General features: G+C 37.9%; 1 protein-coding gene across 1 annotated transcript; it reads left to right on the top strand.

Moving 5' to 3' along the window:
• The first annotated feature begins 43,183 nt into the window (after window positions 1–43,183).
• LOC100435564 (paraspeckle component 1-like) lies at window positions 43,184–71,057 on the top strand. The gene is made up of 4 exons (XM_054528765.2): window positions 43,184–43,292; window positions 64,020–64,077; window positions 67,743–67,912; window positions 70,561–71,057. The coding sequence occupies exons 1-4, from the start codon at window positions 43,221–43,223 to the stop codon at window positions 70,744–70,746; spliced, it is 486 nt and encodes a 161-aa protein (XP_054384740.2). The 5' UTR covers window positions 43,184–43,220; the 3' UTR covers window positions 70,747–71,057.
• The last annotated feature ends 1,032 nt before the right edge of the window (window positions 71,058–72,089 follow it).

The raw sequence follows: 72,089 nt of genomic DNA, 5'->3' as shown, positions 1-72,089 counted from the left end.
GACACTATAAAAGATTATGTTTTTAAGTTAAAAGTTTTGTCATTTTCTTACATAACAGTACATCGTTAATTGCTATTGTACTTACAACATTTTCATCTCGATTTTTGTAAAAGATGTCTATTGCTGGGCGATTGTACAACAACTTTTAAGTAGTTAAATCAAGCAAATATTTGAATTTTTAAAATAAAGTTCACAGATGTCTCTCTATCTTGTCATCACTTGAATGATTGGCTACTAATATGGTAGTAATATAAAGTCATTAAATCGCCAATACACCAAACAGAATTAATTATATTCTTCCTTCCCAGAATTCCATGAAAAGCCATGCATGGTTGCCGTCTGTCCTGCAGATGTGACAGGAACCTTCCAGTTCAACCACGTGATTTCACTCATAGTAAGAGTCCATTTCCGGGTAATCTAAAAATAAATCCAACAATGACAAGCTATAGCAATTGTAGAGATTGTAAGGGAAAGGATAGTTCAATCATGCTTGACCCAGTTTAAGACACTTGTATAACGTTTGACCATTTTTCAAGTGGGGGAAAATTACAAAAGCCAGTCACAGTGGCACATGCTTAAAAGTCCTCACTATTCCAGAAACTGAGGCAAGAAGATCACTTGAGCCCAAGAGTTCAAGGTTGTTGCATACCGTGATTCTGTGTTTATAGCCACTGTACTCCAGCCTGGATCATGTAGTGAGACCCTGTCTCTTAAAAAAATTACAGAAACCATAAAACTTTTTTTTAAGACAGGGTCTTACTCTGTCACCCAGGCTGGCTTATAGTGGCACAATCATGGCTCACTGTTGATTCAGCCTCCTGGACTCAAGCAATTCTCCCATCTCAACCTCCTGAGTAGCTGGGACTACAGGCATGTGCCACCATGCGTGACCCCTTTTTTTTTTTTTTTTTGTAGAGATGGAGTCTCACTATGTTGCCCATGCTGGTCTCAAACTCCTGGCCTCATGCAATTCTCTCTCCTCAGCCTCCAAAAGTGCCAGAATTACTGGTGTGAACCACCATGCCTGGCCCCTTAAATCACTGGTTGAACAAAAATGAATAAACAGCAACTAGTTTTCTTTATGTATCATTGTTACTAAAATAATTATTTCAATCAATGAACATTGGCTTATAATTTTGGTGGGGTTTTTATGACCTCCTTAATGCAGAGAAAAGTAGCATAGGCCCATGTTAAATGAAGACTCGACCTTGTTTCTTTTCTTGGCTTTATATCCTAACAGATCATAGAAGAGCAAACTGAGGGTTTCTTGGACAGCATTGCAGCCAAAGAGCTTAAAAGGTAACAAAGAAAATGATTGGTTTTGTACATATATAGGAGATTCTAGCTAGCTGATTTTATTTTCATCATTTTGCTAGCTTATTTTGTTTTTCTGAAAATATGAGATGATTGAAGTCTAAGTGCTTCAGAGTCATGAAATTTTACTACTGGGCATGAAAAGATGAATGTTATATACCTCTGTAAATTGTTAAGGATGAGGCAAATATAAAATGTTCTCATTAGTTCTTACCAGAAAAATCAGGTCATATATCTGTGATTTTACCAGACAATGATGTGTGTAAATGCAGATGTGATTCAAGTGATGATTTTTATTAACTTTAGATTCTGGGATAAATGTGCAGAGCGTGCAGGTTTGTTACATAGGGATAATTGTGCCATGGTGGTTTGCTGCACCTATTAGCCCGTCATCTAAGTTTTAAGCCCCGCTTGGATTAGGTATTTGTCCTAATGCTCTCCCTCCCCTTGCCCCCGACCCCCGGCAGGCCCCGGTGTGTGTGGTGTTCCCCTCCCTGTGTCCATGTGTTCTCATTGTTTAACTCCCACTGATGAGTGAGAACATGTGGTGGTTGGTTTTCTGTTCCTGTGTTAGTTTGCTGAGAATTATTGTTTCCAGCTTCCTTCATGTCCCTGCAAAGGACATGAACTCATTCTTTTTTATGGCTGCATAATATTTCATGGTGTATATATGCCACATTTTCTTTATCCAGTCTATCATTGATGGGCATTTGGGTTGGTTCAAAGTCTTTGCTATTGTGAATAGCACTGCAATAAACATACATGTGTGTGTGTCTTTGTAGTAGAATGATTTATAATCCTTTGGGTATATGCCCAGTAATGGGATTACTGGATCAAATGATATTTCTGGTTCTAGAGGCTTGAGGAATTGCCACACTGTCTTCCAGAATAGTTTAACTAATTTACACTCCCACCAACAGTGTAAAAGCATTCCTATTTCTCCACATCCTCTCCAGCATCTGTTGCTTCCTGACTTTTTAATGACTGCCATTCTAACTGGAGTGAGATGGTATCTCATTGTAGTTTTGATTTGCATTTCTCTAATGACCAGTGATGATGAGCTTTTTTTATATGTTTGTCAGCCACATAAATATCTTCTTTTGAGAGTTATCTGTTCATATCCTTCACCCCCTTTTTGATTGGGTTATTTTTTCTTGTAAATTTGTTTAAATTCCTTGCAGATTCTGGATATTAGACCTTTGTCAGATAGATAGATTGCAGAAATTTTCTCCCATTCTGTAGGTTGTTTGGTCACTCTGATGATAGTTTCTTTTTCTGTGCAGAAGCTCTTTAGTTTAATTAGATCCCATTTGTCAATTTTGGCTTCAGTCGCAATTGCTTTTGGTGTTTTAGTTATGAAGTCTTTGCCCATGCCTCTGCCCTGAATAGTATTGCCTAGGTTTTCTTCTAGGGTTTTTATGGTTTTAGGTTTTATGTTTAAGTCTGTAATCCATCTTGAGTTAATTTTTGTATAAAGTGTAAGGAAGGAGTCCAGTTTCTGTTTTCTGCATATAGTTACCCAGTTTTCCCAGCATTATTTATTAAATAGGGAATCCTTTCCCCATTGCTTGTTTTTGTCAGGTTTGTTGAAGATCAGATGGTTGTAGATGTGTGGTGTTGTTTCTGAGGCTTCTGTTCTGTTCCGTTGTTCTATATATCTGTTTTTGTACCAGTACCATGCTGTTTTGGTTACTGAAGCCTTGTAGTATAGTTTGAAGTCAGGTAGCATGATGTCTCCAGCTTTGTTCTTTTTGCTTGGGATTGTCTTGGCTATAAAAGCTCTTTTTTGGTTCCATATGAAATTTAAAGTAGTTTATTATAATTCTGTCAAGAAAGTCAATAGTAGCTTGATGGGAATAGCATTGAATCTATTAATTACCTTGGGCAGTATGGCCATTTTTACGATATTGATTCTTCCTACCCATGAGCATGGAATGTTCTTCCGTTTGTTTGTATCCTCTTTTATTTCATTGAGCAGTGGTTTATAGTTCTCCTTGAAGAGGTCCTTCACATCCCTTGTAAGTTGGATTCCTAGGTATTTTTTTCTCTTTGAAGCAATTGTGAATGGGAGTTCACTCATGATTTGGCTCTCTGCTTGTCTATTTGTGTATAAGAATGATTGTGATTTTTGCACGTTGATTTTATATGCTGAGACTTTGCTGAAGTTGCTTATCAGCTTAAGGTGTTTTTGGACTGAGATGATGGGGTTTTCTAAATATTCAATCATGTCATCTGCAAATAGGGACAATTTGACTTTCTCTTCCTCTACTTGAATACCCTTTATTTCTTTATCTTGCCTGATTGCCCTGGATGTAACTTCCAATACTATGTTGAATAGGAGTGGTGAGAGAGAGCATCTTTGTCTTGTGCTGGTTTTCAGTGGGAATGCTTCCAGCTTTTGCCCATTCAGTATGATATTGGTATGTGTTTGTCATAAATACCTTTTATTCTTTTGAGGTATTTTGCATCACCACCTAGTTTATTGAGAGTTTTTAGCATGAAAGGTGTTGAATTTTATTGAAGGCCTTTTCTGCATCTATTAAGATAATCATGTGGTTTTTGTCATTGGTTCTGTTTATGTGATGGATTACATTTATTGATTTGTGTATGTTGAACCAGCCTTGCATCCCAGGGATGAAACTGACTTGATTGTGGTGGATAAGCTTTTTGATTTGCTGCTGGTTTCGATTTGCCAGTATTTTATTGAGGATTTTCGCATCAATGTTCATCAGGGATATTGGCCTGAAACTTTCTTTTTTTGTTGTGTCTCTGCCAGGTTTTGGTATCGGTATGATGGTGGCCTCATAAAATGAGTTAAGGAGGAGTCCATTTTCTGTTGTTTGGAATAGTTTCAGAAGGGATGGTACCAACTCCTCTTTGTAACCCTGGTGGAATTACACTGTGAATCTGTCTGGTCCTGGGCTTTTTTTGGTTGGTAGGCTATTAATTACTGCCTCAATTTCAGAACTTGTTATTGGTCTATTCGGGCATTCAACTTCTTCCTGGTTTAGTCTTAGGAGCGTGTATGTGTCCAGGAATTTATCCATTTCTTCTAGATTTTCTAGTTTGTTTGTGTAGAGGTGTTTATAGTATTCTCTGATGGTAATTTGTATTTCTGTGGGATCAGTGGTGATATCCCCTTTGTCATTTTCATCATGTCTATTTGATTCTTCTCTCTTTTCTTCTTTATTAATTTAGCTAGTGGTCCTTCTATTTTGTTGATCTTTTCAAAAAACCAGCTCCTGGATTCATTGATGTTTTAAAGGGTTTTTCATGTCTCTGTCTCCTTCAGTTCCACTCTGATCTTAGTTATTTCTTGTCTTCTGCTAGCTTTTGAATTTATTTGCTCTTGCTTCTCTAGTTCTTTTAATTGTGATGTTAGGGAGCTGATTTTAGATCTTTCCTGCCTTCTTTTGTGGGCATTTAGTGCTATAAATTTCCCTCTAAACACTCCTTTAAATGTGTCCCAGAGATTCTGATCATTGTGTCTTTGTTCTTGTTGGTTTCAAATAACTTATTTATTTCTGCCTTAATTTCGTTATTTACCCACTAGTCATTCAGATTCAGGAGCAGGTTGTTCAATTTCCATGTAGTTCTGTGGTTTTGAGTGAGTTTCTTAATCCTGAGTTCTAATTTGATTGCACTGTGGTCTGAGAGACCCTGTTTGTTATGATTTCAGTTCTTTTGCATTTGCTGAGGAATGTTCTACTTCCAATTATGTGCTGAGGAATGTTCTATTTCCAATTATGTGGTCGATTTTAGAATATGTGCTATGTGGTGCTGAGAAGAATGTATATTCTGTTGATTTGGGGTGGAGAGTTCTGTAGATGTGTATTAGGTCTGCTTGGTCCAGAGCTGAGTTCAAGTCCTGAATATCCTTGTTGATTTGCTGTCTCATTGATTTGTCTAATATTGACAGTGGGGTGTTAAAGTCTGCCACTATTATTGTGTGGGAGTCTAGGTCTCTTTGTAGGTCTCTAAGAACTTGCTTTATGAATCTTGGTGCCTCTGTATTGGGTGCATATATATTTAGAATAGTTAGCTCTTCTTGTTGCGTTGATCCCTTTACCATTATTTAATGCCTTTCTTTGTCCTTTTTGATCTTTGTAGGTTTAAAGTCTGTTTTATCAGAGACTAGAATTGCAAACCCGGCTTTTTTTGCTTTCCATTTGCTTGGTATATATTCCCCTATCCATTTATTTTGAGCCTATGTGTGTCTTTGCATGAGATGGGTCTCCTGAATACAGCACACCTATGGGTCTTGACTTTATCCAATTTGCCAATCTGTATCTTTTAATTGTGGCATTTAGCCCATTTACATTTAAGGTTAATATTGTTATGTGTGAATCTGATCCTGTCATCATGAAGCTTGTTGGTTATTTTGCCCGCTAGTTGATGCAGTTTCTTCATAGTGTCAATGGCCTTTACAATTTGGTATGTTTTTGCAGTGGCTGGTACCAGTTGTTCCTTTCCATATTGAGTACTTCCTTCAGGAGCTCTTGTAAGGCAGGCCTAGTGGTGACAAAATCTCTCAGCATTTCCTTGTCTGTAAAGGATTTTATTTCTCCCTCACTTATGAAGCTTAGTTTGGCTGGATATGAAATTCTGCGTTGACATCATTCTTAGCAAACTATCACAAAGGCAGAAAACCAAACACCACATGTTCTCTCTCATAGGTGGGAATTGAACAATGAGAATACTTGGGCACAGGATGGGGAACATCACATACCAGGGTCTGTTGGGGAGTGGGAGGCTGGGGGAGGGATAGCATTAGGAGAAATACCTAATGTAAATGATGAGTTGATGGGTGCAGCAAACCAACATGGCACATGTATACCTATGTAACAAACCTGCACATTGTGCACACATACCCTAGAACTTAAAGTATAATTTAAAAAAAAGAAATTCTGGGTTGAAAATTCTTTTCTTTAAGAATGCTGAATATTGGCCTCCATTCTTTTCTGGCTTGTAGGGTTTCTGCAGTGAGATCTGTTGTGAGTCTGATGGGCTTCTCTTTGTAGGTAACCTGACCTTTCTCTCTGGCTGCCCTTAACATTTTTTCCTTTGTTTCAATCTTGGAGAATCTTATGATTATGTGTCTTGTGGTTGCTCTTCTTGAGGAGTATCTTAGTGGTGTTGTCTGTATTTCCTGAATTTGAATGTTGGCCTGTCTTGCTAGGTTGGGGATGTTCTCCTGGATTATCAGGGGAACCAGCCCCCAATATTTCAAAGTAGGTTCTTTTATATTTTCCCTAAGTGTCAGCCAGTCTGAGAAATAAAGAGAAAGAGTACAAAAGAAAGAAATTTTACAGCTGGGTCTCTTGGGGTGACGTCACAGGTCGGCAGGTTCCATGATGTCCCCCTGAGCCGCAAAACCAGCAAGTTTTTATTAGTGATTTTCAAAGGGGAGGGAGTGCACGAATAGGATGTGGGTCACAGAGATCACGTGCTTCAAAGGCAGTAAAATATCACAAGGCAAATGGGGGCAGAGCAAGATCACAAGGCCAGGGTGAAATTAGAATTACTAATGAGGTTCCATGTCCCACTGTGCACGCATTGTCATTGATAAACATCTTAACAGGAAACAGGGTTCAAGAGCAGAGAACCGCTCTGACTAGAATTTGCCAGGCTGGAATTTCCTAATCCTAGCAAGCCTGGGGCTGCTGCAGGAGACCAGGGCGTATTTCATCCCTTATCTACAACTGCATAAGACAGACACTCCCAGAGCAGCCATTTTAGAGGCTGCCCCCTGGGAATGCATTCTTTTCCCAGGGCTGTTCCTTGCTGAAGAAAAGAATTCAGTGATATTTCTCCTATTCACTTTTGCAAGAAGAGAAATACAACTCTGTCCTGCCCAGCCCCGCAGTCAGTCAGGCTTTATGGTTATCTCCCTTGTTCCCTGAAAATCGCTGTTATCCTGTTCTTTTAGGATGCCCAGATTTCGTATTGTTCAAACACACATGTTTTACAAACAATTTGTACAGATAACGCAATCATCATGGGGTCCTGAGGTGACATACGTCCTCAGCTTACGAAGATGACGGGATTAAGAGATTAAAGTAAAGACAGGCATAGGAAATTATAAGAGTATTGATTGGGGAAGTGATAAATGTCCATGAAATCTTCACAATTTATGTTCAGAGATTGCAGTAAAGACAGGCATAAGAAATTGTAAAAGTATTAATTTGGGGAACTAACAAATGTCCATGAAATCTTCACAATTTATGTTCTTCTGCCATGGCTTCAGCCGGTCCCTCCATTCAGGTTCCCTGACTTCCCACAATACTGGATGATATCCTGAAGAGTGTTTTCCAACTTGGTTCCATTCTCCCCATCACTTTCAGGTACACCAATCTATCGTAGGTTTGGTCTTTTCACAGAGTCCCATATTTCTTGGAGGTTTGTTTATTCCTTTTCATTCTTTTTTCTCTAAGCTTGTCTTCATGCCTTATTTCAGTAAGTTGATCTTTGATCTCTGATATCCTTTCTTCCACTTGATTGATTCAGCTATTGATACTTCTGTATGCTTCACGAAGTTCTCATGCTGTGTTTTTCAGCTCCATAAGGTCATTTATGCTCTTCTCAAAACTAGTTATACTAGCTAGCAATTCCTGTAACCTTTTATCAAGGTTCTTGGTTAGCTTCCTTGCACTGGGTTAGAGCATGCTGCTTTAGCTCAGAGGAGTTTGTTATTACCCACCTTCTGAAGCCTGCTACTGTCAATTTGTCAATCTCATTCTCCATCCAGTTTTGTGCCCTTGCTGGAGAGGAGTTGTGAATATTTGGACGAGAAGAGGCATTCCGGTTTTGAGAATTTTCAGCATTTTTATGCTGTTTTTTCCTCATCTTTGTGGATTTATCTACCATTGATCTTTGAGGCTGATGACCTTTGTGTGGGGTTTCTGTGTGTGGGGGGGTCCTTTTTTTTGATGTTGATGTTGTTACTTTCTGTTTGTTAGTTTTCCTTCTAACAGTCAGGCCCCTCTTCTGCAGGTCTGCTGCAGTTTGCTGGAGGTCCACTCCAGACCTGTTTGCCTGAGTATCACCAGTGGAGGCTGCAGAACAGCAAAGATTGCTGCCTGTTTCTTCCTCTGGAAGCTTCATCCCAGAGGGTCACTGGCCTGATGCCAGCCAGATCTCTACTATATGAGGTGTCTGTCGACCTCTGCTGGGAGGTCTCTCCCAGTCAAGAGGCATGGGGGTCAGGGACCCGCTTGTGGAGGCAGTCTGCCCCTTAGCGGAACTTGAGCTCTGTGCTGGGGGAATCTTCCTTGTCAGGATCCGCTGCTCTCTTCAGAGCCAGCAGGCAGAAACATTTAAGTCTGCTGAAGCTGTGCCCATAGCTGCCCCTTCCCCCAGGTGCTCTGTCCCAGGGAGATGGGCGTTTTATCTGTAAGCCCCTCACTGGGGCTGCTGCCTTTCTTTCAGAGGTGCCCTGCCCCGGGAGGAGGAATCTAGAGAAGCAGTCTGGCCACAGCCACTTTGCTGTGCTGTGGTGAGGTCCCCCTAGTCTAAACTTCCCAGCTTCCTTAGCAATGTCACGGGAAAGCTGCCTACTCAAGCCTCAGTAATGGCAGACGCCCCTCCTCTCACCAAGTTCGATCATCCCAGGTTGACTTCAGACTGCTGTGCTGGCAACGAGAATTTCAAGCCAGTGGTTCAAAGCTTGCTGGACTCCATGGGAGTAGGACCTGCTGAGTGGGACCACTTGGCTCCCTGGCTTCAGCCCCCTTTCCATGGGAGTGAACGGTTCTGTCTCTCTGGGGTTCTGGGTGCCAATGGGGTATGAAAAAAAAAACTCCTGTAGCTAGCTCAGTGTCTGCCCAAACTGCTGCCCAGTTTTGGGCCTGAAACCCAGGGCCCTGGTGGTGTAGGCACATGAGGGAATCTCCTGGTCTGTGGATTGCAAAAACTATGGGAAAAGCATAGTATCTGGGCTGGATAGTACAGTCTGTCATGGCTTCCCTTGGCTGGGGAGGGATGTCCCAGCTCCTTGCACTTTCCTGGTGAGGTGACACCTCACACTGCTTCTGCTTGCCCTCCATGGTCTGCACCCACTGCCTAACCAGTCCCAATGAGATGAACTGGGTACCTCAGTTGGAAATGCAGAAATCACCCACCTTCTGCGTTGGTCTCACTGGGAGCTGCAGACTGGAAATGTTCCTATTCAGCCATCTTGCCAGATCTGCCAAGGGAAGATTTTTATATTGGAGGGGGGATGAAATGGGTGTTTATTTTTAGGATTTCTCAGTAAGTTGAACGACAGTTTATTGTACACTTAATGTAGCAGTTTCAAGGTGTAATGGTGTCCTTAAGAGGCATTGGTTTGCCAAATCGTATTAGACAATAAAAAAGATTAAAAAGTACTTTCTATCAAGATACAAAGAGACATGTCTCCACAATTACTGCAGAATGCCTTGAAAGATTTCTTACAGTTTACAAAATGCTTAGAGTTACAGAAAGAAGGTGACTCCTAGAGTTGCTGGGAATGTAAGTATCTCCACTAGGGAAACATCAAATAACACTACGAGAGGTGGTAACATGCTAACTAAAATGATAGAAAAGGGTGGGTTTCTGGATGGAGCATGAAAAAACAAGGTGTTTAGAGATTTTTAGCTCTGATGCTAGAAAGTAAAATGTTAACACTACATTAATACTTATTAGCCATTGTTTTTATTTGCAAGCTTTTAACATTTTGAACTATTCCTACTATGAAGTTTTACCTTACTGAGCATTTCCATAACTTTAAGGAAAATTACTATAATGACTTATTTCTCTAGTATATGATTTCAGTTGTACTGGTGGCTGAAGCAGTTTTTTTCTATGTTCATAATGTTTAGCCTTAAAGGCATCTCTCAGTATTCCGTGAAGTCTAGCTTTGCCACTAATCAATTAGCGATGGAGTGATTAGAGATTCCTGCACAAATACTTTGCTAATTTTTACTTTCCGCTTGTACATTCTACTTTATTACTGGTATGCTTTGTTTTATATATCAGAAGTAATTTTAAAATTTGATTGGTTCCTCTTTTAAGTGTATATTGTTGTAAAAGGAAACTTAAAATTAGCCTGAACAGCTACTTCACTGTGGGACTTTTTTGAACATTCAATAATTTTCTGATCACTGGAATCTTAAAAAATGATTCCAATTTTATAAAAGGTAAAACTTACCTGGTTTAAAAATTACGTATGTTCAAGCGTTATTCTTCTAAATGCAGTTATACAGGTACATTCAAGCTAAAACAACATTTCTAAATCTTTGATTTGTTTTCATGGTGGAGCATTGTGTCTCAACAGAGTGAGCTGCTTTTCTTCCTAACTAAAAAGAGGGTTGTTTGCATCATGAAGGCAGTGACTGTCTATTCCAAATTTTAACTCCAATGAAACTATCATAATAGTTATGCTGTTTATTCAGGATACAAAGACAGTGTTTGATAAACCTTTTGTTACATCAGTTATATATGTCCTATGTAATCCCTTCTGTCTGCACTTTATTGTACTTTCTTACCAAATGTCCAGTACTCATTTTATCCTTTGAAAGTTTCAGGCAATCTCTCACCTTCTTCCCATTCTTTCCCTTCACTTTTTTCACAAGGTCTTTAAATATATGTGTGGCTCTGTGCTGAATCCTTTAGCTCCTCAATCACCAGACTGTTCCCCACTCATTTTCTCTGTGACAACATATGTGTATTTCATAATTACAGACTGACAAGTATCATTTCCTCCATTCATTAGCCTATTTAAATTTATATTGAATTGCAGTGGTTTAAATAGGCAAACATATTTGATTCTATGACACTTGAGTGCATATTTACTTTTACAACACTTGAATGGTCAAATAACACTTGAGATTACTGGCTGGAAAATACTGCTGCATTTTTCAAGAATGATTTAATAAAAACATGCATACCGCACACACACACACACACACACACACACACATTTTTATAGCTACTATATTTTCAGTTTGAAAACATCAAAAGTTACTGAAAATATAGTAGCTATAAAAATGTGTGTGTGTGTGTGTGTGTGTGTGTGTGTGTGTGTGTGTGGTATGCATGTATTTATTAAATCATTCTTGAAAAATGCAGCAGTATTTTCCAGCCAGTAATCTCAAGTGTTATTTGACAGTAGCCTGTACTAGACACTATTGTTGAATGAATGAACTATATATTTGTATTTACTGGGCTTTCCCTTTGTTATTGATTTCACTATATTTCTTTTTCTAAAATTTTCCTTTTGACTCTTCTCCTCTTAAAGTATGGGATGTGTTGGAGAATGTACAGTAAGAGCATGTAACTGAGGAAGAAGGAAACATTGGTATACATGCTGTAAGGTCAGCTTTCTTGCTGAGGCTGTGGGGAGGTAGGCAGCAAATCCCCTTTGAAGTTGAGAACATAGGAGTCAGACAGATGAGCAGCAGCATACTAGCTTTTATTACTGACTCAGAATAACTAATGGGGGATGTGGCTCAGATGTGCAGGCACAGCAACACTTCATCCCAGATTAGGCACTCACCCACACAGTTATAAGTGGAGAAAGCTTGATACCCATCCCCAAAGCAGGCTGCCTGCTGCAGAGATGACAGCTGACTTGAATTCATGTCACTGTGGGCAGACACATCATTTCACAGGACAGACATAGAACCAAGCGAGCACAAATTCACCCTTTTGGTAAATCTTTCCAAGAGGAAGGTAGAGAGAGTATAAGTCCTCATGTGGAAATGTGAGGCCAGGGAAACCAAGGTTCTCCTATCATTTCTGCCTGGATTTAAATTGTAATTGAAATTAAATCCATGTCTTTGTAATGATGAGGCAGTGGACAGAAGTGTGCTAGATGAAAAAGAGAAATCTGTTTTGTGTCTTCAATTTTGCTATAAAAAACCCACAACATGGATAATTGACTTATTGACTGATTGTGGTAAACCATGTTTTATTTGGAGAAAATTAATAGTCCTTCTGAGGAAGAATTTTTCTCAACTTCAGCTTGCTTAGTTCAACTAAAGGCTCTTTATTTTATGTTCCCTGTCCTGTGACTTAAAAAAAAATGTTCTTTATACATTAGGTATATTTACTGCTCCTAACAAAAGTTTTGACGTTAATTGCTGTTTCTAATTTTTTTCATAATTTTTGAGCTTACAATTTAGAGAAGTACTCTTTTCTGTCTCATGCCTAAACATTATTGAGCTATGTGACAGTTTTACATATGCATTTCCTCTGAGTTATATTTTTAAATCTATGTCTGTTTTCTAAATAAGAAGGAAGCAGCTGGCATAGAACTCCAGGCTCAGTAAGGAGACCTGAAGCCCATTCCTGGCCTGTATGTAGCTAATTCACTACGTGACCTCAGGCAAGCTACAATCTCTCTGAGCCTGTGTTGCCTTCTATGAAAAGTTAGGGACTTTAACTACATTGGTGGCATACTTTAAAAAATTGAAGAATAGCACTTTCCTTTTTAATAAAATGTCTATGAAACTGTATTCTGTAAGACAGAAGTCCAGCTGTCTGGCTAAGGGAGGGATGGGAGCTCTAAACTGTGACTTCCTTATCTTTTAATCCTGCAGTGTCCTGTGTGGAACCTTAGATTTCTTTGGGACATAGTTTGAAAACTACCAGTTATGAGGGAATTTTTCTCATTAGCTAAAATTTGCTGGTGCATTGTTCTCCTGTGTATAATTTTGTCACCTACTGATTTTTTAAATGAAAAAGTACAAATGAAGTTTCAAATGTGCTCCCCTTATTAATGTTGGACTTGAAGCCACCTCCACCATCTGAAACATAATCTCCACCTGGAAATAAACAGAAAGACCACAGAGAAAGGAAGAATGTGTTTAATGAAAAGTTTATGTATTTTAATTCATTAGGAGCTAATGTAGCTTTTGATTTGGTTGGTATGTTGCATAAAATGAAGAAGAGCAGTTTACTAAGCTTTTTTATTTCCTCTGACAACGTTCAGTTTCTCCTAAGCTGTTGCTCTACACACTTCCAAAGCCATTGATGCCACCTTTGTCTCTAACTGAATAGGACAGTGATTAATGTCACCAAGATGCTTTGCTCTCCATTTTCCTTCTATAACCTGTACCAGGCACTGTATTAAGTCATTCAATGGGTGACAACAGTTCTGAATTTCTATTAAGGGAATTATTAGGAAAATATATTATTTAATGGAAAAGCAAGAATAAAATGAAAGGGATTTTGAAAAGTCATTTCATATTTGCCAGTTTTCACTGCTGAGTACGGGCAGAACTGCCCCAGCCTGCCAGGACAAAACTGGGGCCATCAACCCTTCTGACAGCTCTTGGAAGCCCCTTTCAGAACAGCTCCCTCCTTGTGTTATGGTCTGTCCCTTTTCCCTCTGACCCTGCAAATCTGCCCTGGTATCTCTTCCCAAAGGCAGTTGCCCTCAGCAGTCATTTGTGTGGTAAAATATTCAAAAGTCGGCAAAAGGCTGGAAGAGGATTTATGTAGGGAGAGGCAGCTCCAAGATTGGACTAGAGGCAACTACTTCTACCCTGTACTCTTTCAGAGTTAGGAGGGAAAAGAATGACCTTTACTTACATCTATTATACGAAAAGTTTCCTCTATCTAGAGAGTTAAAACTTCTTAGGATAAAAGTAAGAAGCCTGTCAAGAAAAGTATTTGATTTGTAATCTAAGTAACATGTAAGTATTATGAAAGCATTTGTGACTGGGGTATAATGAACTAATAAAATCTATCACACAAAGGAAATATTTAGAAGAACTTTTGGAAGAAAAGAAAATAATAACATTACATTAGTAGGTTCTTAGTTCAAATCATGAAAAACTGCACATTTTACACAGTGTTAATAAATGATAACATAAGATTTTTTCGTTAAAGCCTTCTCCCTTTATCTGGTATTGAGTTATTACTTTTACAAGGTCTGGCTAGTAATGATTTTGTCATGTTACCCATTTTATAAAGTCTATCTATAATGTTATTGTCACAGAAACGTTATAGAAAACTGTCTCTCTATTCCTAAACCTCTTAGTCAGAAAAATGTCTTTGCACCCAAAATATGTGAAGGCATTGGATATCATATTATCATGATAACTGTGGACAAAGAGTCAAACTCTGTAAAATATTTGAAGAGATTTATTCTGAGCCAAATTTGAGTGACTGTGGCCTGTGACACAGCCCTCAGGAGATCTTGAGAACATGTGCCCGAGGTGGTTGGGGTACAGCTTGGTTTTATGTATTCTAGGAAGTCATGAAACATCAATCAAATACAGAGAAATACATGGATTTGGCTTAGGAAGGCAGGACAACTGAAAGCGGGGGCTTCCAGGCTATAGGTAAATTTAAACGTTTCTAGTGGACAATTGGTTGAGTTTGTCTAAAGACCTGGGATCAATAGAAAGGAATGTTCAGGTTAAAGATAACCTAGGTTGTGGATAGCCTAGACAGATAACCTAAAGATAACCAGGATTGTGGAGACCAAGTTTTATTGAGCAGAGGAAGCACTTTGATGGCACACTTTAGAGCCAGCAGGTTATAAATTGTTTTTATCGGACTTAAAAGGGTGCCTGGCTATTAGTGGATTATCTCCTGGATCTGGAAAGGAAGGAAGGAAGGAAGGGAGGGAGGGAGGGATGGAGGGAGGGAAAGGGGCAAGGGGATTCTCTACAGAGTGTGGATTTTTCCCATAAGAGATTTTGCAGGGCAATTTCAAGGTATGGCAAGGGAATATATTTTGGGGTTAATTTTTTTCCTTGTCTCATAATGTTATGCCAGAATCAGATTGAAAAGAAAGTCACAATATATAGAGTTAAATAAAACCCATCTGATGAGAATTTATGGTTTCTGGGGCATGACTCCCCAGACTCCTAGGTAGGAATTTGGAAAAGATAAAAACCAGAGCTTAGTTCTTATCACCATGATGTAGTTGTTATTTTTAATATATCAATATTAATTGTACTTTTTATCAGATTAATCTAAACAGCATAACATATATGTTTTCTGTTACCTAAACATAAGTGGGAATTTTATTTATGTGGTTATTATTTATTTAAGCAATTCTCAAGTTAGATCTAGTCTTTGAAATTATTGTATAAAAGGTTACATTTTTATAAGTGGTGTATAATTCTCATAATAATGTTTCCTGTTTAACTTAAACATAATAAATAATATCTGACATATTTCAGATGCCGCAGGAGTTTCAAGACAGTATAACTAGAGAGCTACAAAAAAGTATGTTGCCAAAGTTTATGAATTAAATTTAATTCATCGATTTCCGAAACAAACTACAAATAGCAAATAACATCCCTTTCCATAATTTAGTTAACAGGTAATATGTTAAATATTTTTTCATTCACACCACTAATGAAAGATGTGAAAGCACCAACATTTATAATGAAAAGTATACTTAACCCATCATTAATTCATCATGTTCCATAGCTTCAGAGAAATCTCAAGAAGTCTGTGTATCTTTTTTCCTCTGGCTCTACACTTTCTTCACTTCTGCCATCCCTATGGACCTGCCAGCCAGCACACTGAAACTGTTCTCAGAAAACAAAGGCATCATCGACTGCCCAGGTTTATGGTGGTGATTTAAGGCCAAGAGACAGACTCCAGGCTCATCTACTAACATTCAGGCTACTCCAGTTCAAAGGCAGCCACGTGACAGGTGACATTTTAAATCTCCAGTCATTTACTTTGTCATTGGTTTACTTTTGCCCACAGGAAAGGTTCCAGATTCCTAGCATGGAGTAAAAACACCCAAATCAGTTTGGCTCCTGTCAAGTTATTCTGCCTCATCTCTCATCACTTGCCATACTCTGTCCCTTTGCTCTAGCGTCTCACCAAAGTCAGCTATGCAGAACACAGGGACCTTCCTCAGCTCCAGCTCTCTGCACGTGTTCTTCCCTCCATCAGCCGTTCTTCTTTCTTGTCCTTCGGGTATCAACCTACATATTTTCTCCAGCAAACAGCCTACAATATTGGCATGAAACTGAGATACATGTCTCTTCTGTGTGTTCCAACAGTGCCCTGTTTAATACCTGCCATTGTGTCTGTGACTGTCTGTGGAAATTGCCTGTGCGTCTGCTTGCTATTCAGGTTTTAGCATGCAATGTTGAGGGGTGGACTGTATCATCTTTGTCTTGTAATTTCGGTGCTTGTCCTAGTTCCTGAACATATGGTTGTTGAATAAATTAATGAAAAAATGAGAAAACCAGGAGCTCTGATATTTAACCACAATGATAATTCAATCTGTGACTATGACCAATTATATTTCACAGTAATTTTGTATTGTAATATTGCATATGTATTTTTTATTCTTATGAACACTGATGAAGTTCTCACTTCATGTTACTGACTTACACTTAGTTAACTATGGAATATTTGAGATAAGTAATTCTTTCTTTTTTTTTCCAGATGCTGCTGAATTTGAATTGGGATCATATGTGATTCCTCATCTAGGACCTACTGATGAGTCAAATATAAATTAAGATATAGTTTGGAAATATTAAGAAATATGTATTGATTTTAACCAGAAATATATGACCTGAAAGATAGTAAAATGTAATTATTGGTCTGTTTACCTGACATTTTGCTTCCCATTATGTATATGACATGTGAAAATCTTTATTAAAGGAAAGTATTTTTGTATCATGTATGTCTGATGAAAACTTATATAGTACTTAAAGTAATGATTCTTGGTCTTCTTGACTAACTTTCAAGTGGATCTTACAAATGAAAACTAGTACTACTGGCCAGGCGTGGTGGCTCACTCCTGTAATCCCAGTGCTTTGGGAGGCCCAGGTGGGTGGATCACGAGGTCAGACATTTGAGACCAGCCTGACCAACGTGGTGAAACCCTGTGTCTACTAAAAATACAAAAATTAGCTGGGTGTGGTGGCACGCACCTGTAATCCCAGCTACTCAGGAGGCTGAGGCAGGAGAATCGCTTGAGCCCAGGAGGCGGAGGTTACAGTGAGCCAAGATCGTGCCACTGCACTCTAGCTTGGGCGACAGAGCAAGACAACATCTCAAAAAAATAAAGAAAAAAGAAAAAGAAAACTAGTATTATTGAGTTTTGCATACTCAAACTTTCAAAATGCCAACTGGTTAAACAGCCAAACAGCTAAGTTGTCATTAATACTTCAGTGGAGTTAGATGGTTTATTCTTATTTTATAATTTTTATATGGTGATAGATTTTGATTTAGACAGACATCCTTTTGACATATTGATACTGTGGTCATTGTCAATGTTTGGATGTATGTCAACTGTTACAGTGCCATCGAACTTACATAATCTTAATTTTAAGCACTGGTGTATGTAGATCTTTTCTCCTGGAAGTATATGAATTGCCTTAGGCTTTTCACCTTTTCTATTTATTTATTTTTATTTGTGAACCTTTTGGAAACACTCTTAAAATTATAGAAAAGTTCCAAGTTATATTACAAATAATTTCCCCCCAAACCCTGTGAGAGTAAATTGCTGACATTAGGCCAGCACTCCTGATTACTTTAGTAGGTATTCCATCTTCAATTTATTCATTTACTTGGATCAACATGGATGCATGGTTTATTTCATACAATGGGATATAATTTGTTGATATTTTTAAAAATTTGTTGTTCTTGTTAGACATGTTTTGTTTTGACAATTTCCGACTTAAGGAAAAATGATAAAAATAGTACAAAGAATCTTTGGGTCTCATTCCCCAAATGTTAACATTTTACTGCATTCGCTTTACTTCTTCACCCACTTTTTTTCTTCTCTTTTAAAATAAATATAAATTTAGGTACATAATATAGATTTCTCTTCCTGAACCATTCGTTAGTCACAGACATGATGCCTCTTTATTTCTAAATATTTTACTGTCTATTTCCTAAAAAGAAGAAATTTTCTTACATAACTATGATTATCATTATCAAAATCAGGAAATTGAAATTGATTCAATATTAATATCTAATTGACAGACCTTATTAAGAGTTTGCCAATTTCCCCAATAATATCTTTTATAGCCAAAGAAAATCCAAGATGGGGGATTTTCACATTCCATGATATATTGGGTCCAGTTGTCCTCTTTCTTTGTTCTCCTTTAATCTGGGGCTGTTGTCGAGCCTTTCTTTGATTTTCATAACATTCACATTTTTGAAGAGTATGGGTCAATTATTTTATGGATTTTCTCTCAGTTTGTGTTCAGATGATGTTTCCTCATTATTAGATTCAGGTTATGTCATTCAGGCAGGAATGTCACACAGGTGATGCTGACTTCTTCCCAGTACAACGTATCTGGAGGCTTATGCGGCACATCTGGAGGCTGTCACTTGGTTTCATTGCTAGCCAGTGTTGCCTTTGCTTCTTTGGTTAAGGAGTATCTGTCAGGTTTGTCCATGGTAAAGTTACTGTTTACCTTTTGTATTTTACTGATATCTTGTGTGACAATACTTTGTGGCTCTATAAATGTCTAGTTATGCCTCAAAATTTCACCCACTAGATTTAGCATTGCATTGATGACTTTTTCTTTCTTTTTCTTTGCTGTTCTGTTTTTTTTTTTTTTTTTTTTTTAAGACGGGGTCATGCTCTGTACCCTAGGTTAGAGTGCAGTGGCACAAGCTCAGCTCACTGCAGCCTCAGACTTCCTCCTGGACTCAAGCAATCCTCTTATTCAGCCTCCCAAGCAGCTATGATTACAGTGGCACACCACCGTGCCTGGCTGATGTTTTTATTTTTTGTAGAAATGGGATGTTGCCATTTGCCCAGGCTGGTCTCAAACTCCTGGGCTCAAGGGATCCGCCCAGTCTCAGCTTCCCAAAGTGCTGGAATTACAGGCATGAGCCACCACACCTGGCTGCATTGATGGTTCTTGCTTGAATTAATTATGATGATGCTGGCCTAATGGTGGCCACATGATGATTTTCTTATTCTTTCATGCCTTCTACATGGATTGAAAAATGAAACAACAAAACAGACAGGGGAGAAGGCAAAACATTATTTTGGTGTTCAATACTCCCAGACTTGGCCAGTGATAGCCATTTCAGGCTGACTTCATGTCTTTTTGATGTTTGCCATTATTCTTTAAGTATTTCTTTATTTTATGGCATACAATCTTCCAAGTTTATCATCTGCTTTCTCTCCCCTAGCCGTGAAATCAGCCATTTTTCTAGCAGACCAGATTTTTTTAGGGGAGAATGATATTTAGAAACCAAGATCTGGCCACTAGTTGAAGCAGATGTGTATATGGCTATTGGCGTTCTCATTGCTCACAGGCTTCCTCCTGGAACAGAGAGAGAAATACATGCATATACATAAATCCACATGCATACATGTTTACATTAATCCAAATTTCAGTATCAAAATATGTTGAAAATCCCAAGTTCTTACTGACACTCTCCATTTCAGTCCAATCCCACATGGTTCATTCTAGTGTTTTCCTTTCCTTTCCTCTTGAACAATGTGGGGTTTAGGGGCATAGTAGAAAATTCACATATAAATTTGGACTCCCACAAAACTTAACTACTAACAGCCAGCTGTTGACCAGAAGCCTTATTCATAACATAAACAGTCAAAGAACACATATTTTGTAGGTTCAGTGTATTATATACTATATTCTTTTTTTTTTTTCATTTTTTGAGACAGAGTCTCACTCTTGTTGCCCAGGCTGGTATACAATGGTGCAATCTCAGCTTACTGCAACCTCTGTCTTCTGGGTTCAAGCCATTCTCCTGCCTCAGCCTCCTGAGCAGCTGGGACTACGGGCATGTGCCACCATGCCTGGCTAATATTTTGTTATATACTATATTCTTACAAAAATAAGGTGGACAAAAGAAAATGTCACTAAGAAAATTACAAGGAAGATAAAGTGTATTTACAGTACTATACTGAAGTCATCGGTAACATAAGTTTACTTCATATTTTTCTGAGATGAGTCATCTGTCTGAAATGGCAAGCAAACAAAGATGCAGACCTCAATGTATGATACATATCAAGTATCATGGCTTTCTTTTATAGGGTGATGATATTTCTCTGCTTCTTGGGAGCACTTTATGCATCACTAGTCGTACTTTCTTTGGGTTCTGTGGTTCACACTATTTCACTAAACATGATGAAAAATACAAGAAGTTCTACCTAGAGCTTTCAGACAAGATAAAGAAGTAAAGGGTATCCAAATGGAAAGAAAGAAGTCAAATTATTTTTGTTTGAAGTTGATGTGATCTTATATTTGAAAAACCTAAAGACTCCTTCTAAGAACTGATACACACATTCAGTAAAGTTGCAGGATGAAAACAATCAACATACAAAATCAGCATGTCTATATGTCAACAGTTAACAATCTGAAAAAAAAAATCAAGAAACTAATGCCATTTACAATAGCTACAAATAAGATACCTAGGAATTCACTTAACCTAAGAAGTGAAAGATCTCTACAATGAAAACTATGAAGCATTGATGCAAGAAAGTGAAGAGGAGACGAAATTGGAAATATATTCTATTTTCATGGATTGGAAGAATCCATATTGTTAAAATGTCTATACTACCCAAAGCAATCTACAGAGTCAGTGCAGTCTCTATCAACACACCAACGATATTCTTCACAGGCAGGAAGATGATTATGTGAATTGTGATATATCCAGGCAATATAGTATTACACTCAATAAAAGTAAAATTAACACTATGTGGCAACAGAAAACAACATGTCTTACCATCTTAAGTATTAAAAGAATACACGATGATGCAAGTAAAAGATATAGGCTGGGCGTGGTGGCTCATGCCTGTGATCCCAGCACTTTGGGAGGCCAAGGCAGGCCGATCTCCTGAGGTCGGGAGTTCGAGACCAGCCCAACCAACATGGAGAAATGCTGTGTCTACTAAAAATACAAAAATAGCCGGGCGTGGTGGCGCATGCCTGTAATCCTAGCTATTCGGGAGGCTGAGGCAGGAGAATTGCTTGAACCTAGGAGGCGGAGGTTGCTGTGAGCCGTGATCGATAATGCCACTGCACTCCAGCCTAAGAAACAGGAGAGAAACTCAGTCTCAAAACAAACAAACAAACAAACAAACAAAAAAACCTGAAACTATAAAAGTATACATGGAATGTTTGTAACACAAAGAAATGATACATGCTTGAGGTGATTTACACACTATTTACCCTGATGTGATTACTATGTTTTGTATGCCTCGAGCATAATATCTCATGTACCATATATATGTATATATGTATATATATAGTATGCACCCATAAAAATAATTTTAAAAAATACCATGAGAGATCACTTTTCACTGTGAAGCAGGATTTACCGGCGAGACAAACTGCTCCTGTGGAGATGATGAGCATCACTTGGTGTTTTAAGTGGATATCCGCAACACTGGGGCTCACTGCAATAGCAACAGGAGGTGGCTATGAAACAGATATGGTAGTAAAGCATGTAATATATTTAATTTTATGTAGTTATAATTTATATTTTATTTTTTAATAAGGGACTTTATATTTTAGAGCTTTTTTAGGTTCCCAGAACAGAAATTTCAAAGGCTCTAGTGTCCTCCAAAAGAATGAGCAAGGCACCTTTAACAGTCCTTGCTCCTGTACCCTGTCAGGAGAGGGAGAAGCTATAGACAAGTGTCATGAAGAGGTGGCTCAGCAGTTTGAGAAAAGCAGGATATTTTCATATATTCTGTCAGTTCCAGCTGCTAATTACAATTATATGATGGATCCAGTGTGCAAAGACATTAAAGAGAACATTGGGTATTTCGGGAAGATAGAGCCAGAAATGGAAATGATTTCAAAACAACAGGAAAAACAGCTTGTGAACATTTGACTACTGGCAAATATTGATACAGGAACATTCCAGAGCCAGTTGGTTTCATCCAGGCTCTCACAACTGCAGCCAAATGAAGGGAAAATGTCATGTTTGTTGAAATAGCCCCTAAGAGAGCCCTCCAAAGAAACATCAGGTAAATCATAGGTGAAGAAACCTACATTTTCTCTTTTCTACAACCAGATAAAGAGTACGAGACTGTTTTTGATTTGGTGCAAACTCTGTTTGAATATGGACACAACCTTAACTGGCCATGCTTTTATGAAGGTTTGAAAACAACGCGTTACCTGAGGTATCAACTTGATCACAAGAATCTTAAGACTTATTTAAAGAGTCATTAGTTGCATTAAAAAAAATAGCTTACTCCAGTCATCCTCTTATTAGTATTACAGGTGACTACATAGATATCAGTTGCTTCATAACTCGGGATAGAGCACCCCATGTTTTTGAGCACAAAAACAATGGAACTACTTAGGTTCCTGGTTCCTGTTTTGTGGAGTCTGGTTTGGCTTGTGTGATGGACAGTTTAAAACCCAGAGCACCTCTGAGTACCTATCAGGTAAGAGTTGCTTTTTTAGCTCCCTGTGTGGTGAGTCAAAAGTTTTTAGATCATCTCTAAAGATGCAATTGGAATCTGGAGAAACAGAAAGGAAATTTAAAATAATATTTTCTCATTAGTAGTTCATGCAATGAAAGAAGTTAAAAACATTTTTAAAAATCTTTGAGTGAAACAACACATTTTTCTTGGGAGCATCTTTCAAAGGTGCAAGTTGATTTTGACCAGTGATGAGGTTGCTGAATAACTCTTTCATGTTGGTTTCCAATATTGTACCATTTTAAAACAGTTAAAAGACATTTCATTTTGCCTCCTTGAGTAGCTGGGACTACAGGCATGTGCCACCATGCCCGGCTTATTTTTGTAGTTTTAGTAGAGACAGTGTTTTGCCATGTTGGCCAGGCCGGTCTCAAACTCCTGACCTCAAGTGATCCACCCACCTTGGCCTCCCAAAGTGCTGGGATGACTTTCGGAGGCTGAGGCAGCCTCCCACTTTGGTAAGCCACTGTGCCCAGCCAGGAAAGCATTTCAAAGTGTTATTTGGTTTAGTAAGTAATAAGTAATACTGTAGATGATGACTTCATGTCTGTAGATGGCTTTGTTTTATTTTATTAAGAAAAATTCCTAAGTGTAAGTTCCTGGATCAAAAGATAAAGACATCTCTACTTATGTACTTTTTACAGTTTTTTTCCCTCACAAAGATATTATCATGGCAGTGTACAGATGTATAAGCTTTAGTGAAATATCAGAAACTTTGGGTATTAGAAACTTTAAAAAATTTATAATTTAGTGAGCATAAAATGGTAGTTTTAAGTTTATAGTTCTTTTAAGTATTAGGTAATTGTGCTTATTTGTTAATTTGATTGTTGGAGCCTTTGAGCTAATTATACCAATGTTACAGGTAAGGTAATAAGAGCTGAGAGGTCAAAAGCAGCTTTGTTAAATTGCATAGCCTGTCAGTCCTGGCTGTTTGGGAGACTGAGGTGGGAGGATCTCTTGAGCCCAGGAGTTTGAGGCTGTAGTGAGCTACCATCATGCCACTCTACTCCAGCCTAGGTGCCAGAGTGAGACCCTGTCTCTGAGAGGAAAAAAAAAAGTATTTAAGTAATTGTTTTTTTTTTTTTGAGACGGAGTTTTGCTCTTGTTTCCCAGGCTGGAGTGCAATGGCATGATCTCGGCTCACCGCAGCCTCCGCCTCCCGGGTTCAAGCGATTCTCCCACCTAAGCCTCCTGAGTAGCTTGGATTACAGGCATGCACTACCACACCCAGCTAATTTTTGTGTTTTTAGTAGAGACGGGGTTTCTCCATGTTGGTCAGGCTGGCCTCGAACTCCCGACCTCAGGTGATCCACCTGCCTTGGCCTCCCAGAGTGCTCGGATTACAGCCATGAGCACCACACCTGGCCCTAATTTTTGTATTTTTTGCAGACAGGGTTTCACTGTGTTACTTAGGCTGGTCTCGAACTCCTCAGCTGAAGTGATCTGCCTGCCTTGGCTTACTGAAGTGCTGGGATTACAGGCACAAGCCAGCCTCTTTAATTTCTTGACATAAAGATGAATTTTTATTTATTTATTTATTTTTTGAAGTGGGGTCAACTCACTCTGTTGCATTTGCTCTGTTGCATTTTATTTTAGAGACAGTTCTTCTATGCAACCCACTCTGTTGCCCACCTGGGCCTCCCAAACTGTTGGGATTATAGGCATGAGCCACCACGCCCAGCCAAGAGGAGTTTATTACACTTTTTTTCCCCAGCAAGAATGAACTTGTTTTTGAGATGGAGTCTTGCTCTGTCATTCAGGCTGGAGTGCAGTGGCACAATCTCAACTCACTGCATCCTCCACCTCCTGAGTTCAAGTGATTCTCCTACCTCAGCCTTCTGAGTAGCTGGGACTGCAGGCATGCACCACCATGCCCAGCTAATTTTTGTAGTTTTGGTGGAGTTGGGGTTTTGCCTTGTTGGCCAAACTGGTCTCAAACTCCTGGCCTCGAGTGATCCACCTGCCTTGGCCTCCCAAAGTGTTGGGATTACAGGCGTGGGCCACCACACCTGGCCAAGAATGAACTTGAATACTCTTTTTTATATACATGAAGAAAAGTGCTCAGAAAGGATATTTATTTGATTAATTACCCAGCTTACAACTTATTATAAAATGAGTAATATACCAATATATTGCCAGTGATAGAGAACTTCTATGCTTATTGGTATAAAAATATGGAAAGGGAAACTAAAAATATTACTGTGCAGTCATTATTTTATAGATCTAATGAGGCGTCAAGAAGAACTCAGATGCTTGGAAGAACTCAGGAACCAAGACTTGCAGAGGAGGGAGCCAAGATGGCCAAATAGGAACAGCTCCATTCTACAGCTCCCAGCGTGAGCAACACAGAAGACGCATGATTTCTGCATTTCCAACTGAGGTACTGGGTTCATCTCACTGGGGATTGTCGGACAGTGGGTGCAGGACAGTGGGTGCAGTGCACCAAGCATGAGCTGAAGCAGGGTGAGGCATTGCCTCACCCGGGAAGTGCAAGGGGTCAGGGAATTCCCTTTCCTAGCCAAGGAAAGGGGTGACAGATGGCGCCTGGAAAATCAGGTCACTCCCACCCTAATACTGTGCTTTTCCAATGGTCTTAGCAAATGGCACACCAGGAGATTATATTCTGCACCTGGCTCAGAGGGTCCTATGCCCACGGAGCCTCGCTCATTGCTAGCACAGCAGTCTGAGATCAAACTGCAAGGTGGCAGTGAGGCTGGGGGAGGGGCGCCCACCATTGCCGAGGCTTGAGTAGGTAAACAAAGAGGCCAGGAAGCTCGAACTGGGTGGAGCCCACCGCAGCTCAAGGATGCCTGCCTGCCTCTGTAGACTCCACCTCTGGGGGCAGGGTATAGCCAAGCAAAAGGCAGCAGAAACCTCTGCAGACTTAAATGTCCCTGTCTGACAGCTTTGAAGAGAGTAGTGGTTCTCCCAGCACGCAGCTTGAGATCTGCGAACGGACAGACTGCCTCCTTAAGTGGGTCCCTGACCCCCGAGTAGCCTAACTGGGAGGCATCCCCCAGTAGGGGCAGACTGACACCTCACATGGCCGGGTACTCCTCTGAGACAAAACTTTCAGAGGAACGATCAGGCAGCAACATTTGCTGTTCACCAATATCCGCTGTTCTGCAGCCTCCGCTGCTGATACCCAGGCAAACAGGGTCTGGAGTGGACCTCCGGCAAACTCCAACAGATCTGCAGCTGAGGGTCCTGACTGTTAGAAGGAAAACTAACAAACAGAAAGGACATCCACACCAAGACCCCATCTGTACATCACCATCGTCAAAGACCAAAGGTAGATAAAACCACAAAGATGGGGAAAAAACAGAGCAGAAAAACTGAAAATTCTAAAAATCAGAGTGCCTCTCCTCCTCCAAAGGAATGCAGCTCCTCACCAGCAACAGAACAAAGCTGGATGGAGAATGACTTTGACGAGCTGAGAGAAGAAGGCTTCAGACGATCAAACTACTCCAAGCTAAAGGAAGAAGTTGAACCCATGGCAAAGAAGTTAAAAACCTTGAAAAAAGATTAGACGAATGGCTAATTAGGATAATCAATGCAGAGAAGTCCTTAAAGGACCTGATGGAGCTGAAAACCACAGCACGAGAACTATGTGACAAATGCACAAGCCTCAGTAGCCGATTCGATCAACTGGAAGAAAGGGTATCAGTGATGGAAGATCAAATGAATGAAATGAAGCAAGAAGAGAACTTTAGAGAAAAAAGAATAGAAAGAAACGAACAAAGCATCCAAGAAATATGGGACTATGTGAAAAGACCAAATCTATGTCTGATTGGTGTACCTGAAAATGATGGGGAGAATGGAACCAAGTTGGAAAACACTCTGCAGGATATTATCCAGGAGAACTTCCTCAATCTAGCAAGGCAGGCCAACATTCAGATTCAGGAAATACAGAGAATGCCACAAAGATACTCCTCGAGAAGAGCAATTCCAATACACATAATTGTCAGATTCACTAAAGTTGAAATGAAGGAAAAAATGTTAAGGGCAGCCAGAGAGAAAGGTCAGGTTACCCACAAAGGGAAGCCCATAAGACTAACAGCTGATCCTCTTGGCAGAAACCCTACAAGCCAGAAGAGAGTGGGGGCCAATATTCAACATTCTTAAAGAAAAGAATTTTCAATCCAGAATTTCATATCCAGCCTAACTAAGCTTCAGAAGTGAAGGAGAAATAAAATACTTTACAGATAAGCAAATGCTGAGAGATTTTGTCACCACCAGGCCTGCCCTAAAAGAGCTCGTGAAGGAAGCACTAAACATGGAAAGGAACAACCGGTACCAGCCACTGCAAAAATGTGCCAAATTGTAAAGACCAATGAGGCAAGGAAGAAATTGCATCAACTAATGAGCAAAATAACCAGCTAACATCATAATGACAGGATCAAATTCACACATAATAATATTGACCTTAAATGTAAGTGGGCTAAATGCTCCAATTAAAAGACACAGACTGGCAAATTGGATAAAGAGTCAAGACCCATCAGTGTTCTGTATTCAGGAAACTCATCTCACGTGCAGAGACACACATAGGCTCAAAATAAAGGGATGGAGGAAGATCTACCAAGCAAATGGAAAACAAAAAAAAGCAGGGGTTGCAATCCTAGTCTCTGATAAAACACACTTTAAACCAACAAAGATCAAAAGAGACAAAGAAGGCCATTACATAATGGTAAAGGGATCAATTCAACAAGAAGAGCTAACTATCCTAAAAATATATACACCCAACACAGGAGCACCCAGATTCATAAAGCAAGTCCTTAAAGACCTACAAAGAGACTTAGACTCCCACACAATAATAATGGACTTTAACACCCCACTGTCAACATTAGACAGATCAATGAGACAGAAAGTTAACAAGGATATCCAGGAATTGAACTCAGCTCTACACCAAGTGGACCTAATAGAGATCTATAGAACTCTCCACCCCAAATCAACAGAATATACATTCTTTTCAGCACAACACCACATTTATTCCAAAATTGACCACATAGTTGGAAGTAAAGCACTCCTCAGCAAAGGTAAAAGAACAGAAATTTGACAAACTGTCTCTCAGACCACAGCGCAATCAAACTAGAACTCAGGATTAAGAAACTCACTCAGAACTGCTCAACTGCGTGGAAACTGAACAACCTGCTCCTGAATGACTACTGGGTACATAATGAAATGAAGGCAGAAATAAAGATGTTCTTTGATACTAACGAGAACAAAGACACAACATACCAGAATCTCTGGGACACATTCAAATCAGTATGTAGAGGGAAATTTATAGCACTAAATGCCCACAAGAGAAAGCAGGAACGATCTAAAATTGACACCCTAACATCACAATTAAAAGAACTAGAGAAACAAGAGCAAACACATTCAAAAGCTAGCAGAAGGCAAGAAATCACTAAGATCAGAGCAGAACTGAAGGAAATAGAGACACAAAAAACCCTTCAAAAAATCAATGAATCCAAGGAGCTGGTTTTTTGAAAGGATCAACAAAATTGATAGACCGCTAGCAAGACTAATAAAGAAGAAAAGAGAGAAGAATCAAACAGATGCAATAAAAAATGATAAAGGGGATATCACCACCGATCCCACAGAAATCCAAACTACCATCAGAGAATACTATAAACTCCTCTATGCAAATAAACTAGAAAATCTGGAAGAAATGGATAAATTCCTCGACACATATACCTTCCCAAGACTAAACCAGGAAGAAGTTGAATCTCTGAATAGACCAATAATGGGCTCTGAAATTGAGGCAATAATTTAATAGCTTACCAACCAAAAAAAGTCCAGGACCAGATGGATTCACAGTGGAATTGTACCAGAGGTACAAGGAGGATCTGGTACCATTCCTTCTGAAACTATTCCAATCAATAGAAAAAGAGGGAATCCTCCCTAACTCATTTTATGAGGCCATCATCACCCTGATACCAAAGCCTGGCAGAGACACAACAAAAAAAGAGAATTTTAGACCAATATCCCTGATGAACACCGATGCAAAAATCCTCAATAAAATACTGGCAAACTGAATCCAGCAACACATCAAAAAGCTTATCCACCATGATCAAGTGGGCTTCATCCCTGGGATGCAAGGCTGGTTCAACATACACAAATCAATAAATATAATCCAGCATATAAACAGAACCAAAGACAAAAACCACATGATTATCTCAATAGATGTAGAAAAAGCCTTTGACAAAATTCAACAACCCTTCATGCTAAAAATTCTCAATAAATTCGTTCCTAAGCCAAAAGAACAAAGCTGGAGGCATCACACTACCTGACTTCAAACTATACTACAAGGCTACAGTAACCAATACAGCATGGTACTGGTACCAAAACAGAGATATAGATCAATGGAACAGAACAGAGCCGTCAGAAATAATGCCACATATCTACAACTATCTGATCTTTGACAAACCTGAGAAAAACAAGCAATGGGGAAAGGATTCCCTATTTAATAAATGGTGCTGGGAAAACTGGCTAGCCATATGGAGAAAGCTGAAACTGGATCCCTTCCTTACACCTTATACAAAAATCAATTCAAGATGGATTAAAGACTTAAATGTTAGACCTAAAACCATAAAAACCCTAGAAGAAAACCTAGGCATTACCATTGAGGACATAGGCATGGGCAAGGACTTCATGTCTAAAACACCAAAAGCAATGGCAACAAAAGCCAAAATTGACAAATGGAATCTAATTAAACTCAAGAGCTTCTGTACAGCAAAAGAAACTACCATCAGAGTGAACAGGCAACCTACAAAATGGGAGAAAATTTTCGCAACCTACTCATCTGACAAAGGGCTAATATCCAGAATCTACAATGAACTCCAACAAATTTACAAGAAAAAAACAAACAACCCCATCAAAAAGCGGGCGAAGGACATGAACAGACACTTCTCAAAAGAAGACATTTATGCAGCCAAAAAACACATGAAAAAATGCTCACCATCACTGGCCATCAGAGAAATGCAAATCAAAACCACAATGAGATACCATCTCACACCAGTTAGAATGGCAATCATTAAAAAGTCAGGAAACAACAGGTGCTGGAGAGGATGTGGAGAAATAGGAACACTTTTACACTGTTGGTGGGACTGTAAACTAGTTCAACCCTTGTGGAAGTCAGTGTGGCGATTCCTCAGGGATCTAGAACTAGAAATTCCTTTCGACCCAGCCATCCCATTACTGGGTATATACCCAAAGGACTATAAATCATGCTGCTATAAAGACACATGCACACGTATGTTTATTGTGGCATTATTCACAATAGCAAAGACTTGGAACCAACCCAAATGTCCAACAATGATAGACTGGATTAAGAAAATGTGGCACATATACACCATGGAATACAATGCAGCCATAAAAAATGATGAGTTCATGTCCTTTGTAGGGACATGGATGAAATTGGAAATCATCATTCTCAGTAAACTATCGCAAGAACAAAAAACCAAACACCGCATATTCTCACTCATAGGTGGGAACTGAACAATGAGAACACATGGACACAGGAAGGGGAACATCACACTCTGGGGACTGTTGTGGGGTGGGGGGAGGGGGGAGGGATAGCATTGGGAGATATACCTAATGCTAGATGACGAGTTGGTGGGTGCAGCTCACCAGCATGGCACATGTATACATATGTAACTTACCTGCACATTGCGCACATGTACCATAAAACCTAAAGTATAATAATAATAATAATAATAAAAGAAAAAATAAATAAATAAATTAGGTATTGATGGGACGTGTCTCAAAATAATAAGAGTTATCTATGACAAACCCACAGCCAATATCATACTGAATGGGCAAAAACTGGAAGCATTCCCTTTGAAAACTGGCACAAGACAGGGATGCCCTCCCTCACCACTCCTATTCAACATAGTGTTGGAAATTCTGGCCAGGGCAATTAGGCAGGAGAAGGAAATAAAGGGTATTCAATTAGGAAGAGAGGAAGTCAAATTGTCCCTGTTTGCAGATGACATGATTGTATATCTAGAAAACCCCATCGTCTCAGCCCAAAATCTCCTTAAGCTGATAGGCAACTTCAGCAAAGTCTCAGGATACAAAATCAATGTGCAAAAATCACAAGCATTCTTATACACCAATAACAGACAGAGAGCCAAATCATGAGTGAACTCCCATTCATAATTGCTTCAAAGAGAATAAAATACCTAGGAATCCAACTTACAAGGGACATGAAGGACCTCTTCAAGGAGAACTACAAACCACTGCTCAATGGAATAAAAGAGGATACAAACAAATGGAAGAATATTCCATGCTCATGGGTAGGAAGAATCGATATCGAGAAAATGGCCATACTGCCCAAGGTAATTTATAGATTCAATGCCATCCCCATCAAGCTACCAATGACTTTCTTCACAGAATTGGAAAAAACTACTTTAAAGTTCATATGGAACCAAAAAAGAGCCCGCATCGCCAAGTCAATCCTAAGCCAAAAGAACAAAGCTGGAGGCATCATACTACCTGACTTCAAACTATACTACAAGGCTACAGTAACCAAAACAGCATGGTACTGGTACCAAAACAGAGATATAGACCAATGGAACAGAACAGAGCCCTCAGAAATAATGCCACATGTCTACAGCTATCTGATCTTTGACAAACCTGACAAAAACAAGAAATGGAGAAAGGATTCCCTATTTAATAAATGTTGCTGGGAAAACTGGCTAGCCATATGTAGAAAGCTGAAACTGGATCCCTTCCTTACACCTTATACAAAAATTAATTCAAGATGGATTAAAGACTTAAATGTTAGAACTAAAACCATAAAAACCCTAGAAGAAAACCTAGGCAATACCATTCAGAACATAGGCATGGGCAAGGACTTCATGTCTAAAACACCTAAAGCAATGGCAACAAAAGCCAAAATTGACAAATGGGATCTAATTAAACTAGAGAGCTTCTGCACAGCAAAAGAAACTACCATCAGAATGAACAGGCAACATACAGAATGGGAGAAAATTTTTGCAACCTACTCATCTGACAAAGGGCTAATATCCAGAATCTACAATGAACTCCAACAAATTTACAAGAAAAAAACAAACAACCCCATCAAAAAGTGGGCAAAGCATATGAACAGACACTTCTCAAAAGAAGACATTTATGCAGCCAAAAGACATGAAAAAATGCTCATCATCACTGGCCATCAGAGAAATGCGAATCAAAAACCACAATGAGATACCATCTCACACCAGTTAGAATGGCGATCATTAGAAAGTCAGGAAACAACAGGTGCTGGAGAGGATGTGGAGAAATAGGAACACTTTTACACTGTTGATGGGACTGTAAACTAGTTCAACCCTTGTGGAAGTCAGTGTGGCGATTCCTCAGGTATTGTGGCACTATTCACAACAGCAAAGAGTTGGAACCAAGTCAAATGTCCAACAATGATAGACTGGATTAAGAAAATGTGGCACATATACACCATGGTATACTATGCAGCCATAAAAAAGGATGAGTTCATGTCCTTTGTAGGGACATGGATGATGCTGGAAACCATCATTCTCAGCAAACTATCGCAAGGACAAAAAACCAAACACTGCATGTTCTCACTCATAGATGAGAATTGAACAATGAGAACATATGGACACAGGAATGGGAACATTACACACCGGGGTCTGTTTTGGGGTGGGGGAAGTGGGGAGGGATAGCATTAGGAGATATACCTAATGTTAAATGACTACTTAATGGGTGCAGCACACCAACATGGCACATGTATACATAGGTAACAAACCTGCACGTTGTGCACATGTACCCTAAAACAAAGTATTAAAAAAAAAGAGTTGCAAAAACAGAAGCAAATACAACTAAGGTAAGAGAAGATCATTGTAAGAAACATGAATTGTATGTCTTATTAATAAAACTCCCCACCACCTGTTACAAATTGTATAAGCTGAGTATCACAGGAAAAATAGAAAAATTGTCCATTTTAACCACATACAGTGAATTACTTCATAATGTAGCATAATTCTTTGCTATTGTTAGTATTTTTTAGCTGGTTAAGGGCACTTTGAATGCTAACACTTTGAAGTTAAACAAGATTTTTAGGTATTATTATATGTAATTTATTGTAAGAATATGCTGTGAATATCCATTTTTCCAGAGATGGATATATTTGTGTTGCTCTTATTTATTTTGTTATGTGTATAAGTCTACTATGAATATCTTTATGTATCTTTGTGCTTCTGATAATGTTTAAACAAGATTTCTGAGGCTGGGGGCCGTGGCTCGTGCCTGTAATTCCAGCGGTTTGGGAGGCTGAGGTGGGCGGATCACATGAGATCAGGAGTTCGAGACCAGCCTGGCCAACATGGTGAAACCCTGTCTCCACTAAAACTAAAAAATTAGCTGGCTGTGGTGGCACACGCCTGTAATCCCAGCTACTCAGGAGGTTGAGGCAGGAGAATGGCTTGAACCCGGGAGGTGGAGGTTGCAGTGATCTGAGATCTTGCCACTGCACTCCAGCCTGGGCTACAGAGTGAGACTCCATCTCAAAAAAAAAAAAAAAATTCTGGAAGTTGACTCCATGTTAAAAGGGGTTATGGGCATTTAAAATCTTAGTACATAATAGACAATCATGATGGTCGGCTTAAAATCTTTCAGGTTTAAGTAAGGATGTTTAGGAGAGTGGTTAATTCAAGATGTATAAACCCACATTGATAGCTCACCTTGTGCCTGTGGTGTTTAATTGCAAAATATAATGGTATAAACATTACTCTTCAAAGGTCCAAAAATCATACTAGTTAGGAAATATTATGAACAAAGCTGTGATAGTTAAAGCAAACGTAGAAATCTGTTTTTGAAAGTAGTATTTGCTTTAAAAATATAAAGTGCTTGTGGTAAGAAAATAAGGTGTTCATGGGGAAGTAAAAGTAAAGAAAAAAGTGAAAAACCATGAACAAATTTGAAGCTTCTCTGGCCTACAGATAGGTGATATTCTGTATATTTTGATCTATTTTTTCAAACTTTGTACCTGAGTTTATTAATTTATAAATATTTCTGTATGATTTTACTCTACCCAATTCACTCTTAAATCATATTCCCTGGACAGACAGCATTAACATTTCACCTAGGGAACTGTTAGGAATGTAGTCTCAAGCTTCCCTGCAGAACTACTGAATGAGAAACAATAGTGGTGAGGCCCAGCCCCCTGGAATCCTCCAGTATTCAGATAGATCTGAAAGTTTGAGAACCACTATTTTTTTTTTTTTTTTTACAGCTCTCAACATCATGAATGTGCCTTCCTCAGGAATCTTTTTTAAAACTTCTTTTTTTTTTTTTTTTGTTTTGAGACGGAGTCTCGCTCTGTCGCCGAGGCTGGAGTGCAGTGGGGCGATCTATCTCAGCTCACTGCAACTTCTGCCTCCTGGGTTCACGCTATTCTCCTGCCTCAGCCTCCCGAGTAGCTCAACTACAGGTGCCCGCCACCATGCCCGGCTAATTTTTTGTATTTTTAGTAGAGATGGGGTTTCACCATGTTAATCAGGATGGTCTCGATCTCCTGACCTTGTGATCTGTCTGCCTTGGCCTCCCAAAGTGCTGGGATTACAGGCGTGAGCCACCGCACCCACCAAAACTTCTTTCTTTTTTCTTGTTATATAGACATGTTCAAATCTCTTCTACCTTTTTTTTTTTCTTTTTTTTTTTTGCTCTTGTTGCCCAGGCTGGAGTGCAATAGTGCAATCTTGGCTTACTGTAACCTCTGCCTCCCGGGTTCAAGTGATTCTCCTGCCTCAGCCTCCTAGCTGGGATTACAGGAACACGCCACCATGCCCACCTTATTTTGTATTTTTAGTAGAGATGGGGCTTCACCATGTTGGCCATGCTGGTCTTGAACTCCCAGGTGATTTACCTGCATCGGCCTCCCAAAGTGCTGGGATTACAGGCATGAGCCACCACGTCTGGCCAGATCTTTTCTACTTTTAACAAAGACAAGGAAACCTCCTCTCCCCTAACATAAAGTCTTACCTGAATTCAGCTTTTTCTTCTTAAAACTTAGAGATGACAGGCTTTTTGAAATTGTACCTACCCCTTGTGTAAGCAAAATATAAATCATTAAACCAAACGGAATATGAAGGGTGGATTCCAAAATAGGATACAAAAATACAACAAATTAACCTAATTGTCTTACGAATGAATAACATTATCACATTGAAAGGGGATAGGAAAGAGGCCAGGTGCCGTGGCTCACGCCTGTAATCCCAGCACTTTGGGAGGCTGAGGTGGGCGGATCATGAGGTCAAGAGATTGAGAACATCCTGCCCAACATGGTGAAACCCCATCTCTACTAAAAATTCAAAATAAATTAGCTGGGTGTGGTGGTGTGTTCCTGTAGTCCCAGCTACTTGGGAGACTGAGGCAGGAGAATCACTTGAACACAGGAGGTGGAGGTTGCAGTGAGCAGAGATTGCACCACCGCAAAAACAAGGAACCTAAATAACTGGAAAATAGAATCTTCACTGGATATCGTAATACTAGTGATAAGAACCATACATAAATTCTGTAAGCTAGTTAGGCGTATGGGCTAGTAGTTCTGAAACTACTTTGTGTGTATACGTTACATGAACAGATTAGTACATACAGTCTTTTGTATCTGTCGGTTCTACATCTATGGATTCAGTCAACTGTGGATTGATAATATCTGGGGAGAAACTGTGTATATACTAAACATGAACAGACTTTTAAAACTTGTCATTCTCTAAACAGTGCAGCATAGTCTTTACATTGTATTAGGTATTATAAATAATCTAGAGATGCTTTTAAGTGTGTAGGAGGACTTTTTCTTACTTGTCATTCTCTATTAACAGTGCAGTATAACAACTGTTTACATAGTCTTTACACTGTATTAGGTATTATAAGTAATCTAGAGATGCTTTTAAGTGTGTAGGAGGATATGCATAGGTTATATGCGAATATTACACCATATGTCAGGGTCTTGAGCATCAGTGGATTCTGGTATCTGGGGGAGGTTCTGGAACCAATCCCCTGCACATACCAAGGTATGACTGTATATTGTGGATAATGAGACTCAGGTTTCTCATCATTAGAGAAAGATGAACGGCTAAACTTAAAATCCTGTGTGAATGTGATTTGAATCAGAAGTATGAACTCTGTGATGTTTAATATTGACAAATACATGCAGAAATATAGATGTGTGTTTATTTATGGGTTAATATGTATACATATACTGTATTTTATTTTTAATTTTTTAAAAAATTTATTTAAGAGACAAGGTCTTGCCCTGTCACTCAGGTTGAAGTGCAGTGTCGCAATCATAGCTGACTATAATCTCGAACTCCTGAGCTCAAACAATCCTCCCTTAGCCTCCCAAGTAGCTGGGACTATAGGTGTGCACCACCACACCCAGCTAATTTTTTAATTTTTATTTTTTTGTAGAGATAGGATTATGCCATGCTGCTTAGGCTAGTATCAAACTCCTGGCCTCAAGTGATCCTTCCCGCCTCAGCCTCCCAAAGCACTGATATTACAGGCTTGTGGCCCCATATGCTGTATTTTGTGGCTTTTTCTACTGAGAGGCCCTAGAAGCGTCAGTAACAATGAACATAGCTGGTGCCTCGATCTTTAATAATAATTGCTACAGACAAACTTTTTTGATGGATGCCAAAGTTGGTGGGCAAAAACTTGAGAAACAGGGTTTTTGCATAGTCTCAAATTTGTATTAAGTACAAATAGAAAGAATATTAAATTTAAAGTGGAGAAACCTAGTGGACACCACCATAACCAAACACTAAATTTCATATCACCTGTAATAAGACAGTTGACATCAGGAGCCCCTTGATATGATTCACTGAATAGGATATAACATTATTTCTGTGATATATATGTATAATATATATGTATAATCATTCCAGTCACGAGAAAACATCAGACAAACCCAAATTCAAGGACATTCTACAAAATAATCAGTTCTCTTTAATAGTGTCAGGTTCATGAAAGATAGAAAGACTGAACTGTTACAGACTGGTGGAGACTAAGGAGAAATAACAACTAAATGCAATGTGGGATTCTGGGTAAGGTCTTAGAACAGAAGAAAGGTGTTAGTGGGCCTGTGGTCTCAGCTACTTAGGAGGCTGAGGTGGGTGGATTGCTTGAACCCAGGAGTTCTGGGCTGTAATGCACTATGTCGATCGGATGTCCACATTAAGTTTGGCATCAATATGGTGACCTTCTGGGAGCAGGGGGACTACCAGGTTACGTTAGGAGGGTGAACCAGCCCAGGTCAGAAATGGAGTAGGTAAAAACTCCCATGCTGATTAGTAGTGGGATAGTGCATGTGAATAGCCACTGCACTCCAGCCTCGGAAACATAGCAAGACCCTGTCTCTTAAAACAAACAAACAAACAAACAAACAAACAAAAAACATAGACCCTGTCTCTTTAAAAAAAAAGGAAAAGATTAGTGGGGAAGCTGATGAAATTTTAATAATGTCTGTAGTTGATTATAATATTGTGCAAGTATTCATTCCTGGTTTTCCTTATTTTGTACTATGGTTATACAAGGGGTTAATATTAGGGGAAGCTTGTGAGGCACATAGAGGATAGGATGCTGATTTAATCATAGGCTGAGATGTGGAATGCTTGTTGCATACGTGGTAATTTTTTATTGCATGATTTTTTAATTATGTAATCTCAGTACACAAGGGCATCAGATTCAATTTAAAATTCAATTAAGTGAAAATATCTCAATGTGAGGTGATAATTTGATGAGTAACCTTTATGTTTGGCTAAATTCTAGCAAATACATGCAGTGATAAATCTGTTACAATCTTAGTCTTTTCTGGTGGCTGGGGAGTTTCTTTTGAAATTAACTGTAAGGATCTTGATTTAAGAAGTGTGAACAACTTGACTTAAAATTGAGTAGTTTTGCAGTATGTATAAAGGAAAGAAAAAAGATTATGTCTAGGAACTCATATATATTTGCAAGATGGAGCAAATGAAAATTGTCATAATTAAACCGAAGAGATTTATCTGGCTGAGGCTGCTACCAAATAAGATAGCTGTATCTGTTAACAAGCCAAATAATCTGAACTCTGCCTTTGTGTTTTGCTTTAGTTGAAAGATAGAAAAATTGGCCTAGGACAGTATATTTTGAGAGAACTTTATTTGGAGTGTACAAGTTTCTGGTTTTACATTCAATGCTATAAATAAATTATTTAGTTTTTCATAGGTAACTTAATTCTTCAGAGATTGTGGCAGGTATCAAAGGAAGACCGGGATGAGGGGCTTACATGAACTGGTTCAGCCTGTGACTTGAACACGTAGTAGTAACTGCTTTGTTTTGTTTGTTCACTTATTCCTTCATTCCTTCTCTTTCCACCCATTTACTCACCTACCCACTTCCTTTCTTTTTTTTTTTTTTTTTTTTTTTGAGACAGAGTTTCGTTCTTGTTGCCCAGGCTGGAGTGCAGTGGCGCAATCTTGGCTCACTGCAACCTCTGCCTCTTAGGTTCAAGTGATTCTCCTGCCTCAGCCTCCTGAATTGCTGGGATTACATGCCTGGCTAATTTTTGTATTTTTAGTAGAGACGTGGTTTTACCATGTTGGCCAAGCTGGTCTCAAAACCTTGACCTCAGATGATCAGCCTGCCTTGTCCTCCCAAAGTGCTGGAATTACAGGCATGAGCCACTGCGCCCGGCCCCGCTTCCTTCCTTTCTTTTCCCTTTTTTTTTTTTTTTTTTAAAGACAGACTCTCCCCGTCGCCCAGGCTGGAGTGCAGTGGTGCAATCTCAGCTCACTGCAACCTCAGCTTCCCGGGTTCAAATGATTCTCCTGCCTCAGCCTCCTGAGTAGCTGAAATTACAGCCACACACCACCACGCCCGGCTAATTTTTTTTTTTTTGGAGAAGGAGTCTTGCTCTGTCACCCAGGCTGGAGTGTAGTGGTGCAATCTTGGCTCACTGCAACTTCTGCCTCCCGGGTTCAAGAGATTCTCCTGCCTTAGCCTCCCAAGTAGCTGGGATTACAGGCACCTGCCACCACGCCAGGCTAATTTTTGTATCTTTAGTAGAGACAGAGTTTCACTATGTTGGCCAGGCTGGTCTCGAACCCCTGACCTCAGGTGATCCACCCGCCTCGGCCTCCCAAAGTGCTGGGATTACAGGCATGAGCCAGTGCGTCTGGCCCCTATTTCCTTTCTTAAGCCATTTAGCGAATTATTATAAAGCCCTCCTTATGTCTTGGGTTCTGTGTTGGATGTGGAGCCATAGTGCTGAACAATAACAGCAAGGAGATTTCATCCAGTAGGCATCTTTCAGAATCCTGCAAGAATATTTGAGACCTGTAAATAATTAATGGGCCTCAAAATAAATTGTAAAATTGAAATTTTATTAGTTTTCAACTAAATGTAACGTGAAGGATGTTAAAATTTGTAGTAGTTATTAGTTCTCCTCTCCTTAGTAGTTTCATTTGTGAATATAACCTAGGAAGCAATCCTTGACCTGAAGAGGTAATTTATATAATTATAAAGGTGGTCATTAAAGCATTTGTAGAGTAGAAATAATTGAAAGCAAACATATATGGACAACAGGAATGTTTCTGTGTGCTGTCATTAAATTTAGATTATAGAATCTTCCACGTGGTGTAATCGCAAGGGCAATGCTCCTGTTCCCCTAATCATTTCCAATGTGGTATAAACTTTTTCATACCCTCTTCTATGGTTTTAAAAATGATTTTTATTTTATTTTTTAGACAGAATCTCACTCTGTCACCCAGAATGGAGTGCAGTGGTGTGATCACGGCTCCCTGCAGTCTCACCTCATGGGGCTCAAGTGATCTTCCCACCTTAGCCTCCCTAGTAGCAGGGACTACAAGCATGTGCCACCACGCCTGGCTTATAGACATATTATATATATATATATATATATATTTTTTTTTTTTTTTTGAGACGGAGCCTTGCTCTGTCACCCAGGCTGGAGTGCAGTGGCATGATCTCAGCTCACTGCAACCTCCGCCTCCCGGGTTCCAGCGATTCTCCTGCCTCATCCTCCTGAGTAGCTGGGATCACAGGTGCGTGCCAACACACCCAGGTAATTTTTTTGTATTTTTAGCAGAGATGGGGTTTCACCATGTGGGCCAGGCTGGTCTTGAACTCCTGACCTCAAGTGATCTGCCCGCCTCGGCCTCCCAAAGTGCTAGGATTACAGACATAAGCCACCGTGCATGGCCCTGGCTAATATTTTCTATTTTTTGTGAAGAGAGGCTGTCACTCAAGTGATCCTCCCACCTTCGCTTCTGCCTCCACCTCCGAAAGTGCTGGGATTACAAGTGTGAGCCACCAAATTCGGCCATAAAAATGATTTTTAAAAGCAGTAATAGGAATACCATTATTTTACTTGCCCTTTTTCCTGACATTTGCATCGCAGACATTCTTTCATGCCAGTAGATAGTAATCCACCTCTGTAACAGATGTGTTTCTTGTCTCCCAAGGTGTCAGTGAACCTTGTCTCCCATTTATAACTGATTAATGTGTCCTTGACCTTTTGCTTTTATAAATAATGCCACAGTATATATCTGTGTGTACATATGTCGCTGCACATTTATGCATATATTTCTGTTTATTGGAAATGGGTTTGTTTATTTAAAATTATGTGGTAGAAGTGGGCCCCCAACAAGGTCACTATGTCTACTGTATTGTCTTTGTAATTCGGAAACTTTGAGACTAAAAAGTTGGTGTTTTTTTTTTCTTTTTCTTTTTTTCTTTTTTTTTTTTTGAGATGGAGTCTCACTGTGTTGTGCAAGCTGGAGTGCAGTGGCACAGTCTCAGCTCTCTGCAACCTCCGCCTCCTGGGCTCAAGCAATTCTCCTGCCTCAGTCTCCTGAGTAGCTGGGATTACAGACACGCACCACCGCCCCCAGCTAATTTTTGTATTTTTAGTAGAGACAGGGTTTCACCATATTGCCCAGGCTGGTCTTGAACTCCTGACCCAAGGTGATTCATCTGCGTGGGCCTCCCAAAGTGCGAGATTACAGGCCTGAGCCACCGCGCAAGGCCAAAAGTTTTTCTGTGTATCCTTATTCAAGTGGCAATCTGACGTGAATCCATTTGATGGCAAAAGTTGATCTGAACTCCTGTTATGTGAAACCCTTATTATCTCCGGAGTGTGAATGTTTTATCTTACTGCAGAAATATTAATGTGGTTGATTATGGGGTGCTGCCCCAGATCCCACTGAGCATATAAGTATATTATTAGTATATTGACTCTTTTTATAAGTAGTATTAGTATATTATGAGTATATTGACCCTTTTTAAAATGAGAAAAACTGAATTTCAACACATTTGGCCTTTATTGGATCTTCCCATCCCCACCCACGCCCATGAATGTGAAGTATTTTCTTCACAGTAAAATGTATGAAATGTGTTAATATCCAGGAAATGGATTAACCAATTTACTTGAAGATTGTTTTTAAGGATTATAATAATTATATTTTAGAGAGCAAGAAAACAATCTTAAAATAGTCTAGATTTTGCTTGAAATCCCTTAGGAACATTTTTGTTCATGTGGTCTGACATGAAGTTCTGAGTTTTTTCTCTGCTAATAGAAGAAATCACCGTATCTTTTAATTAGTGGACTCAGATTTAGAGGGAGTGTTGTGCAAGAAACAAGAACAAGGATCTTGAAATTTGAGAATTTGCAATTCTAAATGTAGGAAAAGTACGTTATAAGAGTAATCTGGAAAATGAGACCTAATAATGGGGCATCAGCTTTAAACAGCCTTCACTATATAAATTACTTTTGCAGTTTTATTGGTGGAGGGCATACACCTTGAGTATTCATTATGGGAAATGTTTAACACAAGAATAAGTATTTTGGATTTTTTCACCTTTTTAGTATTTGCATTGTGTTTACCAGGTGAGCATCCTAAATCTGAAATGCTCCAATGAGCATTTTTTTAAACATCATGTTGGCTATCACGAAGTTCCAGCCGGGGTGTTGGGGCTCACGCCTGTAATCCCAACACTTTGGGAGGTTGAGGCAGGCAGACCGCTTGAGCCCAGGAGTTTAAGACCAGTCTGGGCAACATGGCAAGACCCCGTCTCTACAAAAGTACAAAAAATTATCTGGGCGTAGTGGCGCGTGCCTGTAGTCCCAGCTACTTGGGAGGCTAAGATTGGAGGATTGCTTGAGCCTGGGAGGTCAAGGCTGCAGTGAGCTGAGCTGAGATTGGGACACTGCACTCCAGCATGGGTGACAGAGTAAGACCCTGTCTCAAAAAAAAAAAAAAAATCCAGATTTTGGAGCATTTCAGGTTTAGAAGGATTCAGAAATGCTTTCAGATTTTTGGATTAGGGAAACTCAACCTGTGTATATTTGAATTTGCATTGGTTTAAATGCCAGTATAATGTGAGTCTGTTACTTCAATATTACTATATAGATTTTTCCTCTTAAATATTTATAACTTAATTACTGATTTAATCGTAATCCTGCTATATGTAGGTAGTGATTTTCCTTTGAAGAGACCTGTACTGCAGGGGTCAGCAAACTTTTCCTGGAACTAGATATTAAATATTTCAGGCTTTGTAGGTTATATTGCCTCTGTCTCAACTACTCACTGCTTTAGCCCCAAAGTAACTATAGACAGTAATGTAAATGATTATGCTATAACACTTAATTTCTAAAAACAAATTGTGGGACCTGCTTCAGGGGATTTCTTTCAGTGGGTTGATGAATATGGGGAGAGAGGAGTTGGTAAGGCTTCCTTTTGGAAATAGGATTTTTGTCTAGGTGTTGTGGTTTTTTGAGGTGGCTTATCTCTGGATATGTTCTGAGTGGCTTTAAGAACTGTGCAATGCCAGTGATAGATCAGTAGATCTTAGACTTTTTTCTTTTTTCTTTTTTTTTTTTTTGAGACAGGGTCTCACTGTTGTCCAGTCTGGAGTGCAGTGGCGTGATCTCCGCTCACTGCAACCTCTGCCTCCTGAGTTCAACCTATTCTGGTGCCTCAGCCTCTCGAGTAGCTGTGATTATAACACACCCCGGTAATTTTTGTATTTTTAGTACAGATGGGGTTTCACCATGTTGGCCAGGCAGGTCTTGAATTCCCGACCTCAGGTGATGTACCCGCCTCGACCTCCCAAAGTGCTGGGATTACAGGTGTGAGCCACCATGACTGGTTGAGATCTTTCCCTTTCTATAGTAAGAGAGTACATGTTTCAGCTTTTTTTGACTCTCAATTTCTTGAATATATGCAAATAACTATCCTAGTTATGATTTTACTTTGTTTTTCTAGTTTACCTTTGCTAAGTTACTTTATTTCTTTGGCTTTTTTGATTTATTAAAGGCTTGGAGTGACATAGAAGGAAGGTAAATTTAGGATGCCATGGTCAGTCGTGATTACAGGTTTGGCATAATATGATTGCATAAATGATTTTATTTTACATGAAATAAAATGTCCAATGACAGCTCACATGTCACGATGCTGAAATTTTTATTAAAAAAATTGTCAGACATGAAGAGGAGCATCAGTAGCGCGAGGAAGAAATGATCCAACACAGAGAACAGGAGGAACTGAGGCGACAGCAAGAGGGATTTAAGCCAAACTACATGGAAAATGTAAGTAAACTACTAGTTAACTAAAATGATTTTATATTTTCAGGTTTATGATGTATATTTAGAATGCTTTAGATTTTGGTTTATACAGTAGTCTTTTCTAATCTTTCTAAATTCATCATGTTTGATAAATTAGTGATTTTCTTAACCTCTCATAGGTGATAAAGTAAAATTAGTTTCTGAAGATAATATTTATGTTTTATGAAGTGGATGTTATATTTTTTCCTATTAGTTGATCTTTAAAAAATATATGCTATTAAATTAGAAATCTTGATATATACATCATTTCCACTTGACTGATTTTCACCACGTACTAATATTGAAACATCTCTATTTTGGAAGATTTCAGACATGTACAGAAGAATTGTAGTGTGTACTCATCATCAGCCATAACACTTATAAACATATGGCCGATCTTTTACATCTTTAAGTATAACCACTTTATTTCCCAATTTATGTTATTTGAAATACCTGATTTCATATAATTTTGTTATTTCCAGTATGTATCTCTAAAAGATGAGGACTTTTTTAAAAATCTTTATCATATTTTAAAAATGCTCAGTTCTTTCATTTTAACTAATTAAAGCCCAGATTTGCACAGGTCTTAAATTTTTTTTTTTTTTTTTAACATTTGGTTTCTTTGAATTGGCTGATACATTCAGGCTCTTTTAGTCTATAGGTTTTCTCTTCCTGTCTTTAATTTTTTACTAACCATTTTTTTTTTTTTGAGACAGAGTCTTGCTCTGTTGACCAGGCTGGAGTGCAGTGGCATGATCTCAGCTCACTGCAACCTCTGCCTCCCGAGTTCAAGTGATTCTCCTGCCTCAGTGTCCCAAGTAGCTGGGATTACAGGTGCGTGCCACCACACCCGGCTAATTTTTGTACTTTTAGTAGAGATGGGGTTTCACTATATTGGCCAGGTTGGTCTCAAACTCTTGACCTCAAGTGATCTGCCCGCCTCAGCCTCCAAAAGTGCTGGGATTACAGGTGTCAGCCACTGCGCCCGGCCGACATTTCTAAAATAGATCATCTATCGTTTCATAAGATTATGCTTATAGAAAAGCATTAGGTGACAATATACCTTCTTTTCTAGTAGTTTCTTAAAGTGTGTATTGCATACTTGAAGCATCATGATAAAATTAATTTGGCTAGAGTGTAAGTTGGCAAGCTCTAGCCTGGGACCACTGCCTGGTTTTTATTATTCCAGAGATACTGATGGTGCTTATGTTTTTAAAGGGTTATTGCAAAAGAAAGAAGAATATTAGAAATGATTTGTGACCCACAATAACTTAAAATATTTTTTTATGACCTTTTTATAGTGTCTGTGGAAACCTGGGCTGGAATATTTGTGTTTTTATTTAAATTTTAAAATTAGTATTTATGGTAGATAGACCACAAAGTTACTATGCTCTTAACCTTTTGGGGTATCCGTATTTCAAATGGTTTGTAAACAAGGTATGATAATTGTGTAACACTGACTAGTGTTCTATAAGTTTATTTGTGATTAGAAATGGTATGAATCTGCACATTTTTCATTATTTTGGTGTCAGTTTTACTTGGTTCCAAGCTTCACAGTGCCTCTTACTACTATAAACTTAATCAAGCACTAAAAGCAATATGAATGAAAGCTCTACCTATCTCAAATATTTTGTGTTAATGGGAATATATTAATAGGAAAACATTGTATTAAGAATGCATTGAGGCCATTCTGTCAGTTGTTCTTCATTTACTTTGAAAACTTCTTTGGAGAAAATTGTTAAACAATTTTAATGCTCTGTGTGTGTGTGTGTGTGTGTGTGTTTTAAGCTTTGAAATTAGGCCCTTATGTACTTTCTCTTATTTCACTGTTCAGTTTAAAGGGAGGAATCAAATGGTAAGTGTTCAACTTGTCCAAATAATGAGTAAAGTTGATTTTCTTCATTAGTTTTAAGATGCCACCTCTCCTTGTCTTCCTAATAGAAATATTGCAACACAACTAAGAGTTATGGGACTTTTAAGTATAAATATTTATTTACATATTTCACCTTTCAAATAATAATTTCATGTAACAAATGAGGGAAAACACTTGTCATATCTGGTCATCTTTTTGTTTGTCAGCCTTCAACTTGATCATAATTTAATGACACATGGGAATATGTTTTTAAGAGTTTCAAGGATATAAGCCAGTACTTCATCAATATCAGTTGTCAGTTTTACTTAATACTTTATTTTTCCTTAGAAGACAAACTTTTTGATAATTGCTGCTGTAACTATAAATTAAACAACATTTTTTACTCATTTAGGATAACATTCAACTGCCATAAGAATGTATACATTTTAACAATATGTCTTAATTGCATTTAGGTTTGTCTTTACCATAATATAGAGTGTATTCAATTTTTTTTCCAGGCAGTATTTACCAAGTGGAAATTTTCTACTTATCACAATTTTTGGACACATTAAAAGCTATTATTCTGGAAGCAATGAGAATTTTATGAGATTGTTTTTTATAATTGTCTTGTGATTGTTTTCATATTAGGTTACTCCACCAACTGTAGATTAAGTAGTTTAAACACTTCAGTACTTACCAGTCTTTATGGGAAAAATTTGCATTGGACTAAATGACAGATTTTAGTTCTAGCATTGTGTTGATGCAGTTTCTTGGAGTAAACATTGCTTCTTGGGAAAATATTAATGTCAAAAATATCCAAACGTCCATCTTATTTTAGCTTTAGTTATTGTATCATGTAGTTATGAAATATTTGGGTTAGGAAAATTGGGGTGATGTTTAAATTGTGTATGTTACTTGGTTTTAAAATCTGAGAAGTTTCTTTTTCTTTTCTTTTTTTTTTTTTTTAATTGAGACAGAGTTTCACTCTTATCTTTCAGGCTGGAGTGCAATGGAACGATCTCAGCTCACTGCAACCTCCGCCTCCTGGGTTGAAGTGATTCTCCTGCCTCAGCCTCCCAAGTAGCTGGGATTACAGGCGCCTGCCACCATGCCCAGCTAATTTTTGTATTTTTAGTAGAGATGGGGTTTCACCATGTTGGCTAGGTTAGTCTCGAACTCCTGACCTCAGGTGATCCGCCCACCTTGGCCTTCCAAATTGCTAGGATTACAGGCATGAGCCACCACGCCTGGCCGAGAAGTTTCTTTTTCTTGTATGATACATATTAATGTTTGCCTTTTCAATAAAGAAAAGAATAATTCTTCATACCCTTTTCAGGTTTCCTGCATTCAACTAAATATATACCTGACTTGCTATTAAAGCTTATTTGTCCCATTTAAGTAGTTGGGAATAGCCCCGGATATTTCAACACAGTTTATTCAACACACATAATAAACTTGAAAATAAAGGTATGTTATATGCTAAGGCAACAGTTTGACTCAGTTGTATTTCTTTGCTTGTCAGAGGTGTTCCATTGTAGCACCCGAGGGACTGTGAGGCCAGAATGATTAAGGGAATGTTGGCAGAGGCTAACAGTGTAGTGCTTCTTCCAAGGACAGTGTAAATTTTTTTTTTCTCTTTTAGAGATGGGGTCTTGATATGTTGCCCAAGCTGGACTCAAGCAGTCCTCTTTCCTCATCCTCCTGAGTGGCTGAGACAACAAGCATATGCCACTGTGCCCAGCAGAACAGTGTTTTTCCAATGTATGTAATAAACAGTCAAGGAGCTTTTAAAAAATGTGGGTTCCTAGATCAACTCAATTTTTGTTTTGTGATCCAGGTAGATTGTAATACATTGATCTTTTTTTTCACATTTTTTTGTTAAATCCAGTAGTTTTCAACCTTGCAATATATTTGTGGAACTTAAGGAAAAATGCCTGAGATTCAGTCCTCCAAGTATTTTGATTCAGTGTGTCTAGGTTGGTACCAGGGGATCTATGTGTTAAAGAAAACTCTACACCTTGCTTATTTCTTTTTGTCAGCAAAGATTCAAAACTACTGGCCTTGTATTGAAATGAGACGTATTGAAATGAAAATAGTTGAATTTTTCATGGGTCCTGGGAGTGTTAGTGGAAGGCATGCTTGATGTGGTTCAACATGGTGTAAGATTTATATAGGATGCAGTTGATTTATTTATTGATGGTATCTTGCTGTGTTGCCCAGGCTGGAGTGCAGTGGCTATTGACAAGTGTGATTATAGCACACTACAGCCTTAAACTCCTGGGCTTAAGTGAATCTTCCTGCCTCAGCCTCCCAAGTAGCTGGGAGAGTAGGCATGCTGCTGCACCCATCTTTCTTCGTTTTTTTCTTTCTTTTGATTGGGTCTCCCTGTGTTACCCAGGCTGGTCTTGACCTCCTGAAGCTATCCTCCTGTCTCAGTCTCCTGTATAGTGCGACTGTAGTTGCCTACCACTGCATATGGTTATATATCCATCTTTAGAACACGGTTCAAACAGTATGACATTCTACGTGAATAGTACCCTGCAGAATTTGGGTGTGGCAACCTTGATTTGGGCTTTCAGACTATATGTGCAGGACATATTATCTCAAACTATGCATTAATTTTGCGTGCATAGTTCTAATAATTTTAATTGTCTCATCCAGACGAGGGGTTGACAGACTAGAATAGACCAGGCTCAGTTCACATGATGCCTATTTTTGTAACACTTTTCTTTGTTTGTTTTGTTTTGTTTTGTTTGTGGCTTCTTTGCCCTGCGAAAACTGATTGGAGTGGTTGTGACACAACTATGTGAGACTGTATTGAAACTACATGGCCTGCCAAGCCTAAAAAATATTTACAATGAACTCAAACAAATTTACAAGAAAAAAACAAACAACCTGATCAACAAGTGGGCGAAGGACATGAACAGACACTTCACAAAAGAAGACATTTATGCAGCCAAAAAACACATGAAAAAATGCTCATCATCACTGGCCATCAGAGAAATGCAAATCAAAACCACAATGAGACACCATCTCACACCAGTTAGAATGATGATCATTAAAAAGTCAGGAAACAACAGGTGCTGGAGAGGATGTGGAGAAATAGGAACACTTTTACACTGTTGGTGGGACTGTAAACTAGTTCAACCATTGTGGAAGTCAGTGTGGCGATTCCTCAGGGATCTAGAACTAGAAATACCATTTGACCCAGCCATCCCATTACTGGGTATATACCCAAAGGACTATAAATCATGCTGCTATAAAGACACATGCACAGGTACGTTTACTGTGGCACTATTCACAATAGCAAAGACTTGGAACCAAGCCAAATGTCCAACAATGATAGACTGGATTAAGAAAATGTGGCACACATACACCATGGAATACTATGCAGCCATAAAAAAGGATGAGTTCATGTCCTTTGTAAGGACATGGATGAAACTGGAAATCATCATTCTCAGTAAACTATCGCAAGGACAAAAAACCAAACACCGCATGTTCTCACTCATAGGTGGGAATTGAACAATGAGAACATATGGACACAGGAAGGGGAACGTCACACACCGGGGACTGTTGTGGGGTGGGGGGAGGGGGGAGGGATAGCATTAGGTGATACACCTAATGCTAAATGACAGGTTAATGGGTACAGCACACCAACATGGCACATGTATACATATGTAACAAACCTTCACATTGTACACATGTACCCTAAAACTTCAAGTATAATAATAATTAAAAAAAAGAAAAAAAAATATTTACAGCTGACCCTTTACCTGAAATGTTTGCTGACCTCTGATTTAGAGCCAATCTTAGAGTTAAAGGGAATGTATAAAAAGTGGCTCATGTTAACCAAACTCATAGAGCTTGTGAAGAATAATGCAAATCTATTCATTTATATATTCTTTTCTGATGTTTTTAGAAGGTTCACTAAGCACAGCACCTCATATTCCAGATCCAAGGATTCCTGAGGAATCCAGATTAGCATCCAGAAGTTTCATTGGTAGTCATGGTTATAAACCAGAGCAAAAGTTAATGGGAGGAAATGGTAAAGAGTCACTGCATTGCAGCTGATACCTGGGATTTTAAAAATCTTTTTTTTTTTTTTTTTTTTTTTTTGAGACAGAGTCTTGCTCTGTTGCCCAGGCTGGAGTTCAGTGGTGTGCTCTCAGCTCACTGCAACCTCTGCCTCCCGGGTTCAAGTGTTTCTCCTGCCTCAGCCTCCCGAGTATCTGGGATTACAGACGGAGTCTCGCTGTCTTGCCAGGCTGGAGTGCAGTGACACGATCTTGGCCCACTCCAAACTCCGCCTCCTGGGTTCAAGTGATTCTCCTGCCTCAGCCTCCCGAATAGCTGGGATTACAGGTGCGTGCCACCATGCCCGGCTAATTTTTGTATTTTTAGTAGAGATGAGGTTTCAACATGTTGGCCAGGATGGTCTTGATCTCTTGACCTCAGGTGATCCCCTGGCTCGGCCTCCCAAAGTCGTCGGATTACATGCATGAGCTACCATGCCTGGAAAATTTTTGTACCTTTTGTAGAGACGGAGTTTCACCGTGTTGGTCAAGCTGGTCTCGAACTCCTGACCTCATGACCCACCCACCTCGGCCTCCCAGAGTGTTGGGATTACAGGTGTGAGCCACTGTGCCCCGCCAAAATCCCTTTAATTCTAGTCAGTAGAGGAATAAAGCACTGTTCTCTCAAATGTGAACCCCTCTTGATCAGTATTGTCGAATCTGGCCTGTTCTTTAACCAGGCAGCCTCTTTTCCTGCCTCCTGCATGGGCTTTTTGTTGTTGTTTGTTGGTTTGTTCATCTATCATCTCTTGCTTTAATCGTGACCTAACTTTCCCTGATGTGCCATGTGTAAAACTGAAAAACAGAAACTCTATCCAGTAAAAAAAAAATTCCATTAATTTATGCTGTCAGGGAAGAGTGATCCCGTTGTTATTTACTAATGAATAGATACAGATTTATTTTCTGAAATGGTTTGTGAAGATTCCAGAGCAGAAGTTACAGTTTTGTGGTTTCCACATGGCCGTCCCTCTTTTTCTACAATTTTTAAAGCTCTAATGAGGAATTTATGTTGCTTAAGAAGATTTGTTTTTTGAAGTCTAAACTCCTGAGCATTCAAACAAAAGACACATTATACAAGGGATTTTTATGGCCTCTTCATTAAGTTATGGAAATAACTAAAGAATTATTTGCTGAAGGATTTGATGTCATATTTAAGTGTGACCTGCTGGACTGGTAGGCTTATTTATGGTATAATGATGGCCTAGTCCCAGTGGTTTGGACATGTTGGTGAAAATCAAAATGGATAATAACAGACATTGCAATGGTCTCATATGTAATGTTCTAGTTGTGACTATTTTCTGTTGTTAATGTTTTTACTTATTCATTAAAATAATTTATTACAAGCCAAGGATTTTTCTCAATATTTGGCATGGTACATAATTGTAACTTGACTTAGACTTTTGTGATCAAATAAAAACAAAAAGATATGTAAGTTTGTGATGTTTACACATATTCTTGGAATTGATTTGTAGGATTTTGCTGATTTAGGATATTTGGGTTGAAGGTATGTGTCAATTTTAACCAGGTGTTGAGTTATTTGATCACTCCTCAAAAGGATTATTTAATAGTTTTAATAATATCTAATGATGCGTGGGAAACCATAGAATTTTTCATATAAACTGGGACAAGTGAACATGGTATTAAAATACTTACTATTAAAATACTTACAACAGGCATAAAATGGGCTTTCTTGGGTGAACCAGGAGGTATGGTTAGTCTAATCATATGTTATGATTATTAGTAATGGTTTTCTGTATTTTATCATTCATATTTGTAAATCTTTTTTGAATGACTACTTGGAAATGATGACTGAATCTCTTATACTGTGTACACACTTCGTCAGAGGACACTTAATTGTATCGATTAACATTTTTTTTGGTCTTACCTTCCGTTAGAGTTTCAGAGAGGTTCATAATCCAGAAAAATTATCATGTTTTCTTTTTTCCTTTTGGAGAATGTCTGTTCAAACTCAGGTCATGTATTTCTTCTGATTCCTCACCCTAGCTGTGATCCTTTTCATTAAAATAATTAAAAAGAAAAAAAATTTTTTAAAGATGGAATCTCGCTCTGTTGCCCAGGCTGGAATGCAGTGGCATGATCTCGACTCACTGCAACCTCCGCCTCCTGGGTTCAAGTGATTCTTGTGCCTCAGCCTTCCAAGTAGCTGAGATTACAGGTGTGTGCCACTACACCTGGCTAATTTTTGTATTTTTAGTAGAAATGGGGTTTCACCATGTTGGCCAGGCTGGTCTTGAACTCCTGACCTCAAGTGATCCACCTGCCTTGGCCTCCCAAAGTGCTGGGATTACAGGCATGAGTCACTGTGCCTGGCCAGAAAATTTTGTTTTGTTTTGTTTTGTTTTTTGAGACAGAGTTTTGCTCTTGTCACCCAGGCTAGAGTACAGTGGCGCGATCTCGGCTCACTGCAAGCTCCACTTCCCGAGTTCAAGTGATTCTCCTGCTTCAGCCTCTCGAGTAGCTGAGATTACAGGCACCCACCACCATGCCCAGCTAATTTTTGTATTTTTAGTAGACACAGGGTTTCACCGTGTTGGCCAGGCTGGTCTTGAACTCCTGTCCTCAGGTGATCCATCTGCCTCAGCCTCCTGAAGTGTTGGGATTACAGGCGTGAGCCACCGCGCCCAGCCGAAAATTTTTTTAGGACAGGTTCTCGCTGTGTCACCCAGACTGGAGTTCAGTGGCACGATCATAGTACCCTGTGACCTTGAACTCCTCGGCTTAAGTGATCCTCCTGCCTCAGCCTCCCACGTAGTTGGGACTGCAGGTGTGTGACACCAGCCCCTCCTAATTAAAAGCATTTTTTTTGTAGAGATGGAGTCTCACTATGTTCCCGATCTCGAATTCCTGGGCTAAAGCAATCCTCCTGCCTCTGCCTCCCAAAGTGCTGGGATTATAGGTGTGAGCCACTGCACCTGGTCCTTTTTATGTTCAATAGAGTTTATTCTTAATACTTACCAAGTTGTATTCTAATTTTTTTCTGACTTTGTTATCTACTAATTGAGTTCTCTGAATTTTTCGAGGTCACGAATTTTATGTTTGTCATATTACAGTTACTTAGATGTAAACTGAGAGAATTAAGTAGCTGTTTGAAGTCTTCTTTTTCAAATGCCAGTGCAGCTCAGTTATGGTTTTCAGTCTGTATGGATCACCAGACCTTGGCATTTATTGAATATTAATGCCTCAGATATTACACATTTGGTACTTTGGAAAACATAGATGGCATTGAGGTACAACTGCTGATACATTGATACATTTTTATAGACTTCATACGTGATTAAATAATGAAGTGTAATTTTTAAAAGCAGCCAAATAAACAATTTTTTTTTTTTTGTGCTTGGTTTTCAACACACCTAACTTTTTACTTCAGAGTATTAGACTTACAGGATGCCTGGGAGGTTTCCATTTCAGAAGAAAAATTTGTTCACTGTTTCCTGTATTCAAAACATAGTGCTGAGCACTGTAGAGGATACAGAGCATGTTAGAGGATTTTAGGTGCTGAGTGCTTATACAGAGTAATGTTAAAAGAAACAGCTCAAACGTTCTGAGAATTTAGAAAATGAAATTCTCTACTGAGGGTGTCTTGCTTGTCATCAAACAGTCTTGGCACTATTGTGGTACTTTTGTGTGTGTATGTGTGTGTGTTTATAAAATGATGTGATTTGTTTATTATTCCTGCTGTGTTGTAGGTATACCTCACGAGTTTTCATTTGAAATGGTAAGTTCTTCTAATAATTTTTGGTTCAGAATGGTAAGATTTTTTAGACAATATTAACCCTTTTTTGAGCAATTGGAGAAGAGGAGAATCAAGACCAGCAAATAGATGTGGTTAACTAATGTAAACATATCTTGTGCATTGTCGAATATATAATACAACTAATAATAATTTTAATTATTAAATAGTTTGAATTAGTAACAGAAGATCCTCAGAAGGCATAAAAATTTAACTTGTTACTTCCACTTTGGGACTTGTTTAATGTATTTGGAGCCACCTTACAGTGCTTGTTCTATATAGTGACAATAAATTATATTTTAGGCTAGTCAGTGTCTAAGATCTTCTATACTTCATATTGAGGATAGTATCTCTGTAGTATCATCTAAAATGTTAGAACTTAATACTAAAACTAAAAAATTATAATGTCTATGTTCAGTATGAAGTAATAACTAGTGAGAAGTAGGCTGTAGGATCTCTGGTTTGTAAGCATCTTCCAATGAGATGCAGTTATGAGTTAGATTGATAATTGTTATAATTACAAACTTTCAAAGACTTCTACAACTGAAAGTAACTGAAAGTTTATGGGTAAGTGTTTCTTTTCTTAATGGTATCTTACACTATATTTCGCACTATGTTTCAAACCCTGGCTTTTATGGTTGTAAGTTTACCGTAGTTCTCTTAAGATAACTTCTTCATTTGATTTATTCTTGTTTTTTCTATATACGATTTTAACCAATTGATATGATTGTTACAGTAGTTTGTTTTACAATGGCAAATTTTAAATAACTTTGATTTTTATTTTGGTACCACTTAAATGTGTAAAAAATGACTATGTATTTGAACCTGTAGCTTTGAGTTAGCTACTTCGAAGAAAATATGTATTAACTTTTCACAATTTCAAGGCCTCTGGTAAATTATTAACATGATTTATCTAATGCCTAGTATCACAAACAGAAATGGATACTCTCCTGTATAAAATGTGTACTTAACTCATACGTTGGCCTTCTATGCCTTGTTTTCCTCTTTTCTGCTTTTTTCTGTTGACGGGACCAATTTGGAACTGCTGCTTGTGCAGTTTATATTTGTTCTTTTCTTTCACCTTTCATACCTTGACCTGGCCAGTTACGATAGTTTTACTTTGGTAAGGAAATGCACTGGATAAGAAAGAGGTTTTGGATCAAGAAGTGCAAACCAGTCACCAGTATTATGTGAGCTTTGGTAAGATTTTATTGCTAGTATTGTTTGTCTTACAGCTGATATCCTTGCTCATTGTTTTTTTAGGAGTTCTGGGTAAAATAACTAAATTTGAAGAACAATTAAATACTATTAATCAATTTTAGGTTTTAAAAGCACCTCTTCAGAGTGAGTTTACACCTGACAATTGAAACTGGTAATCTTGAAAATGCTCTCAGGTGTATGCATTACAAATAAAATTCTTAGGAGCAGTGTTGTGTGCCTTGTAGTCCCAGCTACTTGGGAGGCTGAGGTGGGAGGATCAGTTGAGCTCAGGAATTCGAGGCCAGCTTGGGCAACATAGTGAGAGGCCCGTCTCTTAAAATCTCAGCCAAATAGAAGCTTCTTTAACAATTAATTTATGTAAAATAGTTATTTCCTTCTGTCCCTTGATGTGTGCTACATTGTGTTTACATTTAATTGATCTTCGGTTAGAAAGCCACCCTATGTATTAAAAAACAGCCATTAATTTTGCTACACATTCAGTTGAATTTGACAGTAATATCAGAGCAATCTATTCACTCAATTACCTGATCGAGGCTTTCAAAATACATTGTTGAATGTATTTGGTTTAAGAGGCACATGTCAAGTTAATGAACACAGTAAGTTTCCCTACTTCTATTTGTCATTGCCTCTATTTCTGATTTAGTATTTAACAAGTAACAACTACTTTTTGTTTCATGACTAAACCTTGCAGTATACATTAAGATCTAATTAGCTGGGTGCAGTGGCATGATTGTAGTTCCAGCTACTAGGGAGCCTGAGGCAGGAGGATCCATTGAGCCCAGCGAGTATAAGTCCAGCCTGGGCAACATAGTGAGACTCGTCTTTATTTATTATTATTATTTTTAATGTAATTGATTATTCAAAAGGATTCATTTTAAAGTTTCAAGATTTTAGTAGCCTTTTTCAAAAGAGCTTTAGGTCCACAGCAAGATTGTGTGGAAGGTACAGAGATTTCCCGTCTACCCCGTGCCACATGCGTACAGCTTCTCCTGCTGTCAAAATGTTTTACCAGAATGATACACTGATAACAATTGCTGAAGCTACATTGACACGTTCTTATCAACCAAAGTCTATAGTTTACCTTTAGATTTGCTCTGGGTGTACATTCTGAGGGTTTTGACAAATCTATGACATGAACCTATGATTATGGTATCATACAGAGTATTTTCACCTCCTTAAAAATCTTCTGTGCTCTGCTTCTTTATCCTTTCCACCTGCTTCTTTATCCCTTCCACCTAACCCTTGGCAACCACTGATCCGTCTATCGTCTCCGTAGTTTAGTTTTTTCCAGAATGTCATATAGTTGGAATCATACAGTATACATCCTCTTCAGATTGGCTTCTAGTCACCTGGCAATATGCATTTAAATTTCCTCTATGTCTTTTCATGTGTTGATAGCTCATTTCTTTTTAGCACTGAATAATATTTTGGTTGTACCACAGTTCACCCATTCATATACTAAAGGACATCTTGGTTGCTTCCAGGTTTTAGCAATTATGAATCAAGCTGCTATAAACATTCACATGCAGATTTTTGTGTAGACATAAGTTTGCACCTCCTTTGGGTAAAAAGCAAAGAGTGATATTGCTGTATTAGATGGTAAGAGTATGTTTAATTTTATCAGAAACTGCCAGGCTGTCTTGCAAAATGGTTACACCTGTTTGTATTCCATTCAGCAATACATTAAAGTTCTTGTTGTATCGCATCTTGGCCAGCATTTGTTTTTGTCAGTGTTTCGGATCGTCACCATTCTAGTAGGTTTTGTAGTGCTATCTCATTTTAATTTGCAGTTCCGTTAATGTAATTTGCAATTCTATCAGTGGCATACGATGTAAAGTTTCATTTTAACAATCATATAACTGAGGAATATTTTCCCAGATATTCATGGGTGAAGATATTTAGGAATGCATGTATTGAGGGGAGAAAACCCGCCTTTGGGTATATATATATATATAAAGAGATTGTCTTATATATTTTAAACTACCCCTCACTAACTAGCAGCAAATAACACAGTATATTGGAAATTGTTGTTTTTAATTGCCTGAATTTCAAATGTTAAGTTTTCCAAGCATTCACTATTGATTAGGTCGGAAAGTTTACATGCTATTGAGTTGTATCAATAGCAATGTATATTTTTTTCCTTTTCATTTTAAAACATTTAAAAATTTTTTTGGAGTGAGGTCTCATTCTGTCACCCAGGCTGGAGCGCAGTGACGTAATCATAGGTCACCGTACCTCTAATTCCTGACCTCAAGGGATCCTCCTGCGTTGGTCCCCCAAAACCCTGAGATTACAGGCACTGGACACCATGTCTGACCCTTATTTACTTTTTTTTTTTTTTTTTTTAAGTGGAGTTCTCCCTCTGTTGCCCACGCTGGAGTGCAATGGCATGATCTCAGCTCACTGCAAACTCCGTCTCCTGATCAAGTGATTCTCCTGCCTCAGCCTTCCAAGTAGCTGGGACTACAAGGGTGCACCACCATGCCTGGCTAATTTTTTTTTCTTTGAGACAGAGTCTTGCTCTGTTGCCCAGGCTGGAGAGCAGTGGTGTGATCATGGCTCACTGCAGCCTCCACCTTCTGGTTTCAAGCGATTTTCCTGCCTCAGCCTCCCGAGTAGCTGGGACTACAGGCGCCCGCCACCACGCCTCGCTGATTTTTAGTGTTTTTAATAGAGATGGGTTTCACCATGTTGACCAGGCTGGTCTCGAAGTCCTGACCTGTGGTGATCTGCCCGCTTCGGCCTCCCAAACTGCTTGGATTACAGGCATGAGCCACCGTGCTCGGCCTTAATTTTTTTTGTATTTTTAGTATTTACGGGGTTTCACCATGTTGGCCAGGCTGGTCCCTAACTACTGACCTCAAGTGATCTGCCTGCCTCAGCCTCCCATAGTGCTGGGATTACAAGTGTGAGCCACCATGTCCGGCCCAGTTTACTTTTATTAGAAAAGATTAATTTGCTGATGTATATTGTTCAGTATCTTAATACTTTTTTCATGAGTTAATACTTTCTTTGCAAAGAGGCCTAATGTCTTGAGGTTTTTAAAAATACCCATGAATATTTCATGTAAGTGATTTTTGCTTCATTCTTTGTGTCTCCAATTTGTTATCTAATATTTCTGGCTTCTAACAGTTTTCTTTTTTGTTTTTTTTTTTTTTGAGATGCATTCTCTTTCTGTCGCCAAGCTTTTCATAGAGACGGGGTTTCACCATCTTGGCCAGGCTGATCTCATTCCCCTGACCTCAGGTGATCTGCCTGCCTCAGCCTCCCAAAATGCTGAGATTACAGGAGTGAGCCACCACACCTGGCCAACAGTTCTTATTTAATCTTTCTCATGAAAGTTTAACTGGTTATAACCTTATTGTTCTTTTATGTAACCTTCTCTAGTGAAGGAAAAGGTAATAGAATATAGTTTGCTCACACTAAAATATTTTCAATTGCTATAGTTTTTTTTTTTTACGGAATTTATTTTTAGGAATATTTAGATATTCCTAATTGATTAAAAAGGCTGAATCCTGTTACTTGTCAGAACTTACTATATTTTTCTCTAGAATTATATATTTTTTAGTGGATTTAAATGTTCTACATTATTTTAGCATTTTCGTTTTTTGAGACATAGAACCTAAATAGCATGTGGTGATTCCTGGACAATCCTTAAAGCTTCTTTTGAGATAAACATGAGAGGTCTTTATCAACAAAGAATTTTGACTGTGACCTAAAAAAGAGTATTGATTGTGCCCATTAAGATTGCATTCACTCAAACAAGAGTTATATTGATAAAGTGTTAGATGAATACCTCTCGTCACTGATCATTAAATGTTGTTCCAGTTGACACAGTTAAAGCAGTTTTTATTTAGTTCAGTGAGTGTATCCCCAAGTTTAGGTGGTCATACTACACTTTAGCTTTACCTGAGTACTGTGTAAGTCATTCCTTTAAATTAGGTTATTGGTAATATACACACACACATACACACACAAAATATACATGTTGAGTATCCCTTATCTAAAATGTTTGGGACTAGAAGTGTATTGGAATTTGGATTTTTTTGAATTTTGAAACATTTGTGTATTATGTAATGAGATATCTTGGGGATGGGACCCAGATCCAAATATGAAATTCACTTATGTTTCATATATGTCTTATATACATAGCCTGAAGGTAACTTCATAGAATTTAATTTTTTTACTTTTTATTTTTTATTTTTTTGAGATGGAGTCTTGCTCTATTGCCCAGGCTGGAGTGCAGTGGCGCGATCTTGGCTTACTGCAAGCTCTCCCTCCCGGGTTCATGCCATTCTCCTGCCTCAGCCTCCCGAGTAGCTGGGACTACAGGTGCCCTCCACCATGCCCGGCTAATTTTTTTGTATTTTTGGTAGAGACGGGGTTTCACCACGTTAGCCAGGATGGTCTTGATCTCTTGACCTCATGATCCATCCACCTCAGCCTCCCAAAGTGCTGGGATTACGTGTCTGTCCAAACAAATTTTTTTTTAAGAGACAATGTCTCACTGTGTGACACAGGCTTGTCTTGAATTCCTGGGCTCGAGCAATTCTTGCCATCTCAGCCTCCCAGAGTGCTGGGATTATAGGCATGAACCACTATGCCTGGCTCAGTAGAATATTTTAAGTAATTTTGTGCGTGAAAGTTTTGCCTGCATTTTGACTTAGACCCATCACATGAGGTCAAGTATGGAATCTTCCACTTTGGGCGTTGTGTTGGTGTTTAAAAAGTTTTGGATTTTGGAGCATTTGGGGTTTTGGATGGTTATGCTCACCTTGTATCTTGATAGCCCAAGTGCTAAATATTAAAGGAAAAATATCCATGTTTTGCACAAAAAGTGCCATGTGCCAGTAGTGGCATGTTTACCGTGCCACTTTGGAAAATATTTGTTAGGTTAATTTACCTTACTTAGTGCAAGCTTCCTGTCGTATATTTTCATGAAAGAAAACTAACTGGTACTTTAAAAATAGTGCTTCTCAAACCTTTTGGCTTCCATATTTCTTTAATTTTCCATATCACTATTAAAAATTATTGAGAGCTCCAAAGTGCTGCTAAAGGAACATATCAATATTTACCATATTATAAGCCAAAGCGAGGTTTTTAAAGAAAACGTTACAGAGTTAAGAGTCGCTTTCTTGTACATTTTTGCAAAGTCTTTAATGTTCCCTTTAGTGTAGTGGGAAGAATGGTATTGTTTTATGTTTTGTAAATTTGTTTTGCTCTATAAAAAATGGTTGGCTTTCCATGTTTGCTTTTGCATTCTATCTATTGCAGAAAACTTTTTAATTAAAATGCATTAAAGAAGACCTGACTTTATACGGAGAAGTGATAAGGGAGGAGTATATTAATAAGTTTAAAATTTTAAACTACAGTTTTTATCCGTGTGACAAATGCAGTGGTTACTAGTAAAAATTGGGCCCAAGTCTCTCGGTTTGTGCTAAAGTGCTGGGACTTTTCCCAGCCATTACTTTTGCACCATTGAATGTAGTGAATGTTGATACAGAGAAAAGTCTGATGATAGTGTTGTAACTAACTATATCTTAGTGCTAGGAAAACATGAAATAGTTATGACTGTGCACTTCCTGAGTCTTGGGGACTTAGTACTCCATGCCCTACATGTTAAGAACCGCTGCAATGATGGAATGCTCTTTTGACATGTGGTTCTGGGAATTAGTCATACTTTGCCTCCTTTTTTGGTCATCTGTTAATTTAAGTACACTTGAATTCCAAACTTTCAGGAATACATATGTATAATTCTTTTCATGGAAAGGCATACAATCTTATAAATACTGCAAAGATAAGTTAAAATCTTGCCTTTTGTTAGGCTTCGTCTGTTGGAATTCTTTTTTTTTCTTTTTTTTTTTTTGGCTGTCTGGGACATGGAGATATGTTGAAATTTTTGAAGAAGGAAAGTATCTCGTGAACGTCAAAAATTCCGTGAACTCTATTTCAGTAGAATCGTATAGGCTAGCTCAGCCACTTACTATCCGTATGACCTTGACTAAGTTATTCAACGGCTTTGTGCCTCAGTTTCATTATGTCTAAAATGAGGTAACAATAGGCCTACTTCATAGAGTTGAATCAATAATGTAAAACTGAGTTTTCATCATAGGTTTATTTTAGCGCACTGCAGTCTTTTGAGATGTTGGTTACAAATAAGTTGTTTTGGCTTAAACAACAACTCTTAATTTTTTGTAATGTAATAAAGCATTATTTAAATTTGTAAAAATATCACATATACGCACTGGTTCTAACTTAAATTCTAATTTGAAGTGTTATTAAAAGTCATTCGTAGAGGGAAGTAAGGGTTTTGTGTATTGCTTGTTGGGTGGGCACACAGTTGTGAATTTCCTCAAGTGATTCTTATTAATATTTGATAGATTTAGTGATAGTGAAGAATGCTGTATTTCATTTTACAGAATCATCCTAATATAATCTCTACCTCTTTTGCATTTTACTAGAAGTTTGTAGCAGTGGTTTTCTAGAAAGTAACAGCCTGAAGACATGACTAGGAAGCTGAAAATTTCTTTTGCCCCTTCTAAGATAGTTACAAAATGATGCCATCAAATTATACTCTTTTTTCTTAAGAGCAAAGCTGTGTAAAATAGTATTCAGTAATCATCTTTAAGATATTGTCAACATTACTAAATACAAGTATATATATATATTTAGTGAAAAATGCTGTAATGTGCCTCATGAATTGGTATTTTAATACAGTAATATGCTATAGTAACATGGAGTATTCTGATATTCTGATTATCTCATTTAGAGAAAGGTATTTTAGAACTTGTACCGATTTATAATATACCACCAGAAGGGGAATGTTCATGTTTAATAGTTAACTTAAAACGATAGATATTTTTGGTACATTGATACATTTCCTGTGAAATTTTCTTAATGACAATGCATTTAATAATAAAAGAAGGTACTTTGTGAATAATAAAGCTCACACTATTCTAGAAAGTTATTCTAGAAAGTGATACATAGAGCTGAAAATACAAAGAGACAATAAAAAAGATTGTTTATGCCCTTTTTTCCTGCCAGTGAATCATAGGCCAACAGTTAAGGTATTAGGGTATATAAGGGGTAGTTGAAAATTGAAATCTCAAGCAGTGAGACTGTAAACAATTACCCTATATTAGTGGTTAGATATTGAATTCCTAACCTTTCATAGTGAAGACAAATTCAAAAGTAAAAATATAAATTGAACTCGTGTCCTCCCCAAAAGTCATGATTATGAAATCCATGTATTTGACTCGATGGTGCTGGTGTGTAACCAGCTTCTCAACAACGAAATGTCTACTATATTTGCTTATTACAGATACTTATCTAGATACTATAGATATTATTTTTATAGCTAGAAGATTTTGGGTGTGTTGAAACATTCTTCACTTTTATCAGTAGGTTCTAAGAACCTATCAGTAGTTTCTAAGTAGTGATAAGGAAATGGCAATTTGGTTTGGTTTATTGAAAGTAGTGATAACAGAAACTTTATTTTAAAATAGTTTTCTAAATATAATGCTTGATCAGTAGCCAATTTTATATTACAGTCTAGCTTTTATTTTTTGAGACAGAATTTTGCTCTTGTTGCCCAGGCTGGAGTGCAATAGTGCAATCTCAGTTCATTGCAACCCCCGCCCCCTGGGTTCAAGCGATTCTCCTGCCGCAGCCTCCTGAGGAGGTAGGATTACAGGCATGTGCCACTACTGCCCAGCTAATTTTTTTGTATTATTAGTAGAGATGGGGTTTCTTTCTTTTTTTTTATGAGACGGAGTCTCTCTTTCTTGCCCAGGCTGGAGTGCAGTGGTGCGATCTCGGCTCACTGCAACCTCTGCCTCCTGGGTTCCCGCAATTCTCCTGCCTCAGCCTCCCGAATAGTTGGGATTACAGGCGCCCGCCACCACACCTGACTAATTTTTTTGTATTTTTAGTAGAAACGGGGTTTCACCATGTTAGGAGATCATGGTCTTGATCTCCTGACCTCGTGATCCACCCATCTCGGCCTCCCAAAGTGCTGGGATTACAGGCGTGAGCCACCGCGCCAAACCTAGATACAGGTTTCACCATGTTTGCCAGGCTGGTCTTGAACTCCTGACCTCAGGGGATCTGCCTGCCTCAGCCTCCCAAAGTGTTGGGATTACTGGTGTGAGCCACTGCACCCCACCTCAGTCTAGCTTTTTTTGCAGGTCAGTAATAGTATCCATTAATGGTCACAAATTTTATGAGAAATTTATTTTTAGGAAAGTTAAAACATGGCTTTTAGGGCTGGGCATTGTGGTTCACGTTTGTAATCCCAGCATATCGCGAGCGTGAGGCAGGAGGATTGCTTGAGCCCAGGAGTTAGATACCAGCCTGGTTGACATAGCGAGACCCTATCTCTACAAAAAAATAATTAAAAAATTCGCCAGGCATGATGGTGCATGCTTGTCGTCCCATCTATTTGGGAAGCTGAGGCAGGAGGATCACTTGAGCCCAGGAGTTCAAGGCTGCAGTAGGCTATCATGACGCCACTGCACTGCAGTCAGGGCAACAGAGTGAGGATCTCTGGAAGAAAAAAAAAAAAAATTAAAAAAGAAGCTTTTAGAAAGATTGGTATTTAAATGTTCTAAACAATGTGAGAAAGCATTTTCTCTCTTCATGATGGTGTTTTTGTTGTACCGTAGCTTCATTCATTGTACCCTAGCTTCATTAAGATTACCTTTGGACATCTCCATTTAAGTTTGGCAGTTTTTTTAAGGAGCCACTTGTGGCTTAATGGCAATTACGTTTCCATCATGAGCTTTTATTTTATTTCCAGCTTTATAGGTGCTTTTCAACAGTCTTTTGTATTATAAAATGGCACTTTAAATGAACATTTAGATTTTAATAAGATTGCTTTTCAAAAGTACAGTAATTATGCTTTCTTTAAACATTGCTGCATTTGTCTCATAATGGAATGTTTTTCATGATTGCTACATTTAACACAATTTTCTGTGATTGGAAATGGTCATCAAGTCAAAGTGAAAATTGCAATTTTCATATGTTATCTTGAGAAATTTCACTTAGAGATTTCATTGAAGTTAATTCTATGTCACTATTGTTGGTAAATGAACAGCTTTTAGGAAGCAGTTTCTGTAATGAAATTTCAAATGTTTTGAATATTTCTGTTTTATAGTTAACTGTGTAATACTTTCCTTCAGGTTTTCAAATAAAATTACTGCGCAGTTAAAGGAAAGCAATGTTATGTCGACCTTTAGTAATTGCTTGTGTGGGCCATCTATAGTCCCTGGATGGAATAATGCTTGAGTAGATGAATAAAAATACATGAATGAATTATAATATTTAGACAATGAAGATTGTAACCTTATTTTTAGCATAATTCCCTAAAGCTATTTGTGTTATATGTTTGAATACATTTCAATATGAACTTGGTAACAGTCATTTCTATTTTAAGACTTCAGTGACCTGGGAGGAGAAAATAATTGGCTCTGGTGGTTATCATTACTAGATTTTCCTTTGCTTGGAATCTAGGCATGTATCTTTCATCTGTTGGAATAAAAACATTAAAAATAATCTGTGATATATTTTATATAATCTGATTCGTTAGTAATCTAATCTTGCAATATAAACTGGGTGCATTAAGCATTTGTAGTATATTAAGCCTGGGAGACTGAAGTTTCTTTTCAGCGTTCTTATTAAGTTTATGATGATGGAAACTTTTCAAAATTTTTAATGGAAAATGATGTCCCAATTCACTCTTTTCTTTTTGATTTTAGATGGGAAATGTAAAGTCATAAGATCGATAGGTTGACTGTGACAACTATGTTTAATTACAGAGAGAACAGGAAATGAGAATGGGTGATATGGGTCCCCGTGGAGCAACAAACATGGGAGGTAGGGATTTGAAGCAAAAGGCTTTTGTAATTTATCATTTTTGGGGGGACTGTTTATGCTGTTTGTGGTATCTACATATCAGTAAGAAACTAAAATACGGAACCAACATTTCTAAAGGTGAAATCTCTTACAGCCATTAAACTGGAATATAATACAATTATATTAAAAATATATGTCTGGGAAGAAAATTCTCATTTTGTTTTTGTTTGAAGGCTGAAAGATGTGTTATACATTCATAGGCTTAATGAAAGAAACATATAAACCAGGTTGCAAAACAGCCTGAAGGTAGTTTAGTCATTGCATTGTGTAATACAGCTCTGTCTTTGCAGTTTTAAAATCAATTTATATGCCTTCTAATTGGTTTTTTTTTTTTTTTTTTTTTTTTTTTTTTTTTTTTTTTTTTGAGGCAGGACCTCACTCTGTTGCCCAGGCTGGAGTACAGTGGCGCAATCTCGGCTTGCTGAAACCGCGACTTCCTGGGCTCAAGTGGTCCTTCCATCTTACCAAGTAGCTGGGACTACAGGCATGCGCCACCATGCCTGCCTTATATTTTGTATATTTAGTAGAGATGGGATTTCGCCTTGTTGCCCAGGATGGTCTCGAACTCCTGGGCTCAAGCAGTTTATCCGCATCAGCTTCCAAAAGTGCTGATATTACAGGCATGAGCCACCTCGCCTGTCCTAATTGGACACTGGAAATTGATAGTTTCCGAGTTGGAAATTGATAGTTTCTGAGTTGTGTTTTTAGGTAGAGAGCATTTTATACATTTCTATCTTAAACTAGCCTTTTGTGTAACTTTGAAGCTGTTTTCCTTCACTTTAATGAATATTGAACTTTTTTCCTTTAACCTACAGTGTTGTGCACAGAAGTGCACTCAGTGTTTGTAGACTATGACTCGTCAAGGGAATTACATGTGTGTCGCCAATGCATGTTTTAGAGTTCACTAAGCTTTTAAGAAAGTATATTAGCAACTTTAGTATGGATTTGCTCATCTAGACAAGTTGCAAGGGAAATAATGCCAAGTAAATAACCTGAAGGAAAAACAAGTGTGGTATATCATAGGCCTTACTAAATTTGAAATTTGAAATGTCATACATTTAAAAGTTGGGTAAGGAATTAAATTTTATGAAATTAATTGTCCCACAAAAGCTGTCCCACATTAAATTGTCCCACAAAAGCTGTTATGAAGCTAAAAATCTTTACATAACTTAAATGTACATATTGTTTTAAAGATTACACTACCATGGCAAACAATATACTTAACATGCACACCCATTTACAAAATCAAGTGCGTTCTTAGCATGTATAGTCTATCAAATGAAACTTAAGTCATGTGTGGAATGAACATTTTCCATGATCAGCTTTTTTTTCTTAAACTTCTGTTGCCAGTTTTTCAGTACTACTAATCAGATGATGTCGAGTCATATGTTGCTGTTTACTTGGTCACTTTAGTTAGTGAGTATCTCTGGTATATGCAGGAAGCAAGAAACATGGCCCTCGCCCATAAAGAACTTAATTGTGAAATTACTACAGTGGATACGTGAAATAATTAATGAACCAAGAGCATCTATGTTCTAAATTATGAAGCATCATTGAGTATAATGATGTCCACGTGGCCCAATATTTATGTCTTTTTTTAAGAGTAAATGCTGGGATGCTATTTAATATAATCCATGTAATTTTAAGGATTTTAGGAATAAGATTATTGTAGATTATAGGCAGTTTAAAAAGCTGTTATCATTATTAGAGTGACATTAACATCAGAGCTAAACTTTAAAATAGTATAAAACTTAAAACCATTTCTGATGGTGTAGAGATACTCTGCAATTTTATCAGAAGAAATCTAAAAATATGCCTTTAGAGTCCTTATTTAGTTAGGAATTGAAGATAACTTAAAATTTTTGTGACATTTTATTCACCAGAGGACTTACTTGCATTTTAGCACTTACTCTCCTAAAGCCCAGTTTATCTAATTTTCTCTTCAGTCTTCATTCAATGTGAAACTTCATCATAGTGGTTTTGTAGAGCTGTTAATCGTTATGATCCAGTTCGGCTGTTGAGAAGTTAAAACTCATAACTCATCAAGTTACATTGATGGAAAGTGGCAGCAGATTTTCTGTTGTGTCACTAGTGTGTATAACCAAGCGAAACCTACGTTATAATGCTACCTTTCTAGTAACCAGATAATGCTAACATTTTTTATATCTTTAAATTTATTTATAGCTATGTGCTGGAAGATGTGAGTACTAAAAGTAAAGCTCTAAGTTAACTACTGTTAGTTGGAAATATTATTTTTGAATTTTTTATACCCATAGTTGTGTAGTTATTTTCCGAACCCACCATTGTAAAATTACATTCCATTAAAGAGAAAGAGAGGAAAAAGAAACTTAGTTTGTTTTCTGGGGGATTGTTGAGGTAAGATGCCTCTTAGGTACTGTTCTTATATTCTCTTCATTTCTAGATTGTAGAAATTATTAAAAATAGCTATTTAGAGCTATACTGAGGGAGCGGAAATATTCTTGGTTAAAGTCTGTTTATCGGCAAGAGCATTTGGGGATGAAGGAAATAATTCCTTCCTATGAATTTGCTAGGTTTCTGGGGATTGGATTCAAAGAGCAGAAGTATGATGCCAGGGGCTGGTAGGGACTCAGCCATATAGAGATTTCAGCTGCATTATAATGTATATTTGAGAAATTTGAGTTCTTATTGTCAGAAAATTGACCTACGTAATGAAATACTAGAAGAAAACCCTAAATTAGAATGGCTTTGTTATGAATTTTTAATGATGAACAAGTACTAACACTTAAAAAGGAAAAAATTTTTCAAAGAAAATGCCTAAAAATGTGTTGTATCTGAGATCATCATATATGTAGTATTACAGTGCAAACACTATTAATATGAGGTAGGTGGATTTTTTTAACGAAAAAACTTGAAATATTATCAGATTGTCCCCATTTATGGAATTTAAGTGTGTCAGAAAGATCCAGATAGCTATATTAATATTTTATCTGTATTTGGTTGCGGTTGCTTTTAAAAATAAGTTTTCTTGTAAGTCATTTCAATTTTTTGGTTTAGATTCCATATTTCCAAATAAAAAGTTAAAAAAAGAGTACCTCATGTAATTTAGCAAGTTATTCCATAAACTCAGGGAGGAAAAAAAAAAAAACTAAGATGACAGGCTAGTTATAATGATCTTTATTTATATGTTGCAGGAAATGACTTCCTCTCTCACAACTTAGCGTAATTTACTGCTAATATTTTTAGCCATAGGTTGAAAAAAATTAAGTGGTTTTGTAAGTGCTAATCCTCTGTTACTCATTTAAACTGTAAAACGTAGTCCCCATTGTTAGGGATTATTTGGTTTAAAAGCCTGCTGTAACAAATAATAGTGATGTCTCAAAGCTTGCAAACTGTTAGTCTCAAATGCCCTAAAATGATTGATAGTTTCCTCCTTGATTTTATGTACGTTTGGCTTGGGGATGAAAATTCTAATTCTAGAGTGTAGGTAATGCTCTATTACAGAGTAGATAATGCATATCCCATTCTTAAGGAGCGAAAATAATTTTGATAACGGTCTTGGTATATAGATTGCATAAATATTGTTAAATTTTTAATGTTTACTAAACTAAGATAGGACAGCTCTAAGTATAGATTGTTTTACATAGATGCGTTTAGCCCAGCCCCTGTTGGTAACCAAGGTCCTCCTCTAATGATGGGTATGAATATGAACAACAGAGCAACTATACCTGGCCCACCAATGGGTCCTGGTCCTGCCATGGGACCAGAAGGAGCCGCAAATATGGGAACTCCAATGATGCCAGATAATGGAGCAGTGGTAATGTATCATAAACATTATTTTGATTATATTCGGTAATGTACACTTCTGCATCAAGGATAACTTCACACTTAATATAATTTGGCATCATTTGTTTTGGCAGCCAATGAAGAAGAAAATTTTGTGACATCATATGTTTATTTGTTACAGATAGTTTTTTTTTTTTTTTTTGAGACAGAGTCTCGCACTGTTGCCCAGGCTGGTGTGCAGAGGCACGATCTCGGCTTGCTGCAACCTCCGCCTCCCAGGTTCAAGCAATTCTCCTGCCTCAGCCTCCCGAGTAGTTGGGGCTACAGGCGTGTGCCACCACGCCTGGCTAATTTTTGTATTTTTAGTAGAGACAGGGTTTCACTATGTTGGCCAGGCTGGTCTCAAACTCCTGACCTCGTGATCCGCCCTCCTCGGCCTCCCAAAGTGCTGGGATTACAGGCGTGAGCCACCGCATCCAGCTGAGATAGTTTTTAACTAGTCCCAGAATTAGGATTACTGTCTGTGGCATGCTGTGGTACCTCAGTATATAGCAAATGCATATGTTAATTACAGATATTTTGCTGTGCTTTTAAATTTGTTTCCATCTTTTACCAGCATTCTAATGTTCAAGCATTTTATGGTGGTGTTCTTTTCCTGTGTGGACTCCTTATGTTTGATGGGGACAGAGTCCAATATGTATGAACACATGGTTTTCAGTAAATATTTTGATAAAAATATTACCTGTCATGATTTATTGCCAAAAATTTAGCTATAAATTAACATCAAAGTTTTTGTGTGTTTCCAAACCACCATTGTGGCATTCTTTTCACAGAATTTTAAATTATATTTAGTAAATTTAAAGTAGACAGTTTTTTGTCTTGATCTGAGAGTGTGAAGATATCTTTGTGTGGATTAAATACTATGAAAACAAGGTTTTTCAGTTGTAATTTTTATTATATTTAAATATATTAGTAGCAAGAATGATACCTTTTATCATTTCCATTAAAGTCTATCACTATATAAATCGGACTTTATATAGGCAAACCGTTTTCTTATTTAGTGTTTGTTTATGCTTGTTCTAAACAACATTTTGAAAGGGAAATTGTTTGCTTATCTATTTTGAAAAGGCAGTTTAGTTTTGAAACTACTATATGAAATCTTGAGGCGCCAATGCTGCTAAGAAAGAAAAAGCACTGCCTGTTAGACTCAGACCTGTCATCAGTTGTAAATCCATCGTGATCAGAGACGTTAAAAGCAATGCATTGTATGTCTTAGAGTTGAATGCAGCATTTATCATTATTTTATTTGCTTCAAATGTAGTCTTTTAAGAATTTGGAGAAATTGGACATGCTGGCAGTTGGATTTTTAAAAATGATAGTTTATACAGGGAGATAAAGAGGCAGTGCATGGCTACTATGAACAGATGGCGCTTAACACAGTGATTGCATTTATTTCCTTCAGTAGAGGCTTTATTTTATAGTGATATGTTTGAAAGCTAGTAAAAACTTATACTACTTTGGTTAAGTTTTTGTGTGGCATATAATCATCAATAGAAACATAGAAGTAACATTAACTGTCCCATTTTTTATTGTCTCCCTGAAATTGTAAACTTTATTTAAATATCACCCTTGGTCTTTTTTGCACTGACATTTTACTGCTACACTTTAGGGAGTTCTGTCCAACCTTTGAGATTAACATGTATGATTATTGTGAAGTTTTTCAAAATACTTAATTCAGATGTTTAATTGTGCTTATTAGTGCATGTTATTGCATTAATTTTTAAAACTATTTTCCCAATGATAATCTTTCAAGGAAAACACTCTCAGAAGTTTCCATACTGAAATCATAATTCTCTGTGTATGTTTGTATTAGTGCTTTCTATCTTCAAGGAATTGATGTAAAGATTTTTTTTTTTTTTTTTTTTACAATCAGGATAAATATTAGCTATTATTTTTTTTTCTTTTATTATTATTATTATTATTATTATACTTTAGGTTTTATGGTACATGTGCGCAATGTGCAGGTAAGTTACATATGTATACATGTGCGATTTTTTTTAGAATGTTTACTTTTAAAAAACCGATTGTGATGCTGCTCCCCAGTTTTATTTCTCTGATTTTTTAAAAAAAGTATTTTTCTTACAAAAAATTAGCCGGGCGTGGTGGCAGTCGCCTGTAGTCCCAGCTACTCAGGAGGCTGAGGCAGGAGAATGGCGTGAACCCGGGAGGTAGAGCTTGCAGTGAGCTGAGATTGCGCCACTGCACTCCAGCCTGGGCGACAGAGCAAGACTCCATTTCCAAGAAAAAAAAAAGTATTTTTCTTACATAGCATAGTTTCATGCAATATAAACTTTTGAAAAAAGGAATCAGAACTTTTTTATAATATTGTTTAGGCTTAAGATTACATTTGCTTCTGTCACGAAATCAGTTCTTTGTTCTTGAAATTGGGGCATAGCATTAGCAATATGTAAATCTTCAGATGCTGCATTTTTTTTAAAAAAACATAGTAACTAATTAAATTGCTCCTTTCTTCCTTCTATGTGTGATCCTGATTCTGCTGGACTTTCTGCCGAACTTCATGACACCACCACTTGGGATTTTGCCAATTTTTCTTGTCACTTATATTTGGCGTGTTCCAAATGGACTTCATATTCTATTCCTTATTGTGTGGTATCATAGCACAATGACAGATTTCCTCAAGGACCGCCATCTCAGATGGGTTCACCTATGGGGAGTAGAACAGGTTCTGAAACCCCTCAAGCACCAATGAGTGGTGTAGGTCCTGTGAGTGGTGGTCCTGGTGGCTTTGGTAGAGGAAGTCAAGGGGGCAACTTTGAAGGCCCTAATAAGCGTCGTAGATACTAAACATTCGTTCACTCCTGGCTATCTAGAAAAAAAAAGTCAGTGGTATGCCTTTATACTTTTCCCTGTTATCTGGAAGAAATGGTTTTATTGTTAATGTATGTAGACTTAAGTTTTTTTTTTTTTTTGTAAAACTTGAGGTTTTTGTATTTTTCTTTATTCATGAGCTTTGTAGATTAGAATGGTAATGATGCTCATCATTTTGAATGTTGAAATGTGTTTGTGACTTTAGCTAAATATAAGTATTCTGTAGTACTGTGAAATCTATGTAGTTACTTAATCTCAATAAAGAAATCATTTTGGATAATTTAAAACTGTTATTAGTGGTATTCTCTTATGGTCTTACTAAACTTTGCTGTAACAGTAATGCTTTGGTTGCTTTAACTAATCCTATCATTAAAAATGAAAATCATTTTGCTTTTCAATTTGTGCAAGTAGCACTGAAGATAGAAGCTTAATTAATGAAAGCTAATGTCAATAAGGGGTAGATAGAGTAGTATATGTGGGGGTGGGAGGGTATGGGAGTTTAATTTGTATAAACCACTGATGTTCTGTGAAATCGGAATTTGCACCTACATTTCATATAGATTCTGAATATTCAGGTATTCTGAGACAGATTATTAAGGATATCTTTGTCCTGTGCTGATTTTTCCAAATAAATCTTTTTCATCTTGAAAAAAACTGTTTGAAGGCAAATCTCTTTTACTTGTAAAAAATAATGTCTAGTTTTAAACATATCTGCCATTATTTGTTTGGTTTCAATATCTAGACCTTACCCAATTATTATCATACAGTTAGTGTTAAACATTCTTTAAAATAAAACAATACTGTTGGGTTGGCTGTGAAGTGAGGATTTGTTGTGTGATTTGTGGTGAATTAGGCATTTCTTGAGATTGTAGGTTTCTACAAGTATTAAAAGATGGCTTGACTCTGCATTGTTGTAAATATTTCCCCAAAGTTTGGACATTTCTCCAGTAAAACTTGACTGATGTGTTAGAACCATTTGTCTCCAAGGAATGGTGGTTTTTTTTTTTTATTGTTTGTTTGTTTTTTTCAAGATAATGCTGAGACATCCAAGGAGTACAGTTCAAGAGGTGATTTTAAAAAGCAGAGAATTACTTGAGAAAGGCTACAGTCATTGGAATCTGATTAGCTCCCTTTACTATCAAATACCTATTTTGATTTTCAATACTAGGGATAAACTGATTTTATCACATTATAATGTTTATTGCAAAACAAAGTCATAACTATATTTAAAAATGTATATGTTGGTCATGTTTATTTAAAATTACATTTAAGGAATCATATATGACTCATACCACAAATCTAATTCATCAGACACTGAT

Source organism: Pongo abelii, chromosome 14 (genome assembly GCF_028885655.2).
Source record: "Pongo abelii isolate AG06213 chromosome 14, NHGRI_mPonAbe1-v2.0_pri, whole genome shotgun sequence".
Classification (NCBI taxonomy): domain Eukaryota; kingdom Metazoa; phylum Chordata; class Mammalia; order Primates; family Hominidae; genus Pongo; species Pongo abelii.
Note: the sequence above shows the minus strand (reverse complement) of the source record. Positions and strands in the feature narration are given on the sequence as shown.

Bases quoted from the DNA above. Each gene is read 5' to 3' on its own strand.
- LOC100435564 (XM_054528765.2), top strand. From the start codon at position 43,221: ATGATCCAACACAGAGAACAGGAGGAACTGAGGCGACAGCAAGAGGGA. The intron at 64,078-67,742 runs GTAGGGATTTGA...TGTTTTACATAG, and splicing joins TGGAGCAACAAACATGGGAG to ATGCGTTTAGCCCAGCCCCT. The intron at 67,913-70,560 runs GTAATGTATCAT...GTGGTATCATAG, and splicing joins TGCCAGATAATGGAGCAGTG to CACAATGACAGATTTCCTCA.